This window comes from Cibotium barometz, chromosome 64 (genome assembly GCF_041138505.1).
Source record: "Cibotium barometz isolate CiBa-2024 chromosome 64, ASM4113850v1, whole genome shotgun sequence".
NCBI classification, from domain to species: Eukaryota; Viridiplantae; Streptophyta; class Polypodiopsida; order Cyatheales; family Cibotiaceae; genus Cibotium; species Cibotium barometz.
The window spans coordinates 18061991-18134079 of NC_141109.1; the positions used below are offsets into that span (position 1 = coordinate 18061991).

Sequence of the window (72089 nt, forward strand, 5' to 3'; positions counted from 1 at the left end):
CACACAAAATACAACCAATGAGGTGTGGACAAGCCCATCATCCCCATTACCTAAGGCAAATACCTTAGGCTATGTACACCAAATCAATAATACAATTTGTGCAATGTTCATGTATACCTAGAGTGGTCAATCCAGCTTAATGTGGGCCTAGGTGTTAACTCCATGGGTTAACATTTCCCCAACTTTGATGCATATCCGATCGGATCATATGTCTAAGGTGGAAGTACAAAAAAGAGACAAAATGGTGAAGCATAATAGGCGAAAGAAGATCAATGTGTATTGTGAGCACTCACTATTTCTAATGAGCAGCCAAAATGAGAAATCACATTTCATAAAGGAACTTGGTGGTGGATCTTGTGTTAGCATTTTTTGTATCTTTGGTCTCAACCCACCTAGTGAAGTAATCGATGGTAACTATTATAAATCATGCATGTGTTTCCTTAGAAGATGGGCTAATGAGACCCACAAAGTCTAGGCCTCATTTTTTAATGATGGTTGTTTCAAAAATGATAGGCATTAGGAACATTCGATCCTTCTCTGGGACCATGGAAAACATTTAGCATTCAAACCCTTAGCTGCGTCTTCAAAGAGTGTAGGTCACCCCACCACCATGGTTTAACATGAAGGACCTTATGGGCTACCTTGTGGGCTTTCGTTGTGCGTGACAAAGTGTCCTCTGCTACATATGCCAGAATGGGCTTGTCATCTTCATGAATGCATTTCCTCATGATGCCATCTTAATGCTTCATGTAAAGAATTCCCACTACCGATTGATAAGGGCTCAACACCTTCCTAATAAGACATAAGGCCCGAAAAAACAATTCACATTTACTTTTTCATTGGCGATGAAGTGAGGGCCCCCTAATATCTATAGTGGTTTATGAGTGTACTACCATCAAATACGAAAGAATTCAATTGATCCACAGAAGCATCAACATGGTCTTTAAGGAGTGCCAGAAGCGTCAACCAAGTTTGGGGCCCACTCCGGCAAGGTGTACTGCCATCAAATACCAAAGTGTTTTGATTGATCCTTGGAAGCACCAACATGGTCTTCAAGGAGTGCTAGAAGCACCAACCAAGTTTGGAGGCAAACTGAATAGGTTGGCACCCAACCAAGGTGTACTACCATCAAATATTAGAGTGTCTTGATTGACCCAAGGAAGCACCAACATGGTCTTCAAGCAATGCTGAAAGCACATGCCAAGTTTGGATGCAAACCAAATAGGTTAGCAAAGTGGGGAACCTGGGCAAGCTGCTGTACCCCAAGGTACCCATTGTAGGATGCGCCAACCCGCATACCTCCCCAAGCAAGACGTGCAGCCTAGGTATAGACCAAATCAAAGTAAGTGGCTGCCCATGTGCCAAAGAGGAGTCACAAGACAAACCCAATAACAAGACACCTCCTCCTAACCATTTGTTGGTTCTTGTAACAATTAGGAGTCAATTATGGAGAGAGAAGCCGTCCATTTTTCCTCTCTCCTCTTCTTGTTGTACTAGATGTTACATCCTGGGGGAGGGAAGTGCTCCAACTTCCTCTCTCCTCTTCTTATTGTACCAGATGTTGCACATGGGGAAGGCAAGGGGATATACATTTTTGGAATTGTGTTACATAGAGGAGGGGAGTGAATCTTGAGTGTACTATACTGTGTTGAGTAGACTATGAGCGAGAGGAGGGGAGTGAGTCTTGAGTGTACTGTATTGTTTTGAGTAGGCTGTGAGGAGCTAGAGGAAGTGAGTGTGTTGTGCACACCAAGTGGAAAGGGAGCATAGTTGCTCAGTGTAGCCCTTGGTGCAATGACAATACAGAGTCTTGTTCCTGGCTTCACACATCTTTCCATGTATACTTCTCATGAGAGAAGTATAGAATCCAATATCTCTATATCCTTGTGAGTGAGGTGTAAGAGTGAGAGTGAGAAGAGTGATTCCGGTTCACTCTATGCACTATGCACCCACCATCCACACTCTTACGAAGCATGAGGCTCTTTCCTTGATATTTTTTGAGCTTTCTTGCCATGTACCACTCTGCCTCCATGTGAAGATCGAAAAATATACCCCCTCTTTCCAATGAGCAACTACTAGCAAGGCACTCTTTTGTGATAAAATCATAATGATTATTTAGTAATGCTTTATTAATGATATTATCACACTTAGCTCGAGTACTTTGAAGTTGACATTGGGTTGATCACACAATACATCTTCATTAGATGGTCTACAATGATTTTTCTTTGGTTCTATTCTTGAAACCTCATTATTTTGATTGTTTGAATTTATAAATTTTCCAGTTGCTGTTTTTCTTGCTCTTTTTTTCATTTTGGACATTTAACATCATAGATAAAGAAAGTAAAGAATTTTTGTTTAAAAATAAACTTACGAGATAGGATCCACAACCTACCTTATCAATTAGGACACCTCCAACTACCTTTATAAAATAAGTTATTTTCTTTATAATAAGTTATTTTCTTTTCTTGTTCCCCTCATCCTCATCAACTTTTCTAGTGTCGATGTCCTCAGAAACCTTCACAGAGACCTGCAAATCCTTCTCGTCATTATTTCTTAGACCCAACACCATCCTTTCAATGTTAGATTTTGGCAACACTTTCCCATCAAACATTTATGTTCATGGAAAATGGATGGAGCATGCTTGGGACATAGTATGAATTCCCAAATTTTTATGACATTCTCGCATGCATGTCCACAACAGCTCTGCAATGAAGGGACCCTCACTCCTCACATACACATAACAAGCACATGTGCATGCTAGCCCATGGATCAAATCACAACTATCAAATGGCTCCCTTAGCCTTAGCTAACATTAATGCTTGATAACCTTAGCTTTGTTTATGATTAATTGAAATATAATGACTTCATTTACACCACCAAAAAAGCTTGCACATCGTTGGCTTATTTGTTAAAGAAAAAAATTATGTTTTTCAGTTGTGTCTTATAACCCAAACTTTTAGAGCTTAAGTGAGAAAAAATAATTAAAAACTCCTTGTCATTGATTCTATCTAGAACTCCCAAAAGTAGGTGTTGAATGAGTTCTAGAGTAAAAAAGAGAGGTCGTTATCACAGTTTAAGTATAGATAGGTTGGCAAATAAATATATTATATACACATGAATATGCAGAAATCACGGGAAAATATTTTAAAGTTCTACCTTATATGTTTCAACCACGAGAAAACCCTGAGAAGAACCCAACAGAAAACCATAAGGCAAGAGTGCCTCCTAATTTGATGATGTAACCATCAGTGAAGAGAGCAAGAGTTGAAGGCAACGAAGTAAGCTATGATGCATTAAGAGTAAGAACAAAAGAAAGAAAGAGAACAGCAAGCAAAGAAGAAGGAAAAAATAGATTAAATCTGCAACCTACGGTATGGGGAAGCTGACTCATTAATAGGATGGATGACACTTGTCATCACCTTATTGGTTCAAATATTCATGCATGAATTAGATATTCCTATCAAAAAAAGTTTTTTTTTCATTGTTGAACGATGTAGGCCCTTATCACACCCTGTGGAACTTTTTTGTCGCCCTAATTAAGAGGATTGAAGCACCTATTTGGGCATGAAAAAAAACTTGAAATACTCATAAGTGTTCATGTCCTCTACTAGTTTTTCACATCAAAAAGACCTTTTGAATTTCATGTTTTTGAGATGTTTTCTTAAAGCATCTAATCATTGAGAAGATCTTGGTATGATTCATACTGCTTTTGAACCACATTTTTGGACGTGAAAAACTCGAGATACTTATGGTCATGAACTTCCACTGGTGTCTCACATTAAATTGAACTATTGAATTTCCTTCTTGTGAGGTGATCTTATGGTCATGAACTTCCACTGGTGTCTCACATTAAATTGAACTATTGAATTTCCTTCTTGTGAGGTGATCTTATGACTCATATAATCCCTAGCCTTTGAATAAAAGTTGGGTATGATTTTCATGTCTATTAATACAAAATTTTTAGGTGTGAAAAACTTGTGATGCATGGCCATGAGTATCTACTCATTTTTCACATTAACTGAGCTTTTAAGTGTCATGATTTTGAGTTTATATTCTGGTTCCTTTGACAATTTTGGAGGGCCAAGCATGATTTTTTACCTTTCTAGAGTAACTTTTTTTTGGGTGTGAGAAACTTAAGTTTTTCACAGTGTGACTATCTATGGAAAGTCACACGTGAACATTTTCACATGTTGCTCTTGTTTAGTTTCAGGGCTATAGGGAAGTTCCTTTCCTTCACTTCCTTTGAGTCTTTATTTCCCCTCTATCTTCAGGTCCCTAGTATCCATTTTTTCTTTTGCTGTCAAGGGATACTGCTAATTATGATTCTATAGTTTCTTCTTTGAGTGTTGCATCTCCTCTTCTAGACATTGGATGAAGTGGGTTGTTGGATCCATCGCATTTCTTTATCGAAAAAAATATCAGTATATGCTTGTCTTGTAGTAGTGTTATTTGCACCATTAAGACACTTTCAATTCTTGATACAAATAAAACGCTTCTAGAGATGTCATTAATTTGATTTAACATTATTTTATTTTGAACTCGTCAAAATCACAACAACGTGAATAGGGTACCCAAACACAACCGTCAAAATCTTATCGCGTTTTGGTGATTTGTATGTGAATAACCATCTTATATTACTACATATTAACTCTTTACAGATGGATTCAAGTGCATCTCTATCACAGACACCAGCAGTTATGACGCTATACAATGTTTTGCACAATATTAACAATGCTTGAAGATATTTATGACATCCCTACATTTTCTTTGCTGTCTTTCCAAATTAAAGATCTCCAGTATTTTTTGATATCAGATCTACATGCAGTCTTTAATCTTAGGGAGGACTACTACCCCACAATTATTGCACAAAATTGCGAGGAGGATGATAATTTTGTAGACACGGAGGGGGTAGATAAGTACCTTCTTCTTGACTCCTTACTATTGGGGAAGTTTCAAATGATATTTAGAGATGATTCATTGTATGAAAAGATTGGGTTCCCATCTAACGAGAAATTTAGAATATTCAGAGAAAGCTCAACAGTTTTGATATGGGAAAGAAACAAAGGTGGCCCTTCTCTGTCTCTCTGTCTCTCTGTCTCTCTCTCATCTCTCATCGCTCATCAACTTGATAATCAAGCTCCATAAATGTTGGTGGTCTTGAGTTCAATATATGAGAGACAAGGAGAGCATGTTTGCTTGTCTAACCAATGTTTTTTGCATGCCAGAAGCGGGCACCCACCAAGTTTCGCCACCTGAAGTTAGAGATAGAGCCATTGAAAGAATTTTGTAGGACTTCAGAGGATTTTTCTAGAGTGTATGGTCTCAATATTGAGGGGGAGGATGCAAGGAGTCCTACTCCCAATGAGATGCCACAAAAGCATTGGCTAAAGCTCCCTAAGAAAGACAAGAAGGTGATGTTGCGAACGGCAAAGTAGGAGCACTACCCACCCTTGTATAAATTATATAAACAAGTTTGCCAAACTACACCCTCAAACTATTTTGTGGGCCTTACATTTACCCAAGGCTACATCTACCAAGTCTACACACCGGTCTTATGAAGTGGGCTGTATTTGCTAAACAGGTTGTTAAGAAGACAAGTGTCAATGGTAATTGCATAAAAAAAAGAAATCAGTGGATGTGCGAGGCAGGTGTATAGTTGATGTCATCTATGAGTTGTGGTGTAACACTATCTCAAGATGCATGCACTCCGCACAAGGTAGCCTATATGGGGCAAAGGTGGAGGTCTCATCTCTCAAGTCAGGTACAAACATTGGTGGATGACATTCTACTGAATACCGAGTGCAACAAAGAAGCTGTATTGCTGGCTCTTCGTACATTGACAACGAAGGTAGAGGAGGCAAAGCGTAGCGCTTGCATCACATTGAAGGTGCAATTGAATACCACACCATGATGCATCCATCAAATAACATGCCCCCTGATGCACAAGAACAAGCAGAGTGGCAGCTTCAAGATAAACTTTGTGTCACTAGAGAAGCTCTAGAAAAAGCAAAGGTACATATGTATATGTGTTTTCTACATATGAAGAAAGTCTATGCCATGTTCCTTGCCTCTTTGTCTGTATTTATAGGCCGATTTAGACCACAAGAATGAGGCTATGGAGAAAGTATGTGCTAGTAGAGCTTTCATGATGGGTGTGAAGTTTGAGAACTCTAGCATGATAATCATTCCACAATCGCCAAAGATTCTTCTGCATGAGGATAGTATGTTGATTGTGACAAAAAGTTACCCAAGGTGTGGCCTCGGGTTTGGAGTAGACCAATTTGTTGTTGGTCTATTTATATTACCTTGCAAACATGCGTACCATGCATTTTGCTACTATTATGTATGTGTCAAATTGCAAGTGCATTGTAATTGATTGTAGCCAAGCAAGTGCATTGCAATTGGTTGTAGCCAGGCAAGTTCATTGCAGTTGGTTGTAGCCATGCCAGTGCATTGTAATTGGTTGTAGCCAGTAGGCCATACTGGAAGAAGCCAAAAAATGGTGGTAAGGAAACCACTTGGTCATGCCATGCTTGAAAACAAAGGTAGCAACCTATACTCTTCAACTGGTTTTATTTGATTAGGATTGTTGGGCATTTGTTAATACCACTTTTAAGCACTTGCTATATGCCAGCCCATTTGAAACTAGTTGAAACCTATTTGTAGTGCTTCCAAGCTATTACAGTGGTGTCAATGTAGTGATTGAAAACCTACTATTATGCTCCAAACCCATAAACTGATTTCAAAGGGGTTGGAAAACAAGGGTTGGAAAACTGATTTCAAAGGGGGTTGGAAAACAAGGGTTAAAAACCATTAAAGTGGCCCAATTTATAATTTGGTCTTAAACCATTTTTAAAGTTGACTATCGATGTTTATAAACTAGTTTTAACCATTGGATTGTAAACCCTAACAACCTATTATATGGTTATTAACCGGTTGGAAACCTGTGGTGAAAAACCCTTAGGGGTGCCCCAACTTATAAACTTGGAATCCACCTATTGGACAAACCATCAACCGGTTGCAAAGCTCTATGTTGCAAATCACATGCTTTGCTCCCAACCTCAAAATTCATAGATGAATTAACATGTGTTGAAGCGATTTTTTTATGTATTCTTCCAATCATTTGAAAGATGTGCTACTACCAATAAATTTCAAAATGTGTAGCTACACTTCAGCATCGTCTTTTAGTAGAGGGGAAGAAGTAAGACATGAATATGTTGATTTGAGTGAGGTTGTGGAGAATAGGCTTCTCCTTCCTGCAGAGGAATCCCAAGAGAAAATGTCTTGTGTGGGAAGAACGCTTGGTGAGTGTTTTTGATCTCCATCATCATTCTTTCACATAATGAGACCACACTATTGATTCAATAAGTGTTATCATTTTTGGATTGGAAGAAGAGGAGGGCGATGTCAAAAAGGAACCAAAGAGTACCACTTCGAGAACTAAGTTGAGTGCAGGAGAGCTGCCACCCACCATGAGGCATGATGGAAGAAGCTCTCCTTGTGGGCACAATCACACTGCAAAGCGGAGAACCAGGGCAAGCATGAACTAAGCGCGTGACTCATTCTAGGATGCCAAAGAAGAAGGGTTTTGATGATCAGGGTGTGCTAAATGTTCAACTATCACCCATAAGGCAAGAAGGAAGCTCTCCAAACAGGCAAGTTTGTACTAACTATGTGACACATTCTAGGACACCAGAAAGGAAAAAATCCGATGATCAAGCTAAGTATTTATGAGTCGTGTGAAAAGACCTAACCACTGTTGTCCCAAGTGCTAGCCACTTATATTTTCTTATTCTTGTAGTTGAAGAAGCTTTGCGGGATGTGACCTTGCACCAACTAGCGAAGAGAAAGAAGAAGAAGAGAAAGACTGATGTTCTACCACCCTCAAGGGATGTGACCTTGTATGTCCTCCATCCACAACTGTTATCACGTGGTTGGACACCTTTATTCTTTGATATTTCATGGTCTAAATAAGATTAGGCTCCAATAATAGGTGTTCCACAACTGATGCAAAGTTTTGAGCACATCTGAAAGGTTGACCAAAACAAGCATTAGTTTATCCTACTTCAATAAATATATCTAAATAGGGACATACTCTCTAACACGACCATGATATTTGGACATAGAGTTTGCAAAGTAACATGTATTTTGTTCAATGTCATAAAGAAGCAAACTCCAATGTGCACTGAAAAAACAAACAGGACATAGGTGTTATAAAACAAAACACATACAAATTACCTAATATATGTTGTTAGTTCATAACTTAACACGAGAATCACTCTTCGTATAAGCCGTGACAAGAATTCGCTCCAGATCAAGGTTGACTCCTTGAAACTAGGATGTCCATTAGGTCCAAAAATGATGTCCCCTCATTTTCTAATTGCCCTGATATGAGAGGGTCTATAACATATGTACTATTTTGTATCTCTTCTGGTACAAGCGAGAGATAATACCTGGAGGCAGTACTGAATAGAGAATAGAATTAGGATTTGTGAGAAAATAGAAATAGGATTTGTGAAAAATAGAATTAGAATTAGAAAATAGAATACAACACAATCATGGCAACATACCATAGTGATACATTCATGACTGTGTTTGTGACTTCTAGTATCTCACCATATTGCAAAACACGTAAATCAGCTACATCTCAGTTTGGTAACAAGCATGTTTCCCTGAATTGTAAATGCCATATTGACATGTGCAATATTCTCTAACTCCCTTAATTCTCTAGTATTTTCTACTTCAATGACGTTGATTTCTATACGAATCCTATTGGCTTCTTGCCATTCATGCATCATCATCTACTTGATCATTAGAAAAATTATCACCATCACTAGCAAAACCAGACGGTTGTGACTATGTGGCAACAGTCTTCAATTGTGCTTGTGGTTGTGCCTCCGGTTCTAGTTGTGCATGAGGTTTTGGTTGTGCGGTATCTTGCTGCAACTGGTCTTGTGCTTCTCCTGTTCTCTCTAAGGAGTCTAAGAGTGGGTGTCCCTATCGTGCCCAGCATGGGTGTCCTCAACTGGCCTTCTTGCACGAGGATGGAAGGACGGGACTGTTAGGATATCTAGCATCATGCAATAAAATCAAAATATGTATACTTACAAAAGGGACATAGGCAACTATGTCTAAAAATTTAAATTTTAAAATGGGGTTTTTAAAATTCAAAATCAAAATATGTATACTTACAAAAGGGACATAGACAACTATGTCTAAAAATTTAAATTTTAAACTTTTTTGGGTATTTTTAATAAGGCATGCCTTTGTGAAGAGGGTCGTCTCTTTTTAAAGTAGATGTGAGGTGGTTCCTTATTTCTCTTATTATTTCCACTTTGTGAAATGAATTACAAAGCATACGAATTTAATATCATGGTTATTGTCTCCAATGCAAGCAAGGTATGTGTAGACCCCAATATTGCCATATCCACCTCTAGTACTACCACCTCAACCTTAAAGAACTGCAGTGACACTGCCCCCCCTGCAAACACAAAAACCCAAGATCATGAGCGCTATGAGTCATGGTATGAACAACAAGACCCATATAAACAACAATAGTACGATGCCTATGGGTGTCTTGACCAGGGTTCCCTCTTGGAGGTGTGGTAGCCCATAACATTTTTGGCGCCGCTGTCGAGAAAACACCTTTGTGTCTTCCTTTCTCTTGGAGTTTCAGCTCCCATTGCATAAGATGCATGATTGCCCTTACATTCTGGTAGTGCATTGTGTAGAAAATGAATGGATAAGATTTGTGTGGAAGTAAGCAATCGTGTGAAATTAGTTGTGTTTGTTGTGTATGTGTGTGGTGGAGTGGTCTTAGAATAGATCTTCACTATTTTTTCTAGTTAATGTTGATATTTGCATCATTAGAAGCACCAATGTGAATGAGCAGGTTGGTGTTCTGTTTTCTTCTTTTCCAAAAATTCATAAAAATAAAAAAAAAGGAGCCATTGATTGTGCCATGAACTTGTATTCCACTCCTTACACATGGCACATCATTTTGGGAACCGTTGGATAAGTATTTTGTACCCAAAATCATAACATTTGATGCAGGAAGTTTCCATGTGAAATTGTAGAAAAACATTCACCACCGTGAACTTTTTTTGCAACTTCATGCAGCAAATCGCTCCCGACATCAGCACCGCAATTAACGCCACAAATCACGAAATCGCCTTGCCAAAAATAGGTAACCTTATTCTAACATCTCTGATGCCATGAGGTTTGACAAGATTTAAAATCATGAAAGTTCATAAATTCGTTCACACCGTGAGCTTTTTTAGAACTCTTCACGGTGTGAACCAATTTTTTCACGACGTCAGTCAATTAGAAAACCTTCACAGTGTGAACCCAACGCACAGTCAAGCTAAGGCCATGAAGGCCAGTAGAGGAGGGATGCCGACAACAAGGACGAGGGGTTCTAGCCCAAAGAGCAAAAAGTTTTGAACACATGAGAGTGTAGAAAAACGTTTACGACGTGGACCGTTTTCTGACACTTTACACTGTGAACTATTCTCTACAATCTCATGGCCTCAGAAACAGTACACCCGAATCGGATCAAAATTAAATTGGGTTAACAAAGTAGCTTATCAAATCATACATACATGCACTTAAGATTTGGAGAGCTCATCGGAGACGATCTTACACCCGACGATAGTTTATCGAATCACCTAAGATCTTCCTACCAAAAAAGTGTGGGTTCAGGTCATTCAACAAGTACACACCTGAGTGTCTTAAGGAACCTGACCACTGTTGAAACTAGTTGTGAAGAATCCATGGAAGAAGGGCTGAGGTACTCTGGGTTTGGAAAAGAGGAGAAACCACCCTCCCCAACCACGTCTTGTGGTATCATTGATATCGCCTAGGGATTTTTTGGTCTCCAAACCAGTCATGATGAGACGAGGAAGCACAATCTACGGGCATGGGTTTGTCAACCAGTGTTGGACTCAGTCTAAGACAAGAAGTGCCCATCCAAACGTCAAATTCAAGGTTGTTGAACACCCGCACCCCCCGAATTAGACGGGACATGGAAAGTGTGGTCATGAGGACGGGTCAAGTATTCTTCCCCACCTTAGAGGAAGTAGAGTTAGATCTCAGAAGGAGCAAGGTGGAATGAAAGCTACGAGAGTTTAGCTTAAGGAAGAAAGAGCTCGATACTTAAAGGGCGAGAGGAGATGAGCAAAAGAAAATGGGAAGTTTGAACCTAATCCAATCATGGGGTAAGGAGCTGGAATTGGTCATGGGAAGAAGTGAGGGAGAAATTCCAAACTTGGAACCCACAAATGAGGAGCCCAAAGCTGAGGAAGGGTTTACAACCATAGAAGAAAAGGATAATCTAGCAAGAGTGGCAGGTGAAGTGGAGGACCGTCTGTACACCAAAAAAGATATTGAGCAGATGATCAATCATCCTACGTTCCTACAAGACATGGGACTTCTAATTCTACGAAGGCGTACAGAGACAACTAACGAGATGAGCCACTCCAAGGTACAGTGGCAGGACCATCCCATAGACCGGAGACACCTACAAGAGCCAATACAAGAAGAGGATGACATCTAGGAAGGGGGAAAGCGATTCCTCAAAGACCAAGGATGGATCCAACCATTGACCTCAGCCACAAGGATAGATCTACTAAATATGGCAGCAGAGATGGGTCAAGGAATGGTCAGAGAACTAGCCACTACTCTAGAGTCCCGAGCCTCCCAGATGAAGCCACATATCATTTCCAAACTTGTCCAAAAATTCTCTAGGGACGGAGAGATTTTGGAATTCACATGTGAAACCTCCGGGCCTGTCAGTGATGTGACAATGATTCATGCCCTCACTGACCGTGGAAGGGAAAGCGCCTCAGAGGTTCCAAACCCTCAAGCCCGACGATAAGGTTAACTTCACACGACTTAAGAATGTGTTTGTGCCTAGCTTTGTCAGAAGTGGTGATAGATGAAGCCCTGTGGCACAATTGCATAATATCAAACAAAAGGAAGTTGAGCCAATGAGAGACTATGTGTCTCGACTTAAGCACTTAAATTCAATTTGCAAACCACGCGAGAGGTTAACTGATGATCAGTTATTGCCTTGATTTCGGAGAGGGGTTAGAGACCACAAGATGCATGATTATTTGGTACCAGCCCGACCAGCTATTCTTGATGCATGTTGCAAACTAGCAATTGAATATGAAGATAATATGCTGGAATTGCCGCAACTGAAAGATGTCAAGACATCTTCAGCAACTACGACTTCTCGTGTCTTGAGTCACCAAGAAATTGGAACTCGGAGCAAGCAAGTCGGAAACATGACTGTGGGCGAGCTCAGTAATGCTATACTAGAGAAATTGAAAATAAAGGAGGGAAGAGAAACATCTAGGCATGGGCATAATCATCTTTACCTTCGTGGGAAATTGGTGTGGTGCTATATGTGTAGATTAAATCAGACTACCACTGAATGTCCACAATTAAGAGCAAGGCCATTACTCTATTGTGCACACTATGTAAAATTAGAGAATCATGACACTTCAATGTGCATATATCTAAGATTCCAAAATGTTACACAGCTACCAACACTTAGAGCTCCATTGGCTTTACCTGTGCCACCTAGACAGATCACTGCTATTGTAGGACAATCCAACTCTTTCTACCACTGACCTAGGGGGATATTCTGGGTACAAGACGCTTCACCTCTGCCACCACCAGTTCTACCACCACAACCACTGTAGGCTAAAATCAACCAAGTATTGATTGAAGAACCATCGGAATATGTTGATGTGGTATGTGAAGTAGAGCTTAGAAGAGAGTACTATGAGCTACGAAGGTTACGCCTGAATTCTATATCCTACAGAATAACATGCCAGTACCTGTGTTTCAAACCACGGTACAGTGGAAGGGCAAGGACATGAACTCAGACCTGAGAAGAGGACTGCTACAATGTTTTGGCTCTGCGGAGGGCCACATCAAATCGCTGAGTGCCCAAATAAGAATATGGTTCATACGCATCAACCCCATCAAGCGATTGCTACGCCCGATGATATGCCAGTACTCACTTGTACTAAATGTGGTATTGATCATTTAATCAAGGATTGTCCATTCCGGACAAATGGTTCGACATCTACTACCAATCAGGCCACCATCTAAACCATTAGTGTGCAACTTGGAAATATCACACCATTGAATGTCTTGACACAAGCCCAAGATCAATTAGGAGACATGGGAAAGAACCGAGCAGATGCGACTATTTCTAGAACTGGCCGTAGGAGAAGAGTGAAAAAAGTGGGTAAGTGTGACACAAGGGTCACAATCCAAGATGGATCCGAAGAAGATACAATCGATACTGGATCCACCCAATCAAGAGAAGAGGGGGATCAAAGGATCAACCACAAAGGGCCATATTATCTAGAGGAGCAAAGGGAGCAACCAACAACTCCTAAAGGAGTCGGTGAGTACCTCAATGCGGATGAGGAAATAAGAAATCTTTCATTAGGGCCAAAAAAGCCTAAAAAAGGTCCCTTTACTAATCTCGTGATTAAGAAAAGAGCCAAAGAGAGTGTGCCACATGCACAAGAATATGGTATTCTTGTCTCCTCTACTTTGGAGGTAGTAGAGTCCATTTCGAGCTTTTTTCCTCTAATTTAGCCAAAATCTCCAAATTCAGATGGATTGTGGTGGTCCCTAGTATTTGTTATACTGACAAAAGTTGTCAGAAGATTTGAAAAAAGATGGCATGTAGTTAATGCCAGAATTTTTGAAGTTTGGACAAGCTACCTCCAATATTCCTTTTGGAGCCCATACCATTTTCATTCTTCTTCTTAACGTCTAGAAGCTCTCATCTTCTAGCTCTCTCTCATCTCTTTTTCGACCTCACTGAGCTTCATTGCACCTTCTAGCTTTTTCGACCTCACTGAGCTTCATTGCACCTTCTAGCTCTCTCTCATCTCTTTTTCGACCTCACTGAGCTCCATTTTCTCATTCTCTTCCTTCTATTCTATATGGAATCCACAAGATGCCCTTCTTGTTCAATAAACTCTTGTGTCGTACACAACAAAAGGGATGATGGAACTTGGGAACCCAAGAGTTTCACTGTAAAATGACTAGGATACTATGTTGCCCTCATGCAAGGGATCTCACAAGGTGAAAAAAACGAAAAAAGAGGATACAAAATACCATTGGAAGGGATGCATTGCTACTTTCAAGGTTACATCTGAAGGCTAGTTTGCTCAAGTCCAACATGTTTACATGGCAAGGGACATGTACTTATCTCCAACTCAACATATTCCTATGCAAGAACATTGTAAGCTTTAGTTCAATTTTGAAAATATGTCTTTTAATACAAGTTTCAACTTCAGATTTCTTTAAATATGTTTTTTCTTTTAATACAAGTTTCAACTTTAGATTTCTTTAAATATCTTTCCCTCAACAAGTTTTGAGTAGCAGCTTAGCTTCAATGGTATTTTCCAAGCCATTGATGAAGAATTTGCAAAGCTCATGTATGGTGATGACTAGAATGTGGCTTTTTTTAGTAAGGGTAGTCTTTTTGTATACTACGCATAGTACGTTGTTCCCCCAAAACCAGGTGTATATGGGCAAATTGAGGATCTGGCAATGCCAAGCCTTTCTTTGGGATATTCCAAATGAAGCGACAGTGCAGAGCTTCAAACATAAAATATCCCAGGATATTCAAAAGGGCATGACTCCGGGAAGGATCTCGAGGAGGATACGGTTATCATGGTTGAAGCCCTAGAGATTTCTCTTCGCATTGTAGAACACCTTACTTATGAAGGGAGAAAAGCACCTTTTGTGTGACATAAATTGTAGATCAAGGATAAGATTGGGAAATGCATGCTGGTTTTCATCACTAAGTAAAGATGACTCATCCCATGAGCTAGTTGTCTGCTTACATGTTTGAGATGATCCTTCTTCGGTAGACTCTAGTGTGGTTGATCTTCCGATGTTAGTTCCAACCTCTCTTAATTGAATAGCATAAAATTCTTTTTTTATCGTGGATAATCCATTATGAGCATAATTTAATGCTTCCTTAAATAAGACACAGAGGGATTTAGATGCACCAACATAATTTTCTATAGTAAAACATTGCTAAAAAAACCACTTCTTATAAAACCCTCATAAGGTTGTTCCTCTCTAAAAACGCTCGTGAAAATTGTTAAAAGAACTGTCGATATTCTGTATATGGATTGAGATCTTGATGCAAGGACTGTGCTTATCTTCTATGTACCAATCCAATTAACTAACAAGACAGTGTTCAAAGTTCAAAAAAATAAGACACTTTTCCTTGAGTTAATAATTGACACAATGTTTGTCGATAGTGTGAGTTTTTTTTTAAAATTCCATCATGTGCTTAGTGTACCTGTTGACATGAAGAACTAGGTGGATGAGGAAAAAAGAGATCAATGATGATTTTCATGAGGATCTATATTCATAAACATATACATGAACATCTTTTTTTTTAATAATTTCTAAATCATACAGTTAACTCATTGACCCCTTGTAGTGTGACCTGCATGCGCACCACTCTTATTGAACAGCAATGCAAATGCAAATGCCATCCACAACATAAAGCTCATGACTTAATTTTGCATTTCGGTAATGAAAGCGTCCACTGAGATCTTGGACGAGCCTCCATCCAGCACGTTTGCACGGACGCGATTGCCCAGCTCCTGCACGCGCGAACCCATTTCCCGCCCCTCCTTGCTCTCCGTCACGCTGCGCACCGCGTCCTCCACGGCTTGGCGGCTCACCAGCCCACCCTCGCCCACTTCAATGGCCCTACCAACCTTCCACTCCTCCACTAGATAGGCCCGGTCTAAGAATTGATCGGCAATGTAAGGCCATGCTATGGTGGGCACCCCGTGGTAGACCGCCTCCATGGTGGAGTTCCAGCCGCCGTGCGTCACGAAGCAGACCACTGCAGGATGCGCCAGAACTTGGAGCTGCGGCGCAAACGAGATCATCTTACCGCGCTCCCTGGTTCGCTCCAAGAAACCGTCAGGCAGCAGCGCGGGCGTCCCGTCCATGAGGCCTTCCCGGACAACCCAGAGGATAGCCTGCTCGCTTCACTCTAGGCCCAACGCCATCTCCTGCAGCTGCGCTTTGCTGAACACCGTCAAGCTGCCGAAGGATATGTATACCACCGAGGCAGCGCGCCGCCCGTCCAGCCACTGCGGGCATTCGTTGTCCTCAGCCCACAACCCCACGCTGGTCCGGTTGTCTCTACAGCTACCACCCTCCTCATCGAATTGGTAAGCAAACAGGGGACCAATAGGCGCTATGGACACATCCTGGGGGAGGTTAAAGCTCTCCACCACCTTGCCCTCGAACCCCATGCAAGAGTTGCACAGAATCCACTCGGCTGATGCAAAGTCTACGTATGTCTATCACGTTGTGGTCAAGAAATGCAATGTTCTTCTCGTCTCCTATCAGCCAAGCAAGTTCAGCGGAGAGAAGCTTTGGGACACCAGGGAGAGGGGTCAAAGTTTTCGAGGGATCGGCTGCAATACCTGTAGCACTCAAAAGGAGGCGAATTAATCAGCTGACATGAAGGTATGGTTATGCCAATTAGTAATATTTGATTAACGAGTGCTAGTTAATTACCGTCCGAGGTGATGTCCCCGTTAGACTCGAGAACCTCGATGTCGTAAAAAATACGGCCCACAGCGATGCTAGGGCACCAGATGGAGACCCTGGTGAGGCCCCGCTTCTGAGCCATACCTTTCACGTCCATGGTAACGAAGTCCGGGATGATGCAGGTGACGGGGTTGACAGAGTCCTGCTGCAGCTCCCGGATGAGCTCCTCCAGCAAGGGCTCCATGCTGCGGATGGCATGGCTCAACTTTTGCAGGTCGGCAATGCGATTCTCGTCAGGAGCCATCCCGTCCGAAAGCCCAACCAGGCGATTGTCCAGGCCTTCGAGTTCAGGCACACCAGCACTGCCGGCTTTCTGCTGGGCTTGCAGTATCAGAGAGTGGTTATGTTCTGTGTTGACAAACGTGATGATGAAGCCCCTGCGGGCGAGAGACTGGGCAAGCTGCATCATGGGCCTGATGTGTCCCAGTGCAGGGAAAGGGAAGAGCACTGCAGAGGACTAGGTGGTTTAGGGGACTTAAACCAGATGTCTGATTATTATGCGCTGAGGAATCAGTAAAGTCCCCTTCCAATAGTGGACTCCAGAAATAATCTATCCATGATATGTCAATAGAAGATGAGTGCAATCTAAAATTTGCATAGTAAGCATCAATATGTCCAAGGCTATGTAGCGAATGGACAAACTCTGAATTCAAGAACATCAGTACCTGCATCTACCAAGGCATATAGTAGCCAAGTACTAAACACTACCAAAAGAAGGCTTATAACAATCAGATATATAGCTCAAGGTAAGGAGAGGGAAAAAATATGTCACCTTTGAGCCTAACACAGAGAGAAGTAGAAAACTTAAACAAGGTTAAATGTGAGCATAAAGGTTAAGCATTACATCATTAGAAATAATTTAATTAAAGGTTCTATTCATACCTTGATCAAAATGAGAGAGATCTTGAGATTCCATGAGAGTAAAGAAACACAAGAACAAGCTTTGAAAAAACTGCTCTCCTTTTGAAAACGTTCTCGGTAGATGCCGAGTCACAAGACGTCGAGACCGGCACCACACCGGCAAGACTATTATCAGTTTCCACGCCCTTTGCGTAGGAAACGTCGACTTCTGCGACCTACTATTATCAGTTTCCACGCCCTTCTCGGCCAAAAGTCTTTGTGTTAAATCATTAAGCGTCCCATTCTTGATATCCTCCAAAGCTCATTGTCGTTCTTTCGTGATTTGAAAATTATATTCTTTTGGTCACTCAAAATGTGAAAACAATTTTCTCAATTTCAAAAAAAAATGAGCAAAAACTAAGGTATTTTAAGCTCAAAAAATTTATGAATTTCCAAGATATCTCTGTGACATTTTGCGAGTTGAGAAAAATAGTACTCCTTTCACACCCAAGTGTTTTAAAAATATATCAATCTGCTCACAATGCCAATTGGGATAGAAAACAACATTTAACTCAACAATCCTTTGTATTAGAAATACAAGTAGGTGACCCCTCGCGTTGCTGTGCGCAACATGAAGTTTTTGCTTGTATGCATATGTGCATACACATATATGTGTGTATATGAGTATGCATATGTGTATACATCTATGCATGTGTATGTGTTTGCAAGTGTACGTGAGTGAGTGTGTATGAACATATGCGTGTGTTTGAATACATATGTGTGTATGAACATATGCGTGTGTTTGAATACATATGTGTGTATTTGTGGTGCATGTGTGTATGAACATATGCGTGTGTTTAAATACATATGTGTGTATTTGTGGTGCATGTGTGGATGTGTGCATGTGTATGTGTGTGTGTACATGTAGTGTCTCCCTCTTCTCGCACCTGTCTTGTGTACATACACTTTCACACATATAGAAACTCTCTCTCTCCCCCCCCCTCTCTCTCTCTCTGTCACACACACACCCCCCCTTGATATGTGTATTTGTGGTACATGTGTGGATGTGTGCATGTGTACGTGTGTGTGCATGTAGTGTCTCTCTCTTCTTGCACCTGTCTTGTGTACATACACTTTCACACATATAGAAACTCTCTCTCTCCCCCCCCCTCTCTCTCTCTCTCTGTCACACACACACACACACACACCCTTGACACGCACACGTGTGATTGTGTGTACATGTCGTACGTGTGTGAATGTGTGTATATGTAATAGTATTAATATAATTTTATTATATATTTACTATATATTATTTAATTTTCTTATTTTATAAATTATAGTTATTAATTATATCTTTATATCATTATGAATCACTCAACCCTTAGGTAAACACACACTAGTAAACAAAGAAAATCAGGTCTAGAAAGTTGGCTTTTGCTTGTTGAAACTTTCTTACATGCACTTGTTGGGATTTGGAAAAATACTAGAGGAGACAAAATTGCTCTAGAGGACTGTGCATCGAACGACCAAGGATCTTCCTACTAGTAGAGAAGTGTTCGATTTGATCGTTCCACTAGCACAAATGGAAGTGTGTTTTTCTTGAAAGGTCTAATTTCAAGCTCAAATGATCGATCAGCCGTGGGAGCTAGCCCAACAACCATAGTATAATCGAGTATGATATTTGATATATACCTCTTTTATTGTACCATTAGAGACAAGTATTCTACAAAAAACACAACATCAAGCATAGACAGTGTAGACAAGAGTCCCATCTTCTCAAGAAGCCATTATAGAAGCTTTTTCATTAGGGAATCGAGTTTGAGTTTTTCTTTTTTTTTACAAGGAATAGGGAAGATGGGGAAGAGTAAAGAGCCAATGGCCAATGTTTGGGACTACCTCAAACCCAAGGGATCCACAAGGGTATTCGCATAACATGTCCTCAGACACAATGAGCCTACACTGTAGCAGCCTCAAAGCTAGGCTAGCATAGAATAAATGATAGTGTAAACCGCACAACCTCCAAACCCATGGGGCAAGAAATCCCCAACCCTGCACATGCTTAGGATGACATTTGAAATCGGAATAGGGTAGTAACAAACATAACACCTAGAGGCTCAGAGTTGGAAAAAACAAAGCCAATCTACATCTCAACCAAATTTAATGTGGAAATAGAGATACCAATTAGTACCTAGAGAAGATTGATCAAATTTGCAAAGCCATGGTGGTGGGAAGGCATTAGGACATTTCAAAGGTCATTTGGAGGGCCTTGTAAGAAATTCACTAATTTCTGCAAGCTTATCTCATAACCTTATTTTCTGATATTTAAGGCTGCAACCATATTTTTGAATCTTCTTCTAATATTTAATGAGGTACAACCATAATTTTGAATGTTCTTCACTTAGAATTTCCTCTTAATTAATGAAGCATTGTGGCAGTATAATTGAAGTTCAAATAAAAAACCACTTCCATACACCCTCTTTCATCTTTACATGTAACCAATGGAGTATTACGATGTAAGTAACCCTTCAATTAACCAGATTAATCAAGAAGATAAAAAGAAAAAGTATCATTTACACATTGATCTTGATAGTGAGTATGAGCCCATTCAAAAGCATAGAAAAAACTATGCAATCCTCTCACATCAAATGTTAAGGAAAACATAAGAATGGTAGGGTTGCAACAACAGATAGATCTTTGGTGTGATGGATTAATTCACTATATCAACCCTATGATCGCTTCCCATCCTCCCTTCTCAAACCCAACTACTCTATTACATTTTACAGGAGATAGAGTCAATGGATTGCTATGATATTGCAAATCCATTGTTACATATGCAGATGGTGAAAGACATTATTCATAACATCAAGTAGCTGAACTCCTCCGTTTAACATAAGATTACAAGACCCTCAGAAAGAACTTAGAGGAAAATGAGATTGAAATTGCAAGATTAAGGACACAAGTAAGGAGATATAGGGCAAAGGACACTAGCATTGGAGAATGTCAAAGCTAAAAAACTTTAAAACCTTGAAGCCAAGCTCAAGTGGTGTGAAGAAAAGAATTCAAGAAATTAGGTAATAAATGTATTTAAAGAAGTTGCTTTGTTAATATTTTCTTCTAGATGTTAGAATTTATCATTGTTGTTGTAACCACAAGGTTATAATGCAATCTGACAAGGAGAATATCAACCCCAATATCCATCCAGCAAAGCAATTAAAAACTTTGCTTACTTCAAGAATGGCAAAGGAATTGATGTAGGAAAAGAAATTCAAGTTGGTCGAAAGAGATATTATAGAACGTTTTGTTAGCAAAACAATGTAGTTTCCACATCAGAAATACAAGAAGTTGTGGATACTAATGGTGTCAGTCGTAAAGTTTATAATGCTCTTCAGAAGAGTCACAACCTTCAGTTCTTAAGGATGCTAAGATTAAATGGAGACTACTTCTAACTCCTACAAATGCTTGGACTTTCTAGAGCAAGCTCAATGCCGAGGTCTTGCAATATATTGGTAAACCTTACCACATTGAAGAGGAGTTCAATGGAGAAATTGGAAACATTCAATAGAATGAATTCAATAACATATTCTTAGATATGGAGCTTTCGCAAAATAGAATGGTGGAGTTCTATGACAAAAAATTCAAGGAGACAAGAGGTCTCCTTGAATTTGTCATCAACCTTGATGAATGTGAGATTATCAAACAAAAAAAGGTGGAAAGAGTGATAATAACACTGATGAATAGAGCACTTGATATAAGCATCAAGGATGATAAACCTTAATTATTTAGTGTGCACTCTGAAGAAAATATTCGGTGTCTTGGATCATTTGAGGTAAATCACATTACATTAACTTCACATTTTTCTTTTTTCTGCTTAGCCTGCTGATATTATCTATTGAAATATGTACAGGTCATGAAAGAAGATCATGAGACATTGTCTTGGGTGTTTAATCATACATCAATTCTTGAGTTGGTCAGCCAACAAATAAAGGAAACAAGAACACTAAGTGTACACAACAAGGGATACTTCCAGGTTGAGTGACATCTTGCAGGTGACGTAAAGACTCTCAAGTGCTTATTTAATTACAGCAAGGGAGCTAATGCAAAGTCTCCATTTCTCTTTTGCATGGGCCTTGTAAAAGAGCTAGATTGTAAGTGGTGGAGAAGGTCACCAAATTGAAACTTGATTGATGAGAACTTTCATCTTGTATTTTCCATTCCTCTAGTCAATGTGCATATATGTACCATACATGCCCTATGTCGTATCATAAAAAAACCAGTGTTTCTGTACATTAACTTCACTTGGAAGATTAAGGAGGTGCAAGAGAGACATGAAGCTATTGCATCATTAGAGGAAGTGTTGTCAGACATTGGACTACATGGGGAAAACATTCGTATTTTGGAAAACACAAAGAGGTCAATAAATGAGAAGGATGTTCCATTGAAACCATCCATTGGCGATGTAAAAGCAAGATTTCTTTCAAAACCTCTACAATCTCAAAAAAAGAAAAATACCAAGACAAGAAAGCTATACAAATTGAACTACATCTACAAAATCAAGTATGATCAATGAAAGAAGCTCCATGATGCTGTGAAAGACTAAGAAGGTGAATGAAGACATGCCAAAGTAGAGGTTTGGCGGTCAATTGATGTTCTATTCAAGATGTTTGAGAAATCTACTTGGACAAAGAAAGATAAAAATACTTTTAAGAGATGATCTGCAAACATTTAAACAAGCCATGAAGGATGCTTAGATTGAATCCAACATAACACACTACATGGTAAGATTCATGCTTTTTTTAGCAGAAGTAGCTTGTGTAATGCATAACCTTATTTCTTTGTGTTGATTTGTAGCATATTATCTACAATAATATGACATTATTTATTCAAAATAATAGGAACCCAAGTATATGGAACACTCAAGGAATGGAGAAATCACATTACATGATGGCTCGCAATGCATATTTCAGACATACATAACAGGGTGGAGGAAGAAGAAAAGCAAACCGTGTGTATGAAGTATTCCAATGGTTCTATCACAAAATACTCACTACTACATGATAGCCTAATACCGACGCTTATACCGACGTCATTAAACAGGGTCTAAAAAAGCCCCGTCACATCGGTATAAACCCCGATATCTGCGTCAAAACCACGTCGGTATTTGCGTTGGTAATACTCGATATATATACCGATGCTCTCTCCGAAGGCTATACCAAGACACATACCGTAGCACATACCGAAGCACATACGGACGACCATAACAGTAAATTTTTTTGGACAGAATGGTGTTGCCTGCTACATGCTGCAATCAACAGGACTCAACAGCAGTAAACAGACAACACCATTCTGTCCAAAATAGAGCACAAAAGACAACCGTGCTCGTTTTTGTATTTTTCAGATAAAGAAACATTACTCATGAATATTTTGATCATATACTAATAGTTTAGAGGACTTACATTATGGTAATGCCTCCCAATTGATGGTCTCTCCTTCTACTTCAAGCATCTCAAATATGCTCATAAGGCCATACTTGTGATGTCAGCGCTATGTCTATATGTATATACTCTAATGTATATGCCTAAAGCACATATCCATAAGCTAATGTATATGCCTAAACATTGCTAATGTATACTTGATCTCCCTCAACGGCTGGGGAAAAGAAGCTCGTTTGACGCTTTAAATGTTATTTTTTAAATCTCCCTCATGACGGCTGGAGAAAAGAAGCCCTGTTTTATGGTTTACATAATGCTTAATGATTTGTGTAATGCGTAATGATTTGCATTTAATGAGCTACATATACATGTTATCCTACTAGATGGAGCCTCTCAACCTTGAAGAGAGAATAGCGTGTCCATGCATGCGATGTAAGTACCAAATATTTCGAAAACGAAGGATTTGCAACCAGCATATTCATGACGCTGGCATATTTCCAATGGAGCGCTTACAAAATTTACAGTTTCAATCGTACAACCAAGCAAGAGTGCAACCACATCTTGATAACATTGCGCCTATGAATTCTCATCCCCAACAAAGGATGAGAATATCGGAGGAGGGAGTGACAGATGGAGCTCAATTAATAGCACCCGAGAGAATGGAAGAAGGTCCAATGGAGGAAATGTTAGATGCCTTTCTCGAGCAACAAGAAGGTGTCTTCGAGGAGCGTGAACATGAAGATCATCAACCACGACATTCTCAACGGTCCAATTATGAACCAGAGGAAGAGATCATGCGTAAAATTGCACACCTTCCACTATACAATGGTGCCAAGATATCTGTATTGCATGCATCTCTTACGATGCTAAATTTACAGTCAATTTTTGGATGGTCTAATACAAGTGTCACTGAACTCTTCAAGTAAGTGATTTATGGAGATTACACCTAATGTTGGAATGATAAATTTTCAACTTGTATTTGACTAAATCTTAATAGTAACGATCAGATATTGCCATACTTGCAGGCTTTTGAAAGACCAGATATTGCCATACGGTAACTTGATGCCTCCATCTCGTGCAGATGCCAAGAAGTTATTGAAATCCATAGGCATGGATTACAATAATATTCATGCTTGTCGCAATGATTGTATTATCTTCCGCCATGAATACGAGCATTTGCAAGAATGTCCCCATTGTGGCTCTAACAGATATAGAGAAGATGTTCAGGGGGGAAGCTGTCCCAGTAAAGGTTCTTAGGCACTTTCCAATCATCCCAAGAATAAAAAACATGTTCAGGTGCAAATCTATAGGAAGCTTGATGACATGGCATGCCACAACTCGATCCACAGATGAAGTGATGGGTGTACCTGCTGATTCACCCGCATGGAGACACATTGAAGGGAAATGGCTGGCTTTTAGGGAAGATCCTCGTAACCTCTGTCTTGGCCTAGCAATGGATGGTGTAAACCCTTTTGGTTTACGGAGCTCTTCATGGAGCACATGGCCTGCTTGCCTTGTGAGTTATAATCTTCCGCTTAGTAATAGATGCACATACACAAGCTCTCTCACTCTCTACATCTCTCACAACACACACATACAAATCCTCTCTCCAAACAAAATTAATAAGGTAAGAAGAAGGATGGAGAGAGGGGAAGGAGATATACACACACATCACACATTTACCCTAATTCTCTCCACACACACACACACACACATAAGAAGATGAGGAGATGGGGAGAGGCAAAATGCCCAAGGAGAGAGAGGGAGATCTACACACACACTTCACTAATTCTCTCCACACACACACACACACACACACACACACACATGCATGCACGCGCATGCACACACACACACACACACACACACACACACACACACACACACACATCAAGAGTGGGTCGAATGGAACAAGGCGAACGCATGAGGGAGATGAGGGGAAAGACACGCATACCTTGTTTTGACACTCCAAGCCTTGCAAAACAGAGAATGAGAGGTTATTCCATATGATAAGATAGCTCCCAAGATATTTAGACAAATTCTTGATTAACAATGGAAAACTTGCATTGTTGAAAAACTTCTCGTGATATATAACAAATTGTGGCAATTTGATTGATTTTATGTATTCTCCAAGGGCCGAGTATTTCCCAATCCTCCAATGCGTGAGCATTTACCTCAACAAATGAAATCATCTCCATAGACGACGAGTTGCAAACAAGCAACATGTTTCATTTTAATAAGGAAACACATACATATCAGCTATCAAAAAGTGTGGATGATCCATTCATTCATACACACCTTTGTATTTTCATTGTAAACAAGTAATTCATCCGTCCAAAGATTAGTTGAGGACTCCCCTCACTCAACATTCATCCGTCCCCTTAAAGACTCCCCTGGATCAACATTCTTTTCCACATCAGAAATGTTGAGCTTTTTCTGAATATTCTGGAATTCCTCCTTAGATGGGAGCCTAGCCTTTCCATACAATGAAGCATCTCTAAACATCATTTGCAAGGCTTCCCCAGTAGTAAGGACTTTGGTATTTTTAACATTGGAGTCAAGAAGAAGGTACTTATTTACCCCCTTCGTGTCGACAAAATTATTCTCCTCCTCGAGATTTTGTGCAATGACTGTGAGGTAGGAGTCCTCACTAAGGTTAAAGACTGCATATAGATCTGATATCAAAATTATTGCAGATCTTTGATTTGGAAAGACGACAAAGAAAATGTAGGGATGTCATAAATATCTTCGGGCACTGTTATGTCCTTCTAAGGCCGAATCAAAGTCTCCTCACAAAGATGCTCAACATCAAGAGATTGAGCTAAATACCTCTCCTCAACAAAGTCAAGAATATTTACTCCTTGATGAAATTCTTCTTCTTCCTTCTCAACTTCGACTTTGACATCTTGTCGATCTTCGTGGTCATCATCTTCAAGGATCAGATTTAGATAACAGATCATAGCGTGATCATACCTCACAAAGTGGCATGTCTAGCTATGAACAGGGCACTCCTTCTCAATCCTCTTCATGCTCTTTAGAACCCTTTGAAGGATTCTATTAAGCTTTTTCTTGAAACTATTAAAAAAAGACAGCTTCATGTCATTGACATGCATGAACTGGTCAATTCGAACGATAATTCTATCCCTGGAAGTTAATCATGAGAATTCTACCTCATGCTCTGAAATCTCAATGCAAGCGGCCCTGAGAATTCTACCTCATGCTCTGAAATCTCAATGCAAGCGGCCCTGAGGAAGTCCCCTAGAGAAAAATCACAATTAAACATATTTGATGTTTCCTCAAAGCGGCCGTGCAGCTCTAGTTCGGTGCAGAAAATTGTATACCATCACTGCTGCTGGCGTTTGTGAGATAGAGATGCACTTGAATTCATCTGCAAAGAGTTAATATGTAGTAATATAAGATGATTATTCATGCAAGAATCACCAAAACGCGATAAGGTTTTGATGGTTGTATTTGGGTACCCTATTTGCATTATGGTGATTTTGACGAGTTCAAAATAAAATAATGTCAAATCAAATTAACGACATCTCTAGAAGCATTTTCTTTGTATCAAGAATTGATAATAGCATGTTCAAAGTGTCTTAATGGTGCAAATAACACTACTACAAGACAAGCATATATACTGAATTTTTTTTTCGACAAAAAAGAACTGCTATGGATCCAGCAACCCACTTCATCCAATGTCTAGAAGAGAAGATGCAACACTCAGAGACAGAACTATAGAATCTCTATCAGCAGTATCCCTTGACAGTAAAAGAAAAAAATTGATACTAGGGACCTGAAGATAGAGGGGAAATAAAGACTCAAAGGAAGTGAATGAAAGGAACTTCCCTATAGCTCTGAAACCAAACAAGAGCAAACAAGACTCAAAGGAAGTGAATGAAAGGAACTTCCCTATAGCTCTGAAACCAAACAAGAGCAAACATGTGAGAATGTTAACGTGTGGCTTTCCATAGATAGTCACGCCATAAAAAACTCAAGCTTTTCACACCAAAAAAACTCCAAAAAGGTAAAAACATCATGCTTCACACTCCACAATTTTCGAGGAAACTAGAATATAAACTTAAAAGCATGACACTTAAAAGGTCAGTTAATCATTAAAATTAGTAGATGCTCATGACCATGTATCTCGAGTTTTTCACGCCTAATAATTTTGTATCAATAGACATGAAAATCATACCCATCTTTTATTCAAAGGGATTACATGAACCATAAGATCACCTCACAAGAAGGAAATTCAACAATTCAGTTTGACGTGACACACCAGTGGAAGTTCATGACTGTAAGTATCTCGAGTTTTTCACGTCCAAAAAAAGTGGTTCAAAAGTAGTATGAATCATACCAAGATCTTCTCAATGATCAGATGCTTTAAGAAATCATCCCAGAAATATGAAATTCAAAAGATCTTTTTGATGTGAAAAACTAGTAGATGTTCACTCATGAGAGTATTTCAAGTTTTTTCACGCCCAAATAGGTGCTTCAATCCTCTTATAATTAGGGTGACAAAAATGAAAAAAATCATAGGGTGTGAGAAGGGCCTACATTTGTCAACAACAACAAAAATAAATAAACTTTTTTTCACATAAATATCTAATTCATGCATGAATATTTGGACCAATAAGGTGATGACAAGTGTCATCCATCCTATTAAATGAGTCAGTTGCCCCATAACTTACTGTGCACATTTAATCTATTTTTTCCTTCTTCTTTGATTGTTTTTACTCTTAATGCGTCATTTCTTACTTCGTTGCCTTCAACCCTTGCTTTCTTCACTCGTTGAGTTTTTAATTATTTTTTCACATTTAAGCTCTCCCACTTTGAGTCATAAGACACGTAGCTGAAAAACACAAATTTTTTCTTTAACAAATAAGCCAATGATGTGCAAGCTTTTTTGGTGGTGTAAATGAAATCATTATATTTCAATTAATCATTAAAAAAGCTAAGGTTATCAAGAATTAATGTTAGCTCTAAGGCTAAGGGAGCCATTTGACATTTGGGATTTGATCCATGGGCTAGCATGCACATGTACTTGTTATGTGTATGTGAGGAGTCAGGATCACTTAGTTGTTGCAGAGCTATTGTGGACATGCATACAAGAGTGTCATAAAAGTTTGGGAATGCTTACTATGTCCCAACCATGCTCCATCCATGATCCATGAACATTAATGTTTGATGGGAAAGTGTGGCCAATGGAGCATTGAAAGGATGGTGTTGTGTCCAAGAAAGAACGACGAGAAGGATTTACAGGTCGGTCTCTGTGAGAGTTTTTGAGGACATCGACCTTGGCAAAGTTGATGATGATGAGGGGAGCAAGAAAAAATAGGAACTTATTATAAAAAAGTTAGCATGCATAGATCTACTTTCCTTGTTCAAAGCACACATCAACAGCTTTATTAATCGTACTACATCTATAGGTGCAAGCTCAACAATTCAAGGCTCTGTGTTAGCGAGATGGCCCGAGCAAACAAGATGCAAGCTAGTTGATGGAATGAACTGGCCCCTATTATCATGCACGATAGGGCTTTGTTACCATTATTCTTAGCCTAGAAGGTGCTAGGACCACTGCAAATGCTAAGTTAGAGGTTAGGACAGGCCAGGCAGATTTACACACGATTTTTAAGAGGTGGTGGAATGCCAAATAACCATAAATAGCCATATTGATTCGTGTGTGAAAGGAGCGTGCTTTGGTTTAGGCCCAGTAGGAACAAACAAATACGAGACCGATAGTTGGATACCATTGGAAAAGCAGCCCTATTCTAATCTGGAATTAACGCCAACGTCTTCAAAAGCAAGGGCTGCACAGGTCCTTACAATATATTTTATTTCAGATATCTGCGGAATTATGGGGTCCGAGGGAGCCAGGCCGCATGCAATGCTCTTCCCTTATCCTGCACTGGGGCATATCAGGCCCATGATGCAGCTTGCACAATGTCTTGCCCGGAGGGACTTCATCGTCACCTTTGTTAACACAGAGCACAATCACTCTCTCATATTCAAAGCCCAGAAGGGTTCCAGTCTAGCTGAGCATGACGGCCTGGACATTCGCCTGGTTGCGCTTCCGGACGGATTGGCGCCTGACGAGAGTCGAAGTGCCGACTTGCCCAAGCTCACCAACGCAATTAACAGCATGCACCCCTTGTTGGAGAAGCTTGTTCTGGATCTGCGCCAAGAGGGTGACCCGGTCACCTGCATCATCTCAGATGTTGTTACCGTAGATGTGAAGGACATAGCCGAAAAGCTTGGTATACCGTGCGCTTCTTTTTGGTGCCCCAGCGTAGCCCTGGGCCGCGTATTCTACGACTGGAAGGTTTTCGAGACCAACGGAGACATTACTCCCGATGGTAGTTAGTAGCAATATAACCACTAATTGGCTCAATTTAAGCCTGTTAATAATCCAATCTAATTATAATGTTAGTTGCTGGGGCTGCATGCAGGTGTTCCGCTGGATATGTCCAAAATGGTAGCCTCTTTGCCTGGTGTTCCGAAGCTTCGTTCTTGCGAGCTCCCTTGGCTGCTTGGAAACGACGAGGGCATTGCATTCCTTTACCACACTAAGGTGAAGGTATTCGCCCGCATTGTAGCCTCCTCGTGGGTTCTGTGCAATTCCTGCATGGAGTTGGAGAGGGAAGTGGTAGAGAACTTCCCGCAGGATGTGGCTATAGCGCCTATTGGCCCTCTGTTTGCTTACCAGTTCGATAGCTGTAAGGACAACCGGACCAGCGTGGGGTTGTGGAAGGAGGACAACGAGTGCCTGCAGTGGCTGGACACGCGGCTCCCAGCCTCGGTGGTGTACGTATCCTTCGGGAGCTTGGCCATGTTCAGCCAGGCGCAGCTTCAAGAGATGGCGTTGGGCCTCGAGGCGACCGAACAGACCTTCCTGTGGGTTGTCCGGGCGGACCTCATGGACGGGACGCCCGCGCTGCTGCCGGAAGATTTCTTGGAACGTACCAGGGAGCGCGGCAGAGTGATCTCGTGGGCTCCCCAGCTGCAAGTGCTGGCGCATCCTGCGGTGGGTTGCTTCGTGACGCACTGCGGCTGGAACTCCACAATGGAGGCGGTTTACCACGGGGTACCCACCATATCTTGGCCTTACTTTGCCGACCAGTTCACAGACCGGGCCTATATGGTGGAGGAGTGGAAGGTGGGAAGCGCCATGGAGATGGGCGAAGGCGAGGGCGGCGGGTTTGTGAGCAAGGAGGCCGTGGAGAAGGCGGTGCGCGGCATGATGGAGACGGAGGAGGGGCGGAAGATGAGAGCTCGTGTGCAGGAGCTAGGCAGTCGCGTCCGTGCTAGCGTGCAAGAAGGAGGCTCTTCCAGCACCAAGCTAGACGAGTTCGTCACCAAAATGCGCCACCTAGCGTCCACTCTCCGCTGAATTGACGTTTTATACGTCCTCTCGTTTATGGATTAAGGCATACATGCCACAGAAAGTGATAAATCTTATCATCTTTACGCATCTTAATATATTTAATTTCAAGGTTGCCCTCTAGATATTTGTCTTATATCTATAACTAGAGCCTCTACTCTTTGAATTTTTTTTTTTCATATGTCTCAATTTAGAAAGAGGAAGCCAAAAATAAACCATACATATTTCTAATTTGTGTTGACGAAAATTCCCGTAGATTCAAATGGAGAGAAACACATTAAAAATTTCATTTATTGCACTTTTATATGATTACAATACCAATATTCTTTTTTTTGCACAAAGGAATATATTTTAGCTTGTGGATGTTCACTATCTATAGAAATGTTGTTCTCTTTCACTATCTCTTTACCATTATCTCTTTACTATGTCTATGTATTTTCTCTTCCCCCATTATTTCAATTGTTTGCTTATTTGTGTTGTGTACATTCTCCACTATTTCATCTTCATTAAAGGCATACCTCAAATTATCAACTTCCTTCTCATTACTTTTCCGTCTATATCTAATCTTGGATGTGGAGCATCAAAATTTTGTTTGTTAATAAAAATATCAAAGATATCTTTCATTGTTATGTTAGATGGATGTACCATTGTTCTCCAAAGAACGTTAACTTTTTGAAACTCCATTCATCTTCCTTGATATGGTGTTATCCAATTAGACTATCCAATTAGAGGATGGGTATAAGTACTTTCTTGTCTTGATCATTTTATAAAGGATTGTGCAGAGATTATTGCCTAAAGGATGCTTTAAATAGAACTTCCAAAACATCAATGCTCTATTAATAAAAATGTTTGCTGGAGTGAGTCAAACTTTGTTCTTGAGATCATCCGCACCATATTACATATAATTTCTATTCCCATAGATATATCTTTTGCACTAATATTATGTGACACATTTTTATAATGAGGCTTGTCTAGATCTTTCATTCAATAACCTATTATACCATGAAATATGTGCATTATTTTTTGCCTTAAAGCTCTACACATTGTAATTCCACCAATAGGATTCTTCTTATTCCATCCAAGATACTTTTTGATGAGTTTATTATTGACTACAATAATTGACGTTGCAAGAATTATAATTAACATTTGATAGTGAAGTTGGAAAGGTTGGAAAATAAATATATTCTATAGACATGAATATGTAGAAACCATGGACAAATATTTTAAAGTTCTACCTTATGTGTTTGAATGACGAGAAAATCACAAGAAGAACCCAACAAAAAAACATAAGGCAAAAGTGCCAACTACTTCAATGATGTAACCACCAATGAAGAGAGCAAGAGTTGAAGGCAACAAAGTAAGATATGATGCATTAAGAGTAAAAACGAAAGAGAGAAAGTGAAAAAGAAGCAAAGAAGAAGGGCAAAATAGATTAAATGTGTACACTAAGGTATGGGGCAGCTGACTCATCAATAGGATGGACGACACATGTCATCACCTTATTGGTCCAAATATTCATGCATGAATTAGATATGCATGTGAAAAAAAGTTTATTTTTTTGTCATTGTTCACTGATGTAGGCCCTTCTCACACCCTGTGGAACTTTTTTCTCGCCCTAATTAAGAGGATTGAAGCACCTATTTGGGTGTGAAAAAACTTGAAATACTCATGAGTGAACATCTACTGGTTTTTCACATCAAAAAGAATTTTTGAATTTCATGTTTCTGAGATGATTTCTTAAAGCATCTGATCATTGAGAAGATCTTGGTATGATTCATTATGCTTTTGAACCTCTTTTTTGGATGTTAAAAACTCGAGATACTCATGGTCATGAACTTTCATTGGTGTGTCACGTCAAACTAAACTGTTGAATTTCCTTCCTGCTGGGAGGTGATCTTATGGTTCATGTAATCCCTTTGAATAAAAGCTGGGTATGATTTTCATGTCTATTGATGCAAAATTTTTAGGCATGAAAAACTCAAGATACATGGCCATGAGTATCTACTCGCTTTCACATTAATTGAGCTTTTAAGTGTCATGCTTTTGAGTTTATATTCTCATTCCTTTGACAATTGTGGAGTGCCAAGCAAGGTTTTTTATCTTTTTGGAGTAACTTTTTTTGGGTGTGAAAAACTAAGTTTTTCATGGTGTGACTATCTATGGAAAGTCACACGTGAACATTTTCACATGATTTCTTGTTTGGTTTCAGTGCTATAGGGAAGTCCCTTTCCTTCACTTCCTTTGAGTCTTTATTTCCCCTCTATCTTCAGGTCCCTAGTATCCATTTTCTTCTTTTGTTGTCAAGGGATACTACTAATGAAGATGCTCTAGTTCCTTCTTTGAGTGTTGCATCTCGTCTTCTACACATTGGATGAAGTGGGTTGTTGGATCCATCGCAGATCTGTTTTGGGCTCCTCCCACACATTTCTCTTTCCTTTATCATTCATGAGTCTGATCATTGATGCCTTTGGTTCTTCATGCCCCTTTATGGATAGGTTATTCATTTTTATCATTGGAGCAAGATGACACTTGTAACTTCTTTCTCCAAACGAGTGTGTATTCCCTATCTATGCTCATCTTATCTTTGTTGGTCCTCATTCCTTTGTTTTATTGCTTCCTAACCTCTAGTGATTTTGTATTCTTGACCTTTACTTTTTTTGGATCTTGGACCCTCTTTGGTATCTAGATCTTTTAGGATGGTAAATAGCGAGATTTGGTCTTGGATTAACAAACATGATCCTCCAATTGAAGACATTAATAAGTGTCATAAAATGGCACTATAAAAGTTGTAAATTATGAGATAATGGCCACCCAAGGCCTAGTTAAGTAAGTTTTGGGTGCCCAAGTGTGAATAAGGGCCAAATGTATATAAGGCATTTTCTCATAATGAAAAGACACAATCCCCTTTTGTGCTATATAGAGAGCTCTTCCTTGTGTCTTGAGAGAGATATTGAGAGAGAGCATTCTAGCATTGTTCCTCTTCTAGGCTTGTATGATTCATGCTTGTGTGGGAGAGTGAGAGAGAGTGATTACCTTATGCGACGGTGCGAGCGACTCTATGGTGATAGCGTGGAGGTGGAGCTTGGAGGTTTAGAGCTTAACAAGTGATCTTGGAGGCCTCAAGGGACTCAAGTTCAAAGCATTGGTAAAGAGTTGTGATCTATTGCTCATCCTTTAGGTGAATGCATTGAGTTCTCTCTTGGAGGTGTGGTAGCCCATAACAGTTTTGGTGCCGTTGTTGCCAAGGAAACACCTTTGTGTCTTCCTTTCTCCTAGAGTTTCAGCTCCCATTGCATAAGATTCATGATTGCCCTTACATTTTGGTAGTGCATTGTGTAGAAAATGAATGGATAAGATTTGTGTGGAAGTAAGCAATTGTGTGAAATTGTTTGTATTTGTTGTGAATGTGTGAGGTGGAGTGGTCTTAGAATGGATCTTCACTATTTTTTCTAGTTAATTTTGATATTTGCATCATTAGAAGCACCAATGTGAATGCACAGGTTGGTGTTCTATTTTCTTCTTTTCCAAAAATTCACAAAAATAAAAAAATAAGAAGCCATTGACTGTGCCGTGAACTTGTATTCCACTCCTTAGATGTGGCACAATCATTTTGGGAACCGTTGGATAAGTATTTTGTACCCAAAATCATAACATTTGACGTGGGAAGTTTCCATGTGAAATTGCACAAAAATGTTCAACACCATGAACTTTTTCTGCAACTTCACGTCGTGAATCGCTCTCGACATCAGCACTGCAATAACGCCGCAAATCACGGGATTGCCTTGCCCAAAAATAAGTAACCTTATCCTGACATCTCTGACCCCACGAAGTCTGACAAGATTTAGAATCGTGAAAGTTCATAAATTCGTTCACACTGTGAGATTTTTTAGAACTCTTCACGGTGTGAACCAATTTGTTTACGACGAGAGCCAATTAGAAAACCTTTACGGTGTGAACCCTTTTTTGTTCACGACGACGTAAGCTTTTCCTGCAAACTCATGGTTTAGTCCAATCCAACGCACAGTCAGGCTAAGGCCACGAAGGTCGGTAAAGGAGGGACGCCTACAACAAGGAGGAGGGGTTCTAACCCAAAGAGCAAAAATTTTTGAACACATGAAAGTGTAGAAAAACGTTTATGACGTGAACCGTTTTTTGACACTTCACGCCGTGAACTATTCTCTGCAATCTCACAGCCTCAGAAACAGTATACCCGAATCCGATCAAAATTAAATTGGGTCAACAAAGTAGCTTATCAAATCATACATACATGCACTTAAGATCTAGAAAGCTCATCGAAGAGACGATCTTACACCTGACGACGATAGGGCATCGAATCACCTAGGATCTTCCTACCAAAAAAGTGTGGGTTCAGGTCATTTAGCAAGCACACACATGGTGTCTTAAGGAACCTGACCACCATTGAAACCAGTAGTGAAGAATCCATGGAAGAAGGGCTGAGGTACTTTGGGTTTGGGTAAGAGGAGAAACCACCCTCCCCAACCAGGTCCAGTGGTATCATTGATATCGCCCATGGATTTTTTGGTCTCCAAATCAGTCATGAGATGAAGAAGCACAATCTACGGGCATGGGTTCGTCAACGAGCGTTGGACTCAGTCCAAGACAAGAGGTGCCCATCCAAATGTCAAATTTAAGGCTGTCGAAATACCGGCACCCCCCGAATGAGACGGGACATGGAAAGCGTGGCCAAGATGGGTCAAGTATTCTTCCCATCTCAGAGGAAGTGGAGTTAGATATCAGAAGGAGCGAGGTGGAACGATAGCTCTACAAAGTTGAGCTTAAGGAAACAAGAGCTCGATACTCGAAGGGCAAGAGATGAGCAAAAGGAAATGGGAAGTTTAAACCTAATCCAATCACGGGGTAAGGAGCCGGAATCAATCATGGGAAGAAGTGAGGGAGAAATTCCAAACTTGGAACCCATAAATGAGGAGCCCAAATCTGAGGAAGGGTTTAAAACCATAGAAGAAGAGGATAATCTAGCAAAGAGTGGTGGAGGAAGTGGAGGACCATCTCTGTACACCAAAAAAGATATTGAGCAGATGATAAATCATCATGCGTTCCTACAAGACATGGAACTTCTAATTCTACAAAGGCGTACATAGGCAACTAATGATGAGCCACTCAAGGACCATCCCATGGACCGGAGACACCTAGAAGAGGGCCAAAGGTGCAACGGGAAGGGAAGCGAGAGTTAGTCCAGAGAGACTAGCCGTGTCTTCTGGGTATAGTTTGGAGCCGGAGAGCTCTGACGTAGGCCCTTCATTACCTTTGATTGCCATGGCTTCAAAGGGGGGTGATAAACTTTGTCAGGGGGAGAAATATGCTAATTATTCCATTGACAACGAGTACTTACTCTACAAGGATAGAGTATGTGTACCAACTATTGGTGACTTTCGGGCCCAAATTCTTAAGGAAAGTCATGATAGTCCAAAAGTGTGGGTTATCCCGAGATGATTCAGAAGACCTATGCACTAGTAAAAAGACAGTTTTATTGGCCTAGTTTGTTTAAGGACGTCCAGACTTATGTGCTGAAATGCAATAAGTGCCAAGTCAATAAACACGAACGTCTTAAGGTTGGAGGACTACTCCATCCACTGGAAATTCCTCAGGGGAAATGGGAAAGCATTTCCATGGATTTCATTACCGGTTTAGTCGAGGAAATGACTCGATGTGGGTGGTAGTGAGGTTAACTAAAATGGCAAAGTTTATCGCCACGAAAAAAATTGTTAAAATGCCAGAGTTGACAAAACTCTTTATTGAACATCTCTACAAGCTATATGGCCTACCCGCAGATATAGTGTCGGATAGAGATAGAAAGTTCAACAGTCATTTTTGGGGGGAAGTCTTCAAAAAGTTGGATACTACTCTGAGTATGAGTACAGCAGATCATCCAGAGTCTGATGGTCAAACTGAAAGAGTTAACTAAATTCTAGAGGATACATTACGTTCTTGTGTTAGTAAGAAGCAATCTAATTGGGAAGAGTACTTGCCCTTATTGGAGTTTGCCTATAACAGCTCCAAACACTCAGCGACTAGATTTACACCATTCATGTTAATGTATGGATTCCAGCCGAGATCTCCGATGGCTGTAGGCCTAGAAAAGGAGAAGATTCAATCTGTCAAGGATTTCCTTGAAGATATGAATGATATGCTCAGAGTTGCACGTGAGAGCATTCGTAGTGCTCAGGATCGCTAAAACTTATGCGGATAAAGGACGTAGAAAGGTAGAAGGTGACTGTATTCCCGAAGGTTCCTGCGAGGTCAGAAACCATGAAAACGGGAAAGTGTGATAAACTTTCTCCGAGATATTGTGGTCCTTTTAAAATCCTTAAGAAGATTGGGGACGTAGCATATAAACTTGAGTTACCGGAGAGTTCTCAAGTCCATCCTATCTTCCATGTCAGTAAACTAAAAAAATCAATTCACGGGTTAGAGAACGTAGTTTCTCTAGAGATTTTGGTGGACCTGATAGAGCCACCAAAGATACCACATGAACTTGAAAAGATTGTAGGGTATCGTGATAGACAAACCCAACATAAAGTATACCAGGAGGTACTTGTTAAATGGACAGACAGGGATGAGGAGGCAGCTACTTGGGAACATCGTAGTGCAATTTCCAAGAGGTTTCCCCAGTTTGTTTTCGAGGACAAAAACTCTTCTTAAGGGGGGAGTAATGTCACGTAGGCTGTAATGCCTGTGACCGAACGGCAGACTGGATGGCCAGACGGGGCTTTAGCATCAACGCCTCGACCGGAGCGCCGAGAGGATATGGCCATCCGGGGCTCAGTGGGAGAGGACGCCCATCATTAAGGGAATGTTGAGGTCTCTAGGGGCCCTTTAAGATGCCATGTGATTAAAAGGTTATTAAGGAAAAGGGCCAATCATGTGATGCCATGTATACAAAAATGTTGGGTGATTAAAGGTGGTCAAAAGATTCTCTAGAAGATGCCTTTTTGTACTTTTCATTCCCAAAAAGTGGGGGGGAAAGTTTTTGAAATTTCGGACATCCATAACTTCTACATATGAGCTCAAAATTTGTCGGAGATTAGAGATCCAGAATCTACTTGTTCGCTGAGCTCTTTCCATAGATATGTCACATGATATGGTTTTGCCCACTCAATTTTAAATTCAATTTTGGCGAAAAACTTTGAAATTCAAACTTCTAGCCATTTGAAGAATAAGAAGGTATCTAAAGTCAAAGAAACTTAACATTTTAACAAAAAGTCATTAAAATCATAATATGGCAGCTTAAAGGACCCCTATAGACCTCAACCTTCCCCTAATGGCAGAGTCATGGGCGGCCAGGCTAGTGTGGATGGCAGGCCACACACTATATAGCTTGGGGGATGAGGGGCAATCCTCATTCCTCCTATGTGGCTGGGTGGTGAGCCGTCCCCTCTTGTGGTAGCACCCGTAGTGGTGCTACGGTGATCTAACAAAGAGCATTGTAACCTTTACGACCGACACCATTAGTATCCATAGCTTCTTGTATTTTTGATGTGGAAACTACATTACTGCTAACAAAATGTTCTATAATATCTCTTTTGAGACCAACTTGAACTTCTCTTTCTACATTAATTCCTTTGTCATTCTTGAAGTAAGCAAAGGTTTTAATTGCTTTACTGGATGGAGATTGGGGTTGATATTCTCCTAGTCAGGTTGCATTATAACCTTGTAGTTACAACAATGATAAATTCTAACATCTAGAAGAAAATATTAACAAATAAATTTCTTCAAATACATTTATTACCTGATTGCTTGAATTCTTTTCTTCACACCACCTGAGCCTCGCTTCAAGGTCTTAAAGTTTTTTAGCTTTCTCCTTCTCTATCTTTCTCCAATGCTAGTGGTGTCCTTTCCCCTATATCTCTTTGCTTTTGTCCTCAATCTTGTAATTTCAATCTCATTTTCCTCCAATTTCTTTCTGAGTGCCTTGCAATCTTATGTTAAATGGTGGAGTTTAACTACTTGATGTTATGAATAATGTCTTTCACCATCTACATATGTAACAATAGATTTGCAATATCCTAGAAATCTTTCTGCATACGTAACAATGGATTTGTAATATCCTAGCAATCCATTGACTCCATCTCCTGTAAAAATGTAACAGAGTAGTTGGGTTTGAGAAGGGAGGATGGGAAGCAATCATAGGGTTGATATAGTAAATTGATCCATCACACCAAAGAACTATGTGTTGCAACCCTACCATTCGAGCATGTTTTCCTTAACGTTTGATGTGACAGGATTGCATAGTTTTTTCTGCGCTTTTGAATGGGCTCATACTGACTATCAAGATCAATGTGCAGATGATACTTTTTTTCAAATCTTCTTGATTAATCTGGTTACTTGAAGGGTTACTTGCATTGTAATACTCCATTGGTTACATGTAAAGATGAAAGAGGGTGTATGGAAGTGGTTTATTATTTGAACTTCAATTATACCACCACAACACTTCATTAATTAAGAGGAAAATCTTAGTGAAGAAGATTTGAAAATACAATTGTAGCCTCATAAATATCAGAATAAGATTCAAAAATATGGTTGTAGCCTTAAAGATCAGAAAATAAGGTTATGACAAGCTTGCAGCCTTTCTTAAAGATCAGGAATAACATATACATTTTGAGATTCAGATGTTTTGGTATTTTTTAAAGTTTTCTCTAGTGAGAGAAATTTAAAATTAGTGAATTTCTTACACTTGGCCCTCCAAATGACCTCGGAAATGTCCTAATGCCTTCCCACCATGGCTTTGCAAATTCGATCAACCTTCTCTAGGTACTAAATGGGGTCTCTAGTTCCACATTAAATTTGGTTGAGATGTAGATTTGGCTTTGTTTTTCCCAACTCTGAGCCTCTAGGTGTTATGTTTGTTGCAACCCTATTCCCATTTCAAATGTCATCCTACGCATGTGAAAGGTTTGGGATTTCTTGCCCCATGGGTTTGGAGGTTGTGCGGTCAACACTGTCATTTGTTCTATTCTACACTAGCTTTGAGGCTGCTGCAGTGCAGGCTCATTGTGTCTGAGGACATGTTATGTGAATACCCTTGTGTATCCCTTGGGTTTGAGGTAGTCCCAAACATTGGCCATTGGCTCTTTACTCTTCCCTATCTTCCCTATTCCCAAAAAGAAAAAGAAGAACTCAAACTTGGTTCCAGCCTAATGAAAAAGCTTCTATAATGGGCTTCTTTAGAAGATGGGACTCCTACCTATACTTTATGTGCTTGATGTTGTGTTTTTTTGTGGAATACTTGTCTCTAATGGTACAATAAAAGAGATTCATCTCAAATATCGTACTCAATTGTTATACTATGGTTGCTGGGTTACCTCCCACTCGGCTGATCGATAATTTGAGCTTCTTATATGTATTCTTCACTATTGGTTTGCCTTGAATTCAGAAGTTTCAAGGCAAACACACCTTCGTTTAATTCTAGTGGAAGGATCAAATCGAACACTTCCCTACTAGTAGGAAGTCCCTTGGTCGTTCGATGCACAATACTATTATATATAAACACATTCACACACACGTACGTATGTGTACACACAATCACATGTGTGCGTGTGAAGGGTGTGTACGTGTGTGTGTGTTTATGTATGTTTGTGTGATAGAGAGAGAGGGGGGGGAGAGTTTCTATATGTGAGTGTGTGTACGCAAGACAAGTGCGAGAAGAGCGAGAGTGCATGTGCACATGTATGTGTGTGGGAGAGTGTTGTGTCTGTGCATATAGAGAGAATGCATGTGAGAGAGTTGCACATAGACAATGCACACACACGTACACATGCACACATACACACGTGCACCAGAAATACACACATAAGTATACAAACACATGCATACATGCATACACACTCACTCACACACCCTTGTAATCACATACACATGCATAGATGTATACACATAGGTACACTCATATACACACATATATGTGTATGCACATATGCATACAAGCAAAAACTTCATACTCCATAGGAATATATGCGGGGTCACCTACTTGTATTTCTAATACAAAGGATTGTTGAGTTAAATGTTGTTTTCTGTCCCAATTGGCATTGTGAGCAGATTGATATATTTTTAAAACACGGGTGTGAAAGGAGTATTATTTTTCTCAACTCGCAAAAATGTCACAGAGATATCTTTGAAATTTGTAAGTTTTTTGAGCTTAAGCATAACTAAAAATTGCTAGTTTTTGCTCTCTTTTTTGAAATTGAGAAAATTGTTTTCACATTTTGAGTGACCAAAAGAATATAATTTTGAAATCACGAAAGAACGACAATGAGCTTTAGAGATATCAAGAATCGACATGCGTAATGATTAACACAAAGACTTTTGGGCGAGAAGGGCGTGGAAACTGATAATACTAGGTCGTCGTCTGTCCTCGTCGGCGCAGACGTAATATAGTCTTGCCGCTCTCGACGTCTTGTGACTCGGAATCTACGTGTCGACGTCTCGACGTTTTCAAAAAGAGAGCACCACTCAGCGCATAACAATGAGAAATCTGATTTAATAATCTCATTAAGCATGCTGTCCGTGTCCACCAGGCCTCATGCAGTGCTCTTCCCTTTCCCTGCACTGGGACACATCAGGCCCATGATGCAGCTTGCCCAGTATCTCGCCCGCAGGGGCTTCATCATCACGTTTGTCAACACAGAACATAACCACTCTCTGATACTGCAAGCCCAGCAGAAAGCCGGCAGTGCTGGTGTGCCTGAACTCGAAGGCCTGGACATTCGCCTGGTTGGGCTTTCGGACGGGATGGCTCCTGACGAGAATCGCATTGCCGACCTGCAGACGTTGAGCCATGCCATCCGCAGCATGGAGCCCTTGCTGGAGGAGCTCATCCGGGAGCTGCAGCAGGACCCTATCACCCCCGTCACCTGCATAATCTCGGACTTCGATACCATGGACGTGAAAGGTATGGTTCAGAAGCTGGGTCTAGCATCGCTATGGGCCGTATCTTTTACGACATCGAGCTTCTCGAGTCTAACGGGGACATCACCTTGGACGGTAATTAACTAGCACTAGTTAATCAAATATTACTAATTGGCATGACCATACCTTCATTTCAGCTAATTAATTCGCCTCGTTTTGAGTGCTACAGGTCTTGCAGCCGATCCCTCGAAAACTTTGACCCCTCTCCCTGGTGTACCAAAGCTTCTCTCCGCTGAGCTTCCTTGGCTGATAGGAGACGAGAAGACTTTGCATCAGTCGAGTGGATTTTGTGCAACTCTTGCATGGGGTTCGAGGGCAAGGTGGTGGAGGGCTTTAATCTTCCCCAGGATGTGTCCATAGCGCCTATTGGTCCCCTGTTTGCTTACCAGTTCGATGAGGAGGGTGACAGCTGTAGAGACAACCGGACCAGCGTGGGGTTGTGGGCTGAGGACAACGAATGCCTGCAGTGGCTGGACGGGCGGCGCGCTGCCTCGGTGGTGTACATATCCTTCGACAGCTTGACGGTGTTCAGCAAAGCGCGCTGCAGGAGATGGCGTTGGGCCTAAAGTCGAGCGAGCAGGCTTTCCTGTGGGTTGTCCGGGAAGACCTCATGGACGGCACGCCCGCGCTGCTGCCTGACGGTTTTTTGGAGCGAACCAGGGAGCGCGGTAAGGTGATCTCGTGGGCGCCGCAGCTCCAAGTTCTGGCGCATCCTGCAGTGGCCTGCTTCGTGGCGCACGGCGGCTGGAACTCCACCATGGAGGCGGTCTACCACGGGGTGTCCACCATAGCATGGCCTTACTTTGCTGATCAATTCTTAGACCGGGCCTATCTAGTGGAGGAGTGGAAGGTTGGGAAGTGGGCGAGGGGGGGCTGGTGTCTTTTTTTTTTTTTGGAACTTTGAACACTGTCTTGTTAGATTTATTGGATTGGTACATAGAAGATAAGCACAGCCCTTGCATCAAGATCCTGATCCATATACAAATTATCTCGCAAGGGACAGTTCTCTTAACAATTTTGACGAGTCTTTATAAAGAGGAACAACCTTATGAGGGTTTTATAAGAAGTGATTCTTTTTAGCAATGTTTTATTATGGAAAATTATGTTGGTGCATCTAAAACCCTTTGTGTCTTATTCAAGGAAGCATTAAATTATGCTCATAATGGATTATCCACAAAATTTTATGCTATTCAAGAGAGGTTTGGAAGATCAACGGAAGTAAAATCATCTCAAACATGTAAACAAACAATTGGCTCATGGGATGAGTCATCTTTACTTAGTGATGAAAACTAGCAGTCATTTCCTAGTCTTAGACTTGATCTATATATTTATGTCACACAAAAGGCTCCCTTCGCAACAAGGAAGGTGCTCTGCAGTGCGAAGAGAAATCTCTGGGGCTCCTTGGATGCCTTTCTATCACACTGTAGGTCATCTCCATAAATTTATAATTTATTTTAATCTAATGGATCATAATTTTTATATCAACTTACAATGAAGATGCTGATGGGTTTCTTGGGTGATCTGGTGTAAATCTATTGTCCCCTCAAAAACTAATAGAGTAATACTTGTAGAGAAATTTGAAGCTATTAGGTTTTTTCGTATGCACCTGGGGTTTAGTCTATGAGATCATCTTATTTTTTAAATTACATCATACATGCTTTAGCCAGCAGCCAGGGATTTCATTAACGTCTTCACAATTTCGTGATCACGTTAACAAAACCTATTGTTAACATATTAAAACTTGTGATCACATTGTATATTCACATGACCTGAGAAATGACCTGCCGGAACCCACTATTCCAGTAACACCTCCGGGCTTCTTCCATTCCCGGCGGGCCCGCCGGGGTATTATATTTTCCCGGCGGGCCCGCCGGGAAAGTATAAAAGCCCGGCGGGCCCGCCGGGAAAAACAAAGAACACCGGCGGGGTATTATTCTGTATATAAACACTGCCCGACACCCGTCGTACAACTTTTGGGAAGATAGTCCTTGTTTTGGGGGCGTGATATCTCTCCTCAAAGTACTTGTAGAGCTCTCGAGTTGCTAGAAGTGTCCTCTTGGGAAGAACGTCCTTATTTTAGGGGCTGTCGTCTTTCCTTGTAGGCACTCCTAAGGCTATTGGGCCACTCGTCCTTAGTTCTTTGAACTGGGGGCAGGGTGTGGTTCGTAGCTAATACTTGCGGAGATTTAGGGACAAATTTGGAGTCATTCAGCTTTGCATTTGAGCCACGTACGTAATCTACCTCATTCTGCTTTATGAATGGTTTGATGGAGCCAAGAGTCCTGCTTAGGGGCTTGTATTGGTTCTTGATACTTGATATAGTTTAGAGTAGACAAGGGTCTATTGTCCTATACTAGAGTATTGGGCAAGCATAGATCTTTGATTTTTTTTGTGAATGTTAGAGAAGGTCTATTGTCCTATACTAGAGTATTGGGCAAGCATAGATCTTTGATTGTGTAAAGTATCCTTAATTGGGTACAAAAGGCATCCTTCATTGGGGGTGCAATGTGCATGATAGTTTCGAAGTAGTTTTGTAGTAAGACCTTGCAAGATAGTTTGAAATAGTTTTGTGTTATGTGATGATCTTTTGTATTTGTCAAGATAGTTTCGAAGTACTTTGTCTGCAGATGTATGTTTTGTTATACGTGAGTGATTTGTTGTTTTTTCATTTGTGTATTCATTGTTATATGCTTGGTTGAATAGGTTATTTGTTGAGATGGAGGACAATGTTGGATCCAGTGGTACCTCCAATAGAGTCCAAATTTCAAATAGCAGGAAAAAAAAGGCACCTGGGATAGAGTGGCAATATGCAATTAACGTTGGTGATCGATTCATAGATTGGGAGTGTAAGCTATGCCATGCAGTAAAATCAGGTGGGGCGCCTCGACTAAGAGAACACTTTTTAGGCGGACCGAAGAAAAAGTCATGTACCCACCCCTCTGCACCTATAGTGGCCAAACGCATAAGAGAAGAAATTCAAAAGAAAGATTCAAGAAAACATGACACTCCTCCCGTTAATGTATCAAGGCAGCAAGAACACTGTTCTTCTAATCATCAAACTCCCGCTACATCGCCTACTTGTACCCCGAACGGCAATATGCAGCCAGAAAGTAATCTACCCAGTGCATCTTCTTGCAAGCAAAACTTTGACGTAGGAAATATACCCATGCGTCAAACTTCATTGCAAGAAAGCCTACGTCAAGGTCGACTCGATGATGCACAACTCGTCCTTGCTGAAGCGATTTACTTTTCTGGGAGTGCTATGATGATGGTGGACAGTGAGCATTGGAAGAGAGCATGGAAGAAAATTGGTGAGTTTGGACCAGGGTTTTCACCGCCTACGTACCATGCTATGCGAAATGATCTATTAGAGAAATGTTATGCGCAGGTAAAAGAACGTGTACAAAGAATAATTCTTAGCAATATAGAGCTTTCTGGATGTAGTATAGTAAGTGATGGATGGTCTAATGTGCAAAGAAAACCATTAATTAATGTAATGGTTATTTCACCTAGAGGTGAGACTTTCATCCGTGCCGTGGATTCAGCTGGTTCAATCAAAACTGGGGCTTACATTGCTCAAGTTATTAGCACTGTGATAGAGGAAGTGGGTGCCAAAAATGTAGTCCAAGTCGTCATGGACAATGCAAAAAATTGTAAAAATGCATCCAGAATCCTACAGCGACAATATCCACATATTTTTCCGGTAGGCTGTAATACTCATAGTTTGAATCTTGTATTAAAAGATTGGTATAAATCTGATGATACCAAATGGTTTGCCTCAATCGTCGACACTGCTCGCCAGCTTGTGAAATTCATGCTCAAGAGACAGAGAGTTTTGGATATGTTTTGACCTCGCATGTCAGTTATGTTAAAGCTTCCAGCGGAGACTAGGTTTTGCACTCACTTTTACACTTTTGAGTCTCTTCTTAGAAATAAAGATGCATTTTGTGAAACATTTACATGCATGGCATTTCATGACTGGGAGAGCACTCAACTACTTATTGCCTTTATTATCTCTGTGGTTACCCGTTTGTTTATGTCTTTCCATTGGGCATATGTTGGATTTGTCCATTTCGATAATCTGCACGCTGTTCTTGTAGCTTCGCGGGCTGTCAGGCCATGTGCAAGGGCCTTCATTCTCTCGTATGCCTTCTTGGCTAACTCCTGATGCTCGTTCGCTTGCGCTTGCTCCATATCTGCATGAACGTAAACGACATTAGGATTTTAATGAACTGTAAAGATCAACGTAAGATAAATTGACCATTGCTCTCAAAATCTTGAAGTCAAACACAACGAGAGGAGATATGTATTGCAAAGACTCGATGAGAAATATCCACTTGACTCCAAAAACACTTCAAACAATGCTCGCACATCAAATTTTAAAGAGAAAACATAAACTTAAACACCAGAAGAGGAGAGAGATATTGCAAAGACCCAATGAAGAGAGAAACAAAATTTTGAAACATTGGACACAATAAATTTTGAAGAGAAACAAAATTTTGAAACATTGGACACATCAAATTCTCAAATTCCTGAAACTTCATCTCTTGATACTGTATCATTACAAAGTCGGGGTGAATGCCACTGATAGCTCTACAAGAGGACGTTGTGCCCTCGTAGGGTCAGTATTTAGTGACCTAAAAAATTCAACTACTTGCAAAATTGATTTTCGCTCATCGCGATTAGGCAGAAACATCCAATTTTTGACTCTATGAATAATAGTATCCATGGTAACTTTGTCATGGGAACTATTATCCATCCACAACTCTTGCACTTTCTTCCAAAAGTCATATAAAGTTTGTAATAAATATCCCAAGGCAAAAACATCAGATGCAGGAGTGTATGCATCTGCCAAAAATGGATCATAAAGCTCTGGGGCTATCCACGGCCGTTTATTTCGCTCTCTGTCTGCGTGGGAGACTGCCTGTGCCACCTTCTCGGGGTTCTTGTCTGCTTCATAAACAAAATTGAGAGACACCCGTTTTTTGGGCGCTCTCAGCAGCAATCCCCAATCGATAATACCTATGCGTGGCTTTAGATCTTTTGTATAATCCAACACTACATTAAAAGGATGTAGGTCGGTATGTACAATACCTGCCATATGCGCTGCCGCTACACCTTCCACCAGGGCATGCATAATATGTGGCATGTTTATTACTACCTCTTTTATTTTTGAAAGTTCTAGATGACCTAAAGGGATATTATCAGGCGGCGGTTGTCTCCATCCTCGATCCAAACGAAAAATGGCTCTGGTGAACTCACTGAATCTGAAGGGAACCTTCAGTAGAGTATCACCAAGAGCGCCGCCATTAAAGTACGGGAAAATTGTGATCCAAGGAGCCTCTTTTGTAAAGGCAATGCATCGGACAATCGATGGATGTAGCACTTGCATACCCTGCTCTGCCTGGAAGCTCTCGAACTTCGCGCTGCCTTCTCCTTTGTAGTGCTTTCCGCAAAAAGTGATGTGCTCCGGTAAAAATGATATGCCTTTAATTGCATACTCTTTTACTGTTCCAAACACACCGGAGCCTATTGTTCGTCCTTCGTGAAGAGCTTCGTGCGGAATGCCAATAAGATGTGTGCACATAGAATTGTAGATGGTACGATTAATGACACCTGTACCACTTGCATCTGCCTGACTGGACGTTGCAGCGACGTCTTGGGCAATTCGCACTCTTTTGGGGAGGGACTCTGCATCCAACGCCTTCATGCGCTTGCTCTTGGCCCTTTGCTCGCTCCATACAACGTCCCATAACTGTAGACGTTGCATGTTGGCTTCAGGCGGGGCAGCATCTCGAAGATCAGTGCACGCTACTCGCATGCTCCCCAAAATGGTTCGTGTTATGTGCTGATGGTTGAAATCTGCTATCTTCTGTCTATCCAGCAGCTCAGCGTTGCCTCCGCTTCGAAGCCGCCGCTGTGCATTTTTCCATATTTGGTCTATGAGATCTCGCATGAGTATCTCAGACTCGTTGATCTTCGTGACGACATCATCAGTACATTGTGATACTGTGATGACCGCTTCAACGCGAATTGCTCGCAGAACAATTTTGCGCTCTTCGGGAGTAAGCATGTTGATCGTCTTCGTAAATCTAGCAAATAACACTAAACATAAAAAAACAAAATATCAAACATTACTGAAATAAACATCAAGCAGACGTGAGAGAACAGCAACAAGTATATCAATATCGTCAATGTTCATACAAAAACGGAATATCAAATAATTTTAATGAACTCAATATCATCCAATACATCATCAAACGTGAGAAAACAGCAATAAGTGTATCATTACTTATCAATGAACAAACAAAAACAGAATATATCAAACATTACTGAACTCAACATCATGCAATACATTATCGAACGTGAGACAACCGCAACAAGCGCATTATTACTTACGAAGTGTATACATTATCGAATGAGAGAGAGAGAGAGAGGGGGAGGAAGAGAGAGAGGTGTGACAGATAGAGAGAGGAAACATTAAATGATATTTTTTATAGTTTTGTGAGTTCCTAAAGAGAGAAAAATAATGTTTTGTAATCCTAAAGCACTCCTCATCTACATACCTATCGTGATAGAGAGAGATGTGAAGTGTATCATGAGAGAGAGAGAGAGAAAGAGTTGTGAAGTGTATCATTGCGAGAGAGAGAGAGAGAATTGTGAAGTGTATCATGAGAGAGAGAGAGAGAGAGGAGAGGAAGAGAGAGTTGTGACAGATAGAGAGAAGAAACATTAAATCACATTTTTAATGTTTTTGGGAGTTCCTAAAGAGAAAAATAATGTATTGTTTTAATTTTTAAGTAAATAGAGGGAGAAAAAAGAAATTATTAAGTATGTATATTTTAAGAGAGAAAAAAAATCATTATCTACACATCTATCGTGTTGTGAAGTGAATCATGAGAGAGATAGAGAAAGAGTTGTGAAGTGTATCATGAGAGAGAGGGGGGTAAGAAGAGAGAGATTCATATTTTTCGAGTTACGAATCACGATATTATAAAATAAAACGGTTAGACAATATGATGTAAACTTTGATCCATGAAATACTAATGCCGCGTTAGCAACCAAGTATCGCATGGATCAAACACAATAAAAACAATACAAGTCAAATCAAACAAATTTACGACATTTATTCGACCGCGTTAACGATCATATGCCGAAATACACAAGCAAATTTACGACACTTTTTCGACCGCGTTAACGATCAAATGCCGCAATATGCAAAAAACATTTTATGCACTAGCGGACGACACCAACTTGCCGTGTTAACGACAAAATGCCGCCCGATTCTATGGGAATACCAATAGGATACGAACATACACTGGCCGCGTTACCGACCATATGTCCGCATTTGACAAAGGGAAGGGAAGGGAAGGTGACATCGCCATAACGATACTATGCTTGCCGCGTTACCGACTAGTACCGCTATGGCGTGCCATACTTACCATAGGACACAGACTAGCCGCGTTACCGACTAAGTGCCCCAGGGTAAGCACCATTCCAAAGAATGGCCTTACACACACACACCAGTCGTGTGGCGGGCCACCCAAATCCTGCCGCGCATTGCGACAATGGGCGGCTGCCCGCACGAACTCACCCACACACACATACCTCGTGTGGCGGACCACCCACATCTTGCCGCGCATTGCGACAGTGGGCGGCTGCCCGCACGAACACACCCACATACACAAACACACACACACACACACACACACACACAAGTTTTTATTACCTGTGTATGCTGTCAGCAATGAAATCCCAAAGGGCCCCCCGGGCCCATATATATAGAAAAATGTATCCCGCCGGGATATGTGACGACCCCGCCGGGACCCGCCGGGTAAAGCATAAGCCCGGCGGGCCCGCCGGGGTATATCAAAAGCCCGGCGGGATTTTTCCCGGTTACCAGGTCGCTTGCCACCGGCTTTTTTGTGAACATGTTAACATGTGAACATGTTAATAACATGTTCACACATGTTATTAACAAGAAAAATTTTGTGATCACGTGAATATAAAATCCCTGCCAGCAGCGGCTAATAAGATGGATGCAAAATCTCCTAGCAGGATGTAAAAAATAGAAGTTTCTGAGATTTGGAGGTGAGATTGAGTTTACTTTACTTCAACATCCTCAAGCAAGCTCAAAGGTGAGATTTTGTTTACTTTACTTCAACATCCTCAACCAAGCTCAAAGGAAAAATAAGATGTCGAAAGAGGAAATCATTTTGTTACAAGCATACCACTAGTGTATAAACTTTATGTAATTGCCTTAAGATATATAAGGTTTCATGATACTACTTGAGCGCTTCAAATTTTTCACTTGATTTATAAATGGTGTGGTTATTAACAATATATCTTGGATCTTCATGTGATTCATTAGGAGTAAACTTTAAAACCTTTTGCTTATACCTGATTTCTATTCTTGTATATCACCACTAAACAAGTTGCCTCATTGGATTAACATCATACATATTACACCTCTATGTGATGTTCCCTTTTGAAAACCACATCCGACTTGCCAGAGCATGGTGAGGGAGAGCATGGTGAGGGTAGAGGGGAATGAGCTCTAGGGCACAAAAAGGCTACACATTGGTTCCATTGCGACGAGGATTGTTTACAAGGAGGCAACGACAATAGAAAGGCATAACTTTGTTAACCCATTCCTAGGGTTAACAAGAGATACCACCATTATCTTACATTAAGGAGTCAAGGTAGATACACCAAAAGGTCATATATTCAAGATATGAAGCAATGGTGTCCAAATCTACAACTTAGACGGGCACCCGTAATGGTGTGACAAAGTATTTATAGTGATTCCCGCTTCAAGAGCGTGTGGTAGTAAGTTAGGATGAAGTCCCAAGTGATATACTTTATGGATATATTATGAGAGTAGTCATTGTAATAGAATTAGACCTCTTATGAGCGTAAAGTGCCCGACCGGCCATAGTTTAAGTGAGTGTGAACACCTATGGCCATGTATATAAGTGAATTTCTCTCATAATGCAACATACTCTCCCATTGTGCAATTGAGTCTTGCTCTTGTACAGCTCGGAGACCTCAAGGCTTATGAGCTCGGCCATTGGAAAGTTCCTCACGATAGTTGCGGTTCACTAGGTAATCCCTTATTGGATGTGTTTTAAGCGGGGTTAGGGTGAGTCATAACATTTTTGGCGTCGCTTTCGGGAAGCCATCCCTTGGCTTTTTCTATCGTTTTTTCTCTAATCTATGCATTATCCATTGCCCATTTTCTTAATTAATTGTTTCCCATGAAAAAGATGTGGATTTGTGTGTGATTTGGTGTAGAATAGCTTCTTTTTTGCCTTAAATGTAAAGATTATTTTTTGCTTAATTTTTAGATTAATTTGTTGTTGTTAATGTGGTTTTTCATATTCTTAGGACTTACACATAGAGTGTATTAGGTTTAGTTTACATCCATTACATCAAACAATGTAATAGAATGTATTTTTTAGGGAATGTTATCTTTCTTTAGTATTAAACATAGAACTAAAATCATTAATTTTAGCTTAATCTGTGTGTTTTTTGTTGGAATAGTATGCATTAGAGTATTAGCAACCATTAGGAGTAGCTTAAACCTTCGAAAAGTTTCTCAAAAATATCAAAAAAATCTTGAAAATGACTAATTTCTCTTAAGTGACTCTTTTTTGTCATTAAAGGTGATTAATTCACTTTAAGAGACGAAAATTTTAGAAAATAGATTTTTTGGGGTCCAAATTGATCATGTAAGTAGTCGAAATTAGTGATTTTTGAGTGTTTTGAGAGTATCTACATACTTTAGAACACCTAATTACATCAATTTTTTCATCAATTGAAAGAATATGACTCTTGTTTTCTTAATTCTGCCTTAAAAGAAGAGACTCAAAGTAAGAGTCTGTTTAATATCTAATTATGCATTAATTTACACATTAGATGATGCACATAGCTTAACAATTCCTTGCTCTATCCAATGATGTGCTCAATTGTGTGAATTAATTAGAGATTAGTGGTTAACTAGAGTCTTTGATTAGTGTAAAAGAGGGAAAGATTAGTCTTTGATTAATTTCTAATTACTTTTTTACATAACTCATTAGAGCTAATAAACATCCATTGAGTAGATGTCCATGAGTTGTCAAATTATCCATTTTAAGGGTTATTTATGTAAAAGGTGTAAGAGGGTGTCATAAAAAGGTTGACTTTTGTGCTTCCCGCTTACCTTTTTGGGAAAATGCCCATATCTCTTTAATTTAAAATTCAAAAAATATCCCCACCAAACAAGGAAATTCAAATTTTCCACCACTAGTCTCCAAATTGTTTTTTTTTTGAAAAATAGTTCACACATGAACCATTTTGTGCACTCACGCCTTAAGGGTCCATGCCCTACGGGTCCACGCCCAAAAATTACCAAAACACAGAGTAAGAAAATCCCCAAATTGAAGTGTTTGAATGGCTTTGACTCTACTAGAAGGTGAAAATGGTGATTGGCTTTGATTTTACAGGAAACTTGCAACTATCACCATCCCCAAAATTCTGCATCTATCCCCAATCTTTACTTTGGGAAGAAGTTGCTGATGTGCAAGTTCCACAGTAGAGATAGTCACCTATTGGAGCATCAGACACAGGGCTAGGCCATTGTGGGATTCCCTACAAAAGGTTCTATAGTTCAATTTTATACAGGCTATAGTGTGTTGTCCAACCAGAGCAAAGGGTCACAGCACAGTAGTGCGACCAGCAATAGGCAAAGGTTAGGGACCTCAAGTGCAGAATCGGGGCAAGGCAATTGTTGTAGAAGCAATGAGACTAGTGGGAGACCATGAGGAGAAAAGGCGGGAACGAGAAGAAGAAGCTCTTGGCAAGGGCGAGAGAAGAAGCATGGGGCTCAGAAAGGCATAAGCGAGGCAGCCAAGAAGGTGTAAGATGGGCTTCCAGAGGCACGGGATGGTGTGATGGCATCAAGAGTGAGGGCCAGAGACAAGGCAGAATTGGGCGCTCATGTGACTGCCACCACCAGGGATTTTATATTCACGTGATCACAAGATTTTTTTTGTTAATAACACTTGTGAACATGTTATTAACATGTTCACATGTTTTCATGTTCTCAAAATAGCAGGTTACCAGTGACCTGGTAACCTGCCGAAGCCCGCCGGGCTTTTTGTTTTCCCGGCGGGCCCGCCGGGAAATTCCATTTTCCCGACGGGAAAAAAAGTTTAAAAAAAATGGTCAAAATATATTCATATTCACAGTCATTCCTACCATTTTTGGGCCTTCTGGACTCATTTATGATGTCAAAAGTTCAAAATTCTTTGTACAAAAAAAGTTATCTCTAAATTTATCACCTTAAGCTCGATTACCATCAATTAGATCTTATTATACTTCCAATTGAGTCTAATTGACATCAATTAATATCCAATTGAGTCCAATTGGTATCAATTAAGTCTAATTGGGTGTCAATTGATTGATTGGGCTCAATTGACATCAATTGACACCCCATTGGACTCAATTGGGCTTAATTGGACTTAATTGGATTCAATCAATTGACACCCAATTGGACACAACTGGGCTTAATTGGATTCAATTGACATCGATTAACACCCAATTGATGTCAATTGAGCTCAATTGACATCAATCCTAGTCAATTGATATCCAATTGATGCCAATTGAGCCGAATTGACACCAATTGCACTCAATTGGTACCCAATTGATGTCAATTGAGTCCTCAATTAACATCAATTAACACCCAATTGACATCAACTAATACCCAATTGAGTCAAATTGATATCAATTAAGTATAATTGGGTGTCAATTAATCAATTCGACTCAATTGATATCAATTGACATCCAATTGGACTCAATTGACATCAATTGGGTGCCAATTGAGTCCAAGTGACACCCAATTGATATCAATTGCATCCAATTGGGCTTAATTGACATCAATTCACACCTAATTTGATGTCAATTGAGTCCAATCCGGTTCAATTCACACCCAATTGATGTCAATTGGGCTCGATTGACATCCAATTGATGTTAATTGGACTCAATTGACATCAATTAACACCCAATTAATGTCAATTGAGCTCAATTGACATTAATCGTAGTCAATTGACACCCAATTGATGCCAATTGAGCTTAATTGATATTAATTGCACTCAATTGGCACCCAATTGATATCAATTGAGTCTGATTAGACTCAATTAACATCAATTAATATCCAATTAAGTCTAATTGATATCAATTAATACCTAATTGAGTCAAATTGATATCAATTAAGTCTAATTGGATGTCAATTGATCAATTGGGCTCAATTGGTACCAATTGACATCCAATTGGACTCAATTGACATCAATTGGGTGCCAATTGAGTCCAAGTGACACCCAATTGATATCCATTGTATCCAATTGGGCTCAATTGACATCAATTCACACCTAATTAATGTCAATTGAGTCCAATCACGTTCAATTCACACCCAATTGATGTCAATTGGGCTCAATTGACACCCAATTAACTCAGCCCAATTGATATCAATTGAGTCTAATTCAAACTCAATTGAGTCTAATTACATCTAATTGGACTCAAGTTACATCAATTAACATCCAATTGATGTCAATTAAACTCAATTAACATCAATTAACACCCAATTGATGTCAATTCAGCTCAATTGACATCAATTGTAGTTAATTGACACCCAATTGATGTTAATTGAGCCAAATTGGGCTTAATTGACATCAATTGCACTCAATTGGCACCCAATTAATGTCAATTGAGACTCAATTAACATCAATTAACATCCAATTGAGTTCAATTGACATCAATTAATACCCAATTGAGTCAAATTGATATCAATTAAGTCTAATTGGGTGTCAATTGATCAATTGGGCTCAATTGATATCAATTGACATCCAAGTGGACTCAATTGACATCAATTGGGTGCCAATTGAGTCCAATTGATACCAAATTGATATCAATTGCATCCAAGTGGGGTCAATTGACATCAATTCACACCTAATTGATGTTAATTGAGTCCAATTAGGTTCAATTTACACCCAATTGATGTGAATTGGGCGACACCCAATTGATATCAATTTGGCTTAATTGATATCTAATTGATATTAATTGGACTCGATTGACATTAATTAACATCCAATTGATGTTAATTGAGCTCAATTGACATCAATTGTAGTCAATTGATACCCAATTGATGTTAATTAAGCTAAATTAGGCTTAATGGACATCAATTACACTCAATTAGCATCTAATTAATGTCAATTGAGTCTAATTGAGCTCAATTAATATCAATTAGCATCCAATTGAGTCTAATTGATATCAATTAACACCTAATTGAGTCAAATTGATATCAATTAAGTCTAATTGGGTGTCAATTGATCAATTAGGCTCAATTGATATCAATTGACATCCACTTGGACTCAATTGACATCAATTGGGTGCCAATTGAGTCTAATTGACACCCAAGTGATATCAATTGCATCGAATTGGGCTCAATTGACATCAATTCACACCTAATTGATATCAATTGAGCCCAATTGATATTAATTGAGTCTAATTCACACCCAATTGAGTCCAATTGCATCTAATTGGACTCGATTGACATCAATAAACACCCAATTGATGTCAATTAAACTCAATTAATATCAATAAACATCCAATTGATATCAATTGACTCCAATTGGGTTTAATTGACACCCAATTGATATCAATTAAGTCCAAATAGATACAATTAGGCTCAATTGACACCTAACTGATGTCAATTGAGTCCAATTGGATTCAATTGAGTCCAATTGGGTTAAATTGGATGCAATTAGGCTTAATTGATGTCAATTGAATTAAATTGGATGCAATTTGCCCAATTGATGTCAATTGAGTTCAATTGGATGCAATTAGGCTCAATTGACATCTAATTGATGTCAATTGAGTTCAATTCATATCCAATTATTATTAATTGTGTCCAATTGAGCTCAATTAACACCCAATTGATGTCAATTGGGCTCAATTAACATCAGTTAACACCCTTTTGAGTCCAATTGATGTCAATTGAGTCCAATTGGGTGTCAATTGATATCAATTGAGCCCAATTGATCAATTAATACCCAATTAGACTTAATTGATGTCAATTGGACTCAATTCATTCAATTTAGTATCAATTATAATCAATTGACACCCAATTGATATTAATTGATATCAATTAGGTGTTAATTGATGTCAATTAAGCCCATGTGACATCAATTGTGTGTCAATTGAATCCAATTGATGTCAATTGAGCCCAATTGACATCAATTGTGTGTCAATTGATACACAATTAGCTTCAATTGGGCTCAATTGACATCAATTGACACCCAATTGATGTCAATTAGGCTCCATTGACACCCAATTAGACTCAATTTGACTCAATTGACATCAATTGACACCCAATTAGACTCAATTTAGCTTAATTAAGTTTAATTGGACTCAATTAGACTCAATTTGGCTCAATTGATATCAATTGACACCCAATTATACTCAATTTGACTCAATTGACACCCAATTAGACTCAATTTTACTCAATTGACATCAATTGACACCCAATTGATGTGAACTGATGTGAATTGAGCTCAATTGCATCGAATTAGGCTCAATTGACATTAATTGACACCCAATTAATATCAATTGATGTGAATTGATGTCAATTGAGCTCAATTGCATGGAATTAGGTTTAACTGACACCCAATTAATATCAATTGAGTGCAATTGAGCCCAATTCAGCTCAATTGTAATCAATTGACACCCAATTGATGTCAGTTGCATCCAATTTGGCTCAATTGAAACCCAACTGATGTCAATTGAGTCCAATTGATGTTAATTGGCACCCAATTGATGTCAATAAGGTTCAATTGATGTTAATTGACCCCCAATTGATGTCATTTACGTCCAATTGAGCTCAATTGACACCCAAATTATCCAATTGAAGTCAATTAGACTTAATTGACTTCAATTGTGTTAATTGGATATTAATTGATATCAATTAACACCCAATTGCTATCAATTGAGTCTAATTCGGCTTAATTGACACTCAATTTACATCCAATTGGGCGTGAATTGAGCTCAATTGTATCATATTAGGCTCAATTGATATCAATTGACACACAATCGATCACACAATTGAGTGCAATTGAGCCCAATTGATATCAATTATGATCAATTGACACCCGATTGATGTTAATTGCATCCTATTGGGCTCAATTGAGCACAATAGGATGCAATTAACACCCAATTGAGTGTCAATTGAGTGTAATTGAGCCCAATTGAGCTCAATTGATATCAATTGACACCCAATTGATGTCAACTGAGCTCAATTAAGCTTAATTGATATCAATTGACACCCAATTGATGTCAACTGAGCTCAATTGAGCTTAATTGACATTAATTGTAATAAATTAACACCCAATTGAAGTCAATTGGACTTAATTTAATATCAATTAACATCCAATTATTATCAATTGAGTCCAATTCGACTCAATTGATACTTAGTTTACACCCAATTTATGCAAATTGGGTGTAAATTGGGCTCAATTGCGTCGAATTAGGCACAATTGACATCAATTGACACCCAATTAATATCAATTGAGTGTAAATCAAGTGTAATTGAGTCCAATTGGGCTCAATTGAGTGCAATGATGTCATGGACAATTGAGTCAATTGATGTAAGTATAGCTAGATTTAATTGGTGTGTCAATTGAACTTAAGGCCAGCAAATTATACAAAACTTTTTCTGTGCCAAGAATTTTGAACTTTTGACATCATAAATAAGTCCAGAAGGCCCACAAATGGTAAGAATGACTGTGAACATGATTTTTTTTATTTTTTTATTTTTTTATTATTTTTATTATTTTTATTATTTTTATTTTTTTATTTTTTAATTTATCCGCCGGGAAAACCCTTTTCCCGGCGGGCCCGTCGAAAAATGTACATTTCCCCGGCGGGATTACTGGCAGAGAAGGTTTTTGCAGGTCATAAAAAATGCCCATGAATATACATTGTGATCACAAGAATTTTTATGTTAACAACAGGTTTTGTTAACGTGATCACGAAATTGTGAAGACGTTAATGAAATCCCTGGCCACCACGCAACCGCTCCATGGGCACAACGCCCCTATCATAAGTGGAACCCTGGAAACCAAGAATGCCGAAATGCACCCCTTGCCACGTAAGCCACAAGCGTGGCGTGGCTTGGTTGGTGGAATCAACGATGGGAGTCTAGCTGATTCTTCGCATAATAGATAGCATGGCATAGAAACCTTGGTAGAGAATGGTCACAAGGGTGGAATGTAGGGTTTGTAGACAGGATGATAGATAGCTCTAGTACCACTGCAGGATTACAGTTAGGGGGAAGAGTAGATTAGGGTTTGCAAGGATTAGAGAGGGGCAACATGTAAGAGATTAGACATAAGTAAGATTATAAAAACATTAGTCCTAAGCTAAAACACGGGACACCTTGAGGGCTACATCTTGCTCAATCTTATTGTATATTCACATAGGGGTGGCTATTATATAGCCCAAAGTACAAGATAAGATAAGGATGCCCAGTCATACTGGGTGACATCCCTGCTTACATAATCCATACAAGGGGTGTTTCACATCCCCCTACTCACACACACTTCTTTACATTGAATTTTCTCAACACTTTTACCTTAGATAATCAAAGTTCAAAGAAAGAAGACTCTGCTAATGTCATTATCTATCAAGGCTTCTTACTAATGGTTGTTTTACAGTTATAATCATGATGAATAAAATGCATGTCTCACTGTAATAGTTAGTTTCTTGATAATGGTGGTTCTAACACATAACTTATCAATGAAGTTTGGTCAAACATATGGAGACTACCCAAAGTGGTCACATTGTTACATGTGCCAACAATTCCTCTTACCCGGTGGGATAGTTCTCACTACTGCTGCAAGTGGTAAGGATCTCTGTCTTCTAAATGTACTTTTGTTCCAAGAATTAAAAAGAGTCTACTTTCTGTGCACTTTAGCAAGGGGGTGTTAATGTTGAATTTAGAGATGATAAATGCATTGTCTAACAACAGAGAACATGACAAACATATTGTGCTTATTGAATCTTTAACAGCTAGTGGTTTGTACAAACTAGAAATATATGGTAATTGTGATGTTGCTTGTCTGGTAGACACTTCTAATGACATGAAAGATGTCCAGTTGTGGCCTGTTAGGTGTGTCTACTTGGTGGATTGATGCTTTTATGTTAGAGGATCTTCCTCAACTTGATCCACACCACCACCAAGAGATGTTTTTGAAGGATGAATCCTTGGGAAACTTTCTCATCAACTTTCCTAAAGAATGTAGTAGATATAGAGCCGATCACAAATTATAGCTCATACATAGTGATATGTGTGGTTTAATGAGGACTACTTCTTTGGGAGGAGACTTATACTTTGTTACATTCATTGTGATTATAGGAAGTATGGATGGTCTTATCCCATGAAGGAAAAATCCTATGTATTTTCTCATTTTCAACACTTTGTTACTATGGTTGAAAATGAAACTAGCTTAAAAATTCAAACTCTCCATTCAGACATAAGGGGGAATATATGTCTAATGTATTCAAAGTTTTTTTGGCATAAAAAGGCATTAAGCATTCGTGTACAACTTCTTATACACCACACTAAAATAGTGTTGTTGAGAGATGAAACAAGACTATCATGGAGATGGTTAGATGTATGGTTAAAGTTCAATAGCTTCCACACAAGTTTTGGATGGAAGTAGTTCTTTGTGCTACCTATGTGTTGAATAGTTTCCCCACTAAAGCTTCAAAAACTACCACTCCTTATGAGGTTTGGTACAATTAAAAACCTAAGGCTGAACACATGTGTGTTTTTGGTTATTTGGCATATGCACTTGTGCAAGCACAAAGTAGAACTAAGCTTGATGATAAGGTAATGAAATGAATTTTTATTGGTTATAGTGTTGAAAGCAAAGGTTATCATCTCTACAATCCTCTCATAAAGAAAATTATTTTTTAGTAAGGATGTCATTTTTGCAGAGGATTCTGTCTATCCAATGATGGAATTCAATAAGCATGCATTTTTCAATTCTCCATACATCTTTGATGGATTGTTACTTGTGCAAATTTCTATTGATTTTCATTAGATTTCATCTAATGATCCTTGTTTGTTGTTGCAAGAGGGAAGGAATTGATGTACCAACAACTAAAAGATGAAATAAATGTTGAAAGATCAATAGTCAATAAATCTAAGGTTATGCCTAGATGCATTAGAAGAATCTTGCAGAGAATAGCAAATTGTTTGCTTCTTTGTAGAGTAAAACTAAGTCCGGGTGCTTGAACCACTTCTTTAGTAGATATTGTTGAGCTTGTACTTCTTAGTTCTCTACATGATGTAGATGAACTTGAGTCTTTAGAAAAGGCTAAATAAGATCCAAATTGGTTGAAAGCCATACAAGATGGAATTCATTCCATTGAGAAAAATGGTACTTGGGATTTAGTGGATCTATTGCTTTGGCAAGAAAGCTATTGGTACTAAAAGTGGATTTTCAAAGTCAAAAGAAAGGAAGATAGATCAGTTGAAAAATTGAAGGTAGGTAGGGATTGATTATGATTAAACTTTTTCTCCCACTTCTTGTGTAGCTACTATCTAATTTGTTATTGCTTTGGTAACCCATCATGGATAGAAAGTGTACTAATTGGATATCAAAATAACATTCTTAAATAGTGACTTATAGGAGGAAGTTTATGTGAATCAACTAGCTAGATTTTCTCAACCTGGTCAGGATCAAAAGCTATGTAGGATTAATAAATATTTATATGGTTTGAAAGAAGCTCATAGATCTTGGTATACATAGAAACATTCACTATGATAGTTAAATGTGTATGGTTGAGAAGATTGATGAAGCATCTTTTGTGTCCCTTTAGACAACTCTACTCCTATTCTCACTAAAGTCAAAGCACAATGGTAGTTGCAAAGAATCTAGTCTTTCATGCTAAGACTATTAAATTACATTCTCACTACGTTAGAGAGAGACTCCATGCTAGAGAGATCAATATGATCTATTGTAGTACACATGACAATGTGGCAGATCTTTTCACTAAAGCCTTATCACGTGAAAAGTTTGAGGCTTTTCATAAAGCTTTGGGCCTTAGTGATTTACAATCTCTATAAACCTCAAATTTATATTACATGGGGTTTATTAGATATTTGGTAGTACTACGCAATGAGGTCATGCACGTTTATGTATTTTGAGACACAAAATAATATACTAGGGTAAATAATGAAAAAAACAATGTGTGGTGTACAAAAACAGAACTAGATTTCAAATGATTTAATGCTGCAAAAAAATAGTAGGTACAAAACAAAGGGTAACCCTTTGATAAAATTAATAAACTGAGGTCTACTTTTGATTAAATACATAGCAATAAACTTTTGGCTTAGGTGGCAATAAACTTTTGGGTCATGAACGAACCTTATCACCCTTGTGACATCATTGGAGGTGGTGGTTTTCATAGAAGAATCTTACTACTAGACATGGTAGTGGCCTCTTTCTTCCAAGGGTAACGAGTAGCATTAGGTGATTGTGTAGGTGAAGTTGTTTGGTATCATGCTAGACCATTCATAATGGAGTAAGGGTAGTGTGGCATTGCACCTGAAATGCCCTCAGATATTAAATCTCCTTTTGCACCTTTTGGGCTTACCTTGCATGCAAATTGTTTTGATACCTCATGAAGGAAGAGAAGCATGTGAGGAGCTGCTTGTTAAAACAAAAAGCAAGGTGAGGAAGGAGACAATAAGGCAAGGATGAGGGTGGGGGGAGCATAAATGAAAAAAGTGAATACCTGGATATGGCATGATATCTAGAGGCAAGTGTGGGGATAGCTTTTGACGATGACGACTTTTAAGCAGAAGCTTCACTTCGAGACCTCAAGTTGAGAAAATCAAAACAGTGAAAGATTACTAGAAATGACCTTCATTTATAAAACTAGACTTCGAGTCAAGAATGAAGGTTAATGGATAGGATCATTTACGACTTTGACTCGAGGTATTTAGTGGTGTGCATGTCATGGTGATGGACCTTGACTCGAGGTATTACAATCAAGGTAGACCTCGACTTAAGGTATTCAACAAATAAGATTCAATGAACATGAATGGTGTGAATGGCTTGTATGTGGACCTCAACTCAAGATTTAGATCAATGGATAGGATCAACTTGCACCACCTCGACTCAATGTATTTAACGATTTGGATTTAATGTGTGATGTATGTGTGCATGTTTTATACCTCGGTTCGAGGTACATCCGTCGAGGTACATCCGGTAGCATGTGACGTTAGCGATGGATGTTGATATACGACCTTAACTTGAGGTATGAAACTGCCATGGTGGATATTCCATGTAAGGTTAGCGATGGATGATGCTGAGAGGACCCTGACTAGAGGTATGAAAACTGCCAAGCCATGTAAGGTTAGCGATGGATGCTGAGAGGACCCTGACTAGAGGTATGAAAACTGCCATGGTGGATAAGCCATTTAAGGTTAGTGATGGATGCTGATAGGACCCTGACATCTTGAGGTATGAAAACCACCATGTTAGATATGCCAAGGAGTCTATTAGTGATGGATGCTGATCAGTGATGGGCCCCTGACTTGAGGTATGAAATCTGCCATGTTGGATATGCCACAAAGTGTGTTAGTATAGCCAGTGGACCTCTACTTGTGATGTTTGAGATGGAATAAAACATGGCACCACGTGGACCATGAGTCAAGGTCTTATCTTGCCATGGTTGAATCACTAGGACCTCAAGTTAAGGTTATGTGTTATAGGTTCACATGGATATGTGTGTGTATCTCATTGGTGTCCTACCTTGACTCGAGTTACACCAATGATGTCCCATCCATAAGACACAATCCAAAAGAGACGACTCTTATTGTATAAGCACCCAGGTATTATTGGGAAGAGTGTAGATTAGTGCAACTAATTGATCCATTCAATAATGGATGGAATGAACCATCCCAAAAAGGGAGACATAACAATGGTACCACTCCAGCTCTTGAGAAATGCTCATCTTTGGAAAACATTGAAAGGTGACTCCAAGTCATAGAATGATCACAGTACTAAGAAAATCCCATTCATGGTGACCTCTCCAACTGCTCTCAAGAATTTTCAACATTAAAGGCCACCAATGAGAAAAAATGGATTCATAAAAACATCTTAAGGATACAAGGATACTATGAGGGGAATAAACATATTTGGATATCCAAACTTAAACACACCAACATTAGGTTCCACTTCTTTATATGCTCACCCAAGATAGGATCTCACTATTTACAATGCTATAATCTTATCCATTACTTAGCACTACCACATATCATCATAAAAACACAATATAATAAAGGAAATATATAAGGGCTGGCTAGCACATCACCCAACCATAGGCTCCAAATCACACATGATGGTAAGGCACCCATGGAGCTAGACACCAGCACAACCTTAGCAAGCACAACAAAGCATGTGCATCCCATAGGTCCCACGTACCCTTAGCCATCACACTGTTATCACTAGCACTATCCACCAATGGGCTAACCACTAGCTAGGACCCTTGGGATGCCCGAGTCCCAAGGTAGTGGTCCACAACTAGAACTACTCACACAAATGAGCCATAATCCTAACTTTATAGCCACTTGACCAGTTCACACTATTATAAGAACTATCCAATTGGCCTCTAACACTAGCCACATTATGTCCTCACAACATGGGACAGAACACAAATGGAAAGAGAAGAAATCCCTATCTTAATGCCATAACAATCTATGACACTGATAACTAAATGGGAAAGGGAACCAACAACAAGAAGCTAATTTAAGCTATTGGTTACCTGAAGCCAAATAAACATCACAAGGGTACCACAAAAGAGACATAAAGATATGGATACCTAAGAGGGTCCAATAGCCAGAAAAAGTGAAGGTCAAGAATACAAAAGCACCAAAGGTTAGGAAGCAGTAAAACAAAGAATGAGGACCAAGAAACAGAAGATGACCACAGACATGACACATATACTTATTTGGAGCAAGAAGTTATAAGTGTCATCTTGCTCGAGTGATAAAAATGAAGAAAAAGTTAATAAGGATCTCAAAGAACCAAACGTATCAATGATTAGTGAAAATAAAAGGAAAGAGAAAAGTGGGGGAGGAGCCCAAAATACATCCTTCCATGGATCCAACAATCCGTTTCATCAAATGTCTAGAAGAGAAGACACAACACTCAAAGAAGGAACTAGAACATCTTTGTCAGTTGTATCCCTCGATAAAAAAAGGAAAACGTTGATACTAGGGACCTAAAGATATAGAGCAAATAAAGACTCAAAGGAAGTGAAGGAAAGGAACTTCCCTATAGCCCTAAAACCAAACAAGAGAAAACATGTAAAAATGTTCACGTGTGACTTTGCATAAATAGTCACATCGTGAAAAACTCGAGTTTTTCACACCCAAAAAAAGTTACTCCAAAAAGGTAAAAAATCATGCTTGGCACTCCACAATTGTCAAAGGAACTAGAATATGAACTCAAAATCGTGACACTCAAAAGATCAGATAACGTGAAAGCTGAGTAGATACTCATGGCCAGTATCTTGAGTTTTTTTACAGCTAAAGAATTTGTATCCCTAGACATGAAAATCATACCCAACTTTTATTGAAAGGGATTACATGAACCATAAGATTACCTCATAAGAAGGAAATTCAAAAGTTTAGTTTGATGTGAAACGCCAACAAAAGTTCACTACCGTAAGTGTCTTGAGTTTTCCACGTCCAAGAAAGTGGTTCAAAAGCAATATGAATCATACCAAGATCTTCACAATGATCAGATCCTTTTAGAAAATTTGATGTGAAAAACTAGTAGATGTTCATGAGTATTTCAAGTTTTTTCATGCCCAAAAAGGTGCTTTAATCCTCTTAATTAGGGAGACAACAAAGTTCCACAGGGCCCATGACTCCCTTTGATTATTATTTCCTCCTTTCATGAGGGAAACCGACCTATTTTCCCATGGCACATGCAGTGTGTTGTGCCCTCAATCATATATTATTGCCCATTCTACTCTCAACCATGGTCTACCTTAGGATTAGTTTAGACCATGGAGCAGTATGTCTATTACCACAAAATTTACCACAAAGGATAACCCTTGAATTTTGGTAGATAATCCTTCCACTATACCTAGTGGTACCACTTGCCTCTGGTATACAACCCTTATGGTGAAGTTGGCCCAAGAAGATAATCCTCAATCCTACCCTTCTTTTAGTGGCCTCTAGAAAGATATTCACAATCGAACCTCCATCTACTTTGGCACCTTTGATGCTTCTTTCGTTGATGTGTACTATCAGCCTTGAGGTTCTTCCATCTATGAGGGTGGAACTTATTAGGTGGACTTGAATTGGAGGAGCTCGGGATCTTGGCCCCTAGGACTGTCATGCACCCCACCATTTTCCTATCAGTTCCTTGAGGTGTTCCCTTATGACTAGGTTGAGGCTACATAACTATGGTAGGCTTATCTTAACCTCAGTATCTCCTCCCACCTTTCCTCTAATATGGAGAGGGAAGATCCAATGGTGGTGTACATTGTAGGTCCTCCATGGTAGTTAAGAAGGCTCTATCTATCACCACATGTTGCTGAGATACGAGCTTGGATACTAGTATAAGCTCGAGGAGGTCACTATATACAAATCGCACAGATCATGTATGTTCAAGGCCTATATATAAAATCCCTTATCTTTGAATTTGGTGAAAATAAAATGAACCCTTTTTCTTTATAAACTTATAACTTGTTTTTCAAAAATCCTTTAAAAAATGCCCTTATGTAAATATATTTATGTAAATTTATCTTTAAAAAGGAAATTTAAAAACTTATGTTAAACTCTCGTGCTATTTCATATATTCTTAAAGTGTGTCCCCCGAGAGTATAAGATGTTGGGAGTGTACTTAGATTGGTACCTGCACTTGATCTTGTTTAGTAGTGTAGGTAAGTGCCTTTGACTTGTGACCTAGTGACTACTACTACCATGGGGGTTCGGTTAGGTATAGGTAGGATTGGGGTAAGTTTGTTGGGGACACACTTAGCAGTGGGGGTATGGGTTCCTATTTGGTCATGAGGAGCTATGAAATCAACGAAATGTGAGGATGAGGGGGAAAAGAAAAGTCAACCATGTGTGCAACAACCTGTGACATAGGTTCCTTGCATTTAGTAGATGATGCAACTTGCTAGTGTGGGCAATACCTGGTGTAGTGATCCTTTTAGTCCGAATAGTTCTTGCATAACTGTGGTAGGCTTACCTTAAACTGGCATTCTTTTATTATCTCTCTTATCTTTCCTTTGGTGGAGATGGAAGCTCTAATGGTGGTGTACATTATAGGTTCTCCATGGAACTCAAGAAGACTCTATCTATCACACATTGCTAGTGTATGAGCTTTGGTACTTGTGTAAGATGGTTGGGAGTTCACTTAGGTTGGGGGAAGGCTCACTATGCCCCCCATTCTTCCATAGAAACTTGAAAAGATAACAAAATGAAAAGAGATCAGTTTACATACTTTGAGACCAATTTATATCCTTAGACACCTATAACAAAAAATAATATACTAAGGTCTACATTTGATTAAATGATGAAAAATACAACAACGTGTGGTGTACAAAAACAAAACTAGATTTCTTAAGATTTAATTCTGTAAAAAATATTAGGTACAAAACAAAGGGTAATGCTTTGATAAAAATTAATAAACTAAGGTCTACCTTTGATTGAATACATAGTAATAAACTTTTAGCTTAGGTGGCAATAAACTTTTGGGTCATGAACAAAGCTTATCTCCCTTGTGAGATCACTGGAGTGGTAAACCTACTGCCACCTTGTTGTTTGCCTCTCTCTCTCTCTCTCTCTCTCTCTCTCTCTCTCTCTCTCTCTCTCTCTCTCTCTCTCTCTCTCTCTCTCTCTCTCTCGGGGGACCCTCCATTGTCGCCTACGGATCGCGAGCTCTCGAGGGACTAGATTATCCACTTGATCTAGGGAGCAGAGGTGGAGGGGCACGATTTCTTCTAGTATTATGGTGCACCTGACGAGGGGACCTAGCCCTCATGAGTACGTATATGGCATGACATGCTTCTCATGATGTACACTTATAGCATACTGCATAGCTTTTATTTTCATTTCAGTTTCAGTTCTAGTTTCACACATTTCACTTTCATTATGCTTTTCGATGAGGCTCCCGAGCGCATCAACTTATGTATTCATGTATATTCAACATGTATCTCATGGACCCGTTATGGTCCTTCGAAGACAATAATAAAATTTCATTTCATTTCATTTCTCTCTCTCTCTCTCTCTCTTTGTGCCTATTGCAGGCCCCTTACTGTTGTTTCACTAACACACACACATACACATGGACCTTTCACCTATCATAGATTCCTAAGCATTTAGAGGCCGATGTAGAAGTTCAACTTGTGTAAAGGGTTGCGAGTCATGCGTAAAGTTTTCTACCAATGCAATCAAGGATTATCATGCACAGAGAAAACAAGAACAACATGCAAGGATGAGGTCTAAGCTACAAGAAGAATAGGAGCACAATGCAAGTCATGGTGCAAACGAGCAGAAGCATCAAAAAATATGCAACGATGTTGTTCAGTACTTTAATCATCAGCGGACCAAGGGTCTAGACGAGAAGACCAGGTTTGATATATTATCTTAGGTTCTCCAACATCACTCTGTGAAGGAAATTTCCATCAATTTTCCACTATGGAACATGATAAGTCTAATAGAGATCATACGAAATACAGTTGAAGCAGTGAAAGCGCCTAGAAACTCTAAGGAGCTATTTCTTAAAACCTCTATTCCAATGATTCTTATAAATGGCACTAGCACAAATACATCCTCTCTTAACATTGCAGATGCTTCAAGGCAGTTGAACATACACATACGTAATTTCTATGCAGCTAGAGAGCGTTTGCCATTATCTTCATGCCATCGGCAAGACCGTGTAGTAGGCATAATCAGTGATTTGGTGAAAGAGCTTGTTTTTTTTTTGGTTAAGCTATACTCGTGTTTCACCCAACAAATTTAAGATGTATGCACCTTGGGAAAAAATCTTATGTTAAGCATTTGACATACCTTCTCGATCAATCGCAGGTAACAGCAACAGCCTGTGCTCCCAACATCTGTGCTGATTTGGTGTGCTTTTATACATTACATATTCCTTCAGTGTTCAGATACTAGAGTAGATGTTTCCATCCGGTATACAAACAAATGCATATTTCTCTACTCTTCTATGATTCTATCATCCTTGTATGTGTGTTGTTTCCTTCTTTTATGTGTCTATGTGTATTATGTTTGACTGTCAGATTTTTAGTAAGCCAACCTTTAGCTCTTGGACTACTTTGGGAAGTTAAAGAGTGGAAAATCTAGCAAATAAAATCTAGTTAAGGCAAGGCACGGTTCTAAATGGTTTTCAACTTGGGGCGGCAATAAACAAAACCGAGAAAATCGGTGTAAAACCAGTAAGAGATTGGTGTTAAACTAGTCAGATACCTGATCAAAAATAACCTTTATAAACTTAGGCTATAGCAAAAACAAGCTTAACAGGATTTTCACCAATATCATACTGCTCCCAAACCAATATGATACCGGTTGTGGAATGATAGATGTATAGAACTAACTACAATACTGATAGGAAAAACACCAGTTGTCGGTAAAACACTGCTATTATACTGGCTTAGAAGCACGGTCTCCTCTAATGTACTCTGTATTTAGCAAATTTTGTAACCGATATTAAACCAGTTGAGCACTGGTATAATATCGGGTAAAGATTGAAAGGAGAACTTGGGGTGGCCATATGATACGAGTGTTTTGTACCGGTATGATACCATTTGGAATATTAGCTCCATGTAACATGCATTAGATATAAGGTAAAGATCGGCTTTGATTTAGACAACACCGTTTTCGAAACAATATGATGACGGTGTTAAACCAATAAGATACCGGTTGGTGAACCAATTGTATACACCTAGGAACCTATAACTATAAACTAGTTTCAAACCAATAAGATACCGGTTGGTGAACCAATTGTATACACCTAGGAACCTATAACTATAAACTAGTTTCAAACCAAATGTTTAACTTGCTATGATGGTTTTGTATTATAGGTTGAACTATATTTGTTGTTTAAGAGATGCATCCACAGGCACTAGTTCATCAACAAGCTTTTGAGAAATTAAAGTCATACTTTGTGCGCAAGCATAACACATGTTCAGATGTCATTCTTAAAAGATGCCTTAAACCAGATTAGAGGATGTACTTTTGGGTTGCATGGCAAAGCATGTCAATATGATTGTGTCATTTGTAATGTGGATTCTCAACCAGGTGGGTGCAAGGCTGTAGAGAAGTCCTACAAGAGCATCACAAGCGCATCGGAGTCCATCCTATGTCCCAAAGCTGAAGGTACTATTTTTCATGCTTTGAAGTGCCTGATGGGGAGTCATATTGTCTGTGGTCCTCGAACCATGGCAATTTGTCCAGCTAAATCTGAATATGTTGGTCGGCTTGTCACCGTGAAGATCTTTCAGGACATAGACTGTGGAACCACTTATAATGGCAAGACAAAGAAGAGGAAAGAGTTAATACACAGGAAATGTCATGCAAGGAATTGAATCAAATGTTCAACGACCAGCTTAGAAAGTTTATTAAACATAATTTTGTGTACAGGTGGCAAGCTAAGCAATACGAAGATGCTTGTCTAATTTTCCCGAAGATGTGGTAATATCTGTTATAGACTTTGTTGAGAATTACTCTTTTAAGAAGTAAAATGAGATACAATCAATGCATTGGTATTCAAGCCAAGTGTCCATATTTGTGCATATTACCTCAAGGGGGGTCACTCATAAATATGTAAGCATAGCATGTGGGTTCAACACGAGTTTTTAAATTATCGTTTTTACACCATTTTTATATACAGAAGGGTACCACTTAAAGAGGGTATTTACAAATTGAATAGACAAAAGGTGTGTTTTATTCATGAAAATTTTATAGATAAGGGGTTTTTTAATTAGGCCTTGAACGCACGTGATATGGAGGATTTACATATAGTGAACACCCCGAGCATATTACATACTTTCGTAGTAGTGCAGGTGATATCCACAAAATGATACACTTTTATATCTCTGATGATAAGCATTAGGGCCCTTTTATTTGGCAGTTTAAGGAGTCAAACTTTTTCTCTTAAGAAGAAACGTTTTCTAATTAGAAGCTTCAAAACGGCTACTTTATTCGAATTTGAATTTTGGGAGAAAAATGGAATTTAAAATCTAGCGGACAAAACCATATCATGTAACATATCTATGGAAAGCTCTTGATGCGTAGATCACGGATCTATAATCTCTGCTCAAATTGGAGCTTGTATGTAGAAGTTATGGAGGTCCGAAAATTGTAAAATTGCCTCCCCCCTTTTTGGGGGAAAAAGTGTACCCTTTGACCACTCTTACACCTCTCTTACAAACCCAACATTTCAGTCCACATGGCAACCCCCATTTGGCTATTCCTTAATCACCTTGATTAGGCTTGGGCAAATTAAAGGGCCCAAGAAGACCCCATTTACTTCCTAATGAAGCATGATACCCATTTTGTGCAACATTGTTTCATGCTACATTATAATTGGGTATTACCCTATGGTATTCCCCTAGAAGGTCATTTGGTTTGGTCTGATGATGTGTCATCTCAATTCAAAGTAAAAAGGCCTTTCTACTTTGTTTCCAAGTACACTGCCATCACAGGGCTGCAAATGACTTGGAATTTCTTTGGCTCTGGTCATGGAAAGGGAGAGCACGACGGTGAAGGGGCTGTGGTGAAGAGAGCACTAACTCATGAATAACTCAAGCATAATGGTGCTAAGCTCCAATGTGCAGCTGATGTCGTAAAGTTTTTGCAAGAAACGTTCACCACTCGAGCCGAGTCCACATATGAATCACAAGCTCAGTACATTAGTCTTTTGAAAGATAAAATTGGGTGATATAGATAGAGATGAGGCATGGAATTTCAAGGCTATAACAAACACAAGATCCCTACATTCAGTCTTTGCATACTCTCAGCACAATCCCACAATATTGAGGGTGCATCGGGTTATCATGTTATTGTAGTAATTATATGGAACACTTATAGCATAAATGCAGCACTCAATCTCATATTTAGATGGGACTACATTGCCCTTGAACCATTGGTAGATGGCACTGAAAAAGACAATGTTGACATTGATGTTAACATCGCAAACATTGAGGAGGCCGCCTACGAAGGGCACCATGATACCCTTAGTGATGTCCTTCTTATAGGAGACAACATCTTGAAATGTACAAAGGAGAAAGAGATCTACAATATACCTACAAAGGATGGATGGGGGAATGCCATCGCACGAGGTTTTTTTACTATGAAAAGGTTTTTATATGCACCTAAAGACGAGCAAACTTACAAGTTGTGGGATTACAAGTTGGAGGCCTTGATAGCAATGGATCTCGTACGAGCAATCAAATTTTCACCCAATTAACAAAAATCTGTTTGTCCTATCCCCTGAGGTACATGAAGCTGTGTACAATACTATGCCATTCAACTTTTAGCATACTTGTTAGATACAAAGCTGTGTAAAACAATATGACATCCAATTATGTGCATACTTGATATGTTTCTATCTGTGCTCTCATGAAATTTAGTGCTCGGGGATATGTAGTATGTAGCTTGGATGATTCAATTCTCATGAATATTGGATTGGATGCACGTAAACCTTGTTAGAATGAACATTTTGATGATTCGAGGTAGTTATGTATGGAATCTTCAATGATTCATCTGCTAAAAAGAATTTTGGCACCCGTGGGGGTTGGTTTTAAAAAAAAGGTCCTTGATGGTACTAATTCCCCTTTTAACTCGCTATTCTTAAAACTGGTGAGAGTGACAATAGATAACACTTTCTTTGCAAATGAGAAAATTAATCCTAGATTGGGGATTCCAATTAATACAACATCGACACATGGAGACACTCAAGTACTCAATAACCGTAGTAGAAATGACAAACAAAGAAGAAGAAGAATCCTTAAAAGAATCTCAATACTTCGAGTCTAATTTATACAAACATCTAGTTTTGTTATGTTTATGATTGCAGCATATACTGTATAATCATACACCATACTTTAAAAGTGATCTGCGTTGGGAGGAAGTGGGCATGATGAGAAGGTTGACTTCATCTTCTTCGGTGGTCTTCCTTCTTCTTTGTCTTCTTCTTGAACTTCAAATGTTCAATGACCAATTCAGAAAGTTTATGAAACATAATTTTGTGTATAGGTGGCAAGCTGAGCAACACAAAGAATGCTTCTTCAATTTTCCCGAAGATGTTGTAGAATTTGCTGAGAATTACTCTTTTAAGGAGCAAAATGAGATACAAGCAATGCACTGGTATTTAATCCAAGTGTCCATATTTGTGCATATTTGTGCATATTACATACTTTTGCATGACAGGTGCTATCCACAAAACGATACACTTTTATATCTCTGATGTGATAAGAAGCATGATATCCATTTTGTGTAACATTTTTTCATGCTACGTTATAATTGGGTATTACCTTATGGTATTCCCCTACAAGGTCATTGGGTTTGGTCTAATAGTGCTTCCTCTCAACTCAAAGAAAAAAGGCCTTGCTACTTTGTTTCTAGGTACACTAATATCATAGGGTTACAAATGACTTGTAATTTCTTTGGCTCTGGTCATAGAAAGGGAGAGCACGACGGTGCAAGGGTTGTGGTGAAGAGAGATTTAACTTATGAACAACTCAAGCATAATGGTGTTAAGCTCCAATGTGTAGCTGAT

At 39.4% G+C, this 72089-nt stretch overlaps 3 protein-coding genes and 1 pseudogene across 3 annotated transcripts; 3 read left to right on the plus strand and 1 right to left on the minus strand.

Annotated features, from left to right (window-relative positions):
• Positions 1-15569: 15569 nt before the first annotated feature.
• On the minus strand, positions 15570-17542 carry LOC147603396 (UDP-glycosyltransferase 85A8-like). The gene is made up of 5 exons (XM_086796959.1): positions 17509-17542; positions 16594-17073; positions 16381-16499; positions 16131-16280; positions 15570-16046 (listed from the first exon to the last, which is right to left on the minus strand). The coding sequence occupies exons 1-5, from the start codon at positions 17540-17542 to the stop codon at positions 15570-15572; spliced, it is 1260 nt and encodes a 419-aa protein (XP_086653085.1).
• Positions 17543-28728: 11186 nt separating this feature from the next.
• On the plus strand, positions 28729-30412 carry LOC147603397 (UDP-glycosyltransferase 85A5-like). The gene is made up of 2 exons (XM_086796784.1): positions 28729-29254; positions 29348-30412. The coding sequence occupies exons 1-2, from the start codon at positions 28756-28758 to the stop codon at positions 30286-30288; spliced, it is 1440 nt and encodes a 479-aa protein (XP_086652910.1). The 5' UTR covers positions 28729-28755; the 3' UTR covers positions 30289-30412.
• Positions 30413-40838: 10426 nt separating this feature from the next.
• LOC147603398 (linamarin synthase 1-like) lies at positions 40839-41515 on the plus strand. The gene is made up of 2 exons (XM_086796869.1): positions 40839-41298; positions 41393-41515. Exons 1-2 carry the CDS (start codon positions 40882-40884, stop codon positions 41420-41422), a joined length of 447 nt encoding a protein of 148 aa, XP_086652995.1. The 5' UTR covers positions 40839-40881; the 3' UTR covers positions 41423-41515.
• Positions 41516-41525: 10 nt separating this feature from the next.
• Positions 41526-42522, plus strand: LOC147603399 (7-deoxyloganetin glucosyltransferase pseudogene; annotated as a pseudogene).
• The last annotated feature ends 29567 nt before the right edge of the window (positions 42523-72089 follow it).

Excerpts from the sequence above, each read along its gene's own strand:
- LOC147603397 (XM_086796784.1), top strand. The coding sequence starts at position 28,756 with ATGGGGTCCGAGGGAGCCAGGCCGCATGCAATGCTCTTCCCTTATCCT. Across the intron at positions 29,255-29,347 it reads CGGAGACATTACTCCCGATG|GTGTTCCGCTGGATATGTCC; the intron begins GTAGTTAGTAGC and ends GGCTGCATGCAG.
- LOC147603398 (XM_086796869.1), top strand. The coding sequence starts at position 40,882 with ATGATGCAGCTTGCCCAGTATCTCGCCCGCAGGGGCTTCATCATCACG. Across the intron at positions 41,299-41,392 it reads CGGGGACATCACCTTGGACG|GTCTTGCAGCCGATCCCTCG; the intron begins GTAATTAACTAG and ends TGAGTGCTACAG.
- LOC147603396 (XM_086796959.1), bottom strand. The coding sequence starts at position 17,542 with ATGGAATCTCAAGATCTCTCTCATTTTGATCAAG. Across the intron at positions 16,500-16,593 it reads CGGGGACATCACCTCGGACG|GTATTGCAGCCGATCCCTCG; the intron begins GTAATTAACTAG and ends TGAGTGCTACAG. Across the intron at positions 16,281-16,380 it reads TTGCATTTCTTGACCACAAC|GATGTGTCCATAGCGCCTAT; the intron begins GTGATAGACATA and ends AACCTCCCCCAG.